General features: G+C 39.9%; 3 protein-coding genes across 4 annotated transcripts in view; 2 read left to right on the top strand and 1 right to left on the bottom strand.

Annotated features, from left to right (window-relative positions):
• The first annotated feature begins 2,525 nt into the window (after nucleotides 1-2,525).
• On the top strand, nucleotides 2,526-14,212 carry tpi1a (triosephosphate isomerase 1a). The gene is made up of 7 exons (XM_033636253.2): nucleotides 2,526-2,778; nucleotides 4,311-4,434; nucleotides 6,439-6,538; nucleotides 7,196-7,313; nucleotides 8,904-8,989; nucleotides 11,011-11,098; nucleotides 13,145-14,212. The coding sequence occupies exons 1-7, from the start codon at nucleotides 2,667-2,669 to the stop codon at nucleotides 13,261-13,263; spliced, it is 747 nt and encodes a 248-aa protein (XP_033492144.1). The 5' UTR covers nucleotides 2,526-2,666; the 3' UTR covers nucleotides 13,264-14,212.
• Nucleotides 14,213-16,630: 2,418 nt separating this feature from the next.
• Nucleotides 16,631-56,986, bottom strand: LOC117263891 (gamma-enolase). 2 transcript variants are annotated; one of them, XM_078175920.1, is made up of 13 exons: nucleotides 56,865-56,986; nucleotides 41,868-41,953; nucleotides 37,372-37,467; nucleotides 36,662-36,720; nucleotides 33,152-33,221; nucleotides 32,129-32,262; nucleotides 31,675-31,766; nucleotides 31,332-31,462; nucleotides 30,630-30,827; nucleotides 30,342-30,543; nucleotides 24,733-24,841; nucleotides 23,727-23,785; nucleotides 16,631-17,616 (listed from the first exon to the last, which is right to left on the bottom strand). In XM_078175920.1, the coding sequence occupies exons 2-13, from the start codon at nucleotides 41,950-41,952 to the stop codon at nucleotides 17,547-17,549; spliced, it is 1,305 nt and encodes a 434-aa protein (XP_078032046.1). In that variant the 5' UTR covers nucleotide 41,953; nucleotides 56,865-56,986; the 3' UTR covers nucleotides 16,631-17,546. The 2 variants fall into 2 exon arrangements, with proteins under 2 accessions (XP_078032046.1, XP_078032045.1); XM_078175919.1 differs by lacking the exon at nucleotides 56,865-56,986 and adding an exon at nucleotides 56,820-56,839.
• A 5,941-nt stretch (nucleotides 56,987-62,927) lies between these two features.
• Nucleotides 62,928-62,983, top strand: part of LOC117263484 (cell division control protein 42 homolog) — an 18,855-nt gene continuing 18,799 nt past the window's right edge. The window contains exon 1 of the mRNA XM_033636886.2: nucleotides 62,928-62,983. This exon is cut by the window's right edge and continues 41 nt beyond it. The gene's annotated coding sequence lies outside the window, so the exon portion shown is untranslated.

Genomic DNA, 62,983 nt, shown 5'->3' with positions numbered 1-62,983 from the left:
CTGAAACTGCTTAAAACTAAAGGATTTGACAGCAGCACAAGCCTGGGAAGTGTTGGCTCCTGTATTATAAAGCAGTTCACTTGCACAACACCACCTCATTTTTATTTATTTTTATTATTTTGTAATTGTTTTTTAGAGAAATATATACAGTCAGTGTAGGCACCCTGAAGCTTCTGCATGCTTGTCTGTTTAAACTAAGCCCACAGGGAGGCAGTATAGAGAAGAGTACAACATGCTCTAAAGGCACTTTTTGACATGGTCTAAACACATCTAGAATTTTCTTGCCAACATGTTAACTTGATCATATCATACACTACCTATACATGTCGCCATCATTAGACATTTGATCATCATGACGTGCTCCAGATATTTTTGTTTTGATACAAAAACTTAGCACTTGCCCTGATAGATAAAACCTGGAAATTTTTAGGTCTCCTTTTGTTCTACACATCATAACACTCCTGTCAGCATTGTATTGTATGTCATGTTTGACTGTTGAAACACTGCTGAGGGCGAGAGTAGCCAGATTGCCAGATAAAATGTTGGTGTTGTACATTTCTGCAAATAACAGATATGTTATATTTGCACGTAATTATGCAGAAGGTACACTGAAACTTTAGGTTTCAACAGCACTGTGGTTTACATGTGGTTAGGCACAAAAAACACTTGGTTAAAGTTTGGAAAAAATCACATTACGGATTTTTAAAAGAAAAAAAGGTTTGGGGGGCACTATTCCTCGCTAGAATACAGCAAGTAGTAAAAAAAAACAGTCCCTTGTGGGGCACAGTCCTGGCAGGAAATGCAACGATATCCTGTGAACTTGATTTTAGAAAACAAGTGTCACACACTTTCACTCCATATGCTTTTTTTATTATTATTATTTTGATGATGATGTTTCAGCCTTTGGGCCTTCTTTAAGATCGACAATCAACCTTGAAGAAGGCCCAAAGGCTGAAACATCATCATCAAAATAAAAGAAGCGCATATGGAGCCAGAGTGTGCGACACTTGGTTTCTATAATCAAGTCTACTGCTAGGGATCAGCACCTCGTTATAATTCTTGGTGTGCTACTTTTATATTTCAACTATCTCCGGTGGAAACACAGCGACGGGTGGCAACAAAACACCCACGTTTGGTGCCTAAGAAGCTGCTCGAAACACAGCAATGACTCGTTAAATCACAACTGCTTTTGTTGTTTGTTGGTCTGGACAGTGGTCTGCAGCTTGGCAGGCTGCTCACCTACATGTCACGCCATCCACCGTCCCCTCCACCTCTACATAACAAAGTCAGCTCATATACTTTGTCAGTTCAGAAAAGTTGATATGATATGTATGACATGTACAAATGTAATGTATCCGTGGTTCGCAGTAATGTACAACACCAACATTTTCTTCTGGTGACTGGGCTGTGTCTGCATACATAAAATTTTTTGTCAGGGTGTCTCTATCTATTGCCCATTTCCCCCTCACTTCTTTCAAGTCATAGATACACAAATCAGTATCATGGTCAGACAACATATGTAGAGTACAACAGTCATAAAACCAGTCAAACAAATGGCTTGAGCTGCAGCCGATGAACTTGGAAACTTAAGGTGCTCTGCAGTGATTTGATTGTTGCTGCTTGACGGACTTCATTGCTCCTGATTTCCAATGTATCACTTTTGTAATTGTGTAAATGTAATTTAAGTTGTAAATGACTTTAATGTTGCCGCTATTAACGTGGAGCTCATTTTGATTACTTTATACACTGTTGGATAAGGATCAATAAAATCATTCTCATCTTAATAATTAGACATCATAATGGTTTTTGTAGGTATTATTTTGTATAATAATCTGAATCTGCAAAGTAATTAGTGACATCCATCCATCCATTTTCTAACCGCTTAACTTCTTGAGGGTCGTGGGGGGGGCTGGAGCCTATCCCGGCTGACATTGGGCGAGAGGCAGGGTACACCCTGGACAGGTCGCCAGACTATCACAGGGCTGACATGTAGAGACAGACAACCATTCACACTCACATTCACACCTACGGACAATTTAGAGTCACCAATCAACCTATCCCCAATCTGTGGGAGGAAGCCGGAGTACCCATAGACAACCCATGCTGACACGGGGAGAACATGCAAACTCCTAATAAGTGACTTGATTTATGAAATAAATGTAGCGGAGGTTGAAGTTAAACTTTCACTGGTGGGCTGAGAAAAATCTGCCGTTTAGTTTGAACTGCATCAAGAAGAAGACGTTTTCCATTTGCTTTGTAATGCGTTGGTTCGTTAATAGTTAAATTTCAAAATCTTGAATCTTGTAAAAAAAAAAAATCTTGCCAATTAACCAAAAACTGTAAATGTGGTGGAGTAAAAGTATTACTTCCCTCAGAAATGGAGAAGTGGAAGTATAAAAGGAAATAGATTGGACAGTTACTGTTCAGAGGGGTGGTGCCGTCCATCTTTGTAACAACAGGTGGCGGTAATGCGCCTTAGAGCTGTTTGAGTCTTATTATAAACCCAAACAAGAAGAAGAGGGATGCTTTCAGCCGGTGTTTGGTTCTGATATTTCCGACTGCACCTGACATACACAGCACCCGGAGTCACCCTGCAGCTGAAGTGATCCTCTGGACCTCCACCTCCTCTCCTCTCCTCACCGGGTATCTGCCACCATCAGCCGGCCATGGCTCAACGGGGCTTCTTCGTGGGAGGAAACTGGAAGATGAACGGCAACAAGGAGAGTCTGGAGGAGCTGATCACCACCCTGAACACCGCCAGCCTGGACGAGCAGACCGGTGAGTGACTGAGTCATGTGTGTGTGGGTTAATTATATACAGTCTGCAGATTAATAACTGCTGAGTGAAGGGAGACATTAAATGAATCGATAAAGAGTCAGACAGACAGAGAGGAGATGCTGCCGCTCAGATGACACAGTGACATTGGGGGTCATGTGATCAGGATGAGTTGCATAAAGGCCTCTGACGTTTGTTTTATTCTCAGTGGTGGACAGTCAGTAGGGGAGAGCGGGGTCGGTTGGGACAGTGCCTTGTTAACATGCTCGTGCTCAAATACTCTAAATAGTACCACAATATTTCAGGGTATTTTTATGGCAACAGTAGGCCTATTCTTGACAATATGACAAATTATTTTTAAAATTTTAATTGATATTAATTCAAGAGCATAGAATTAAAAATAAGTGTTATAGTTTTACATGCCAACCTAACAGTCTGCCATCAAATACTCTGTAAACTTAAGAAAAAATATGTTTTATTTTTTAGTTTCTAGACAACAACAGTAACTCAGAGTACTGTATAATATTATAATTTTAAAGTACTTTAAGTATTTCCACTTTTTGCTACATTATACCTCTGCTCCACTACAGTATAAAGGGAGACCTTGTATATTTTTCTGCATTACATTTATTGACCTCCCCTACAAAAATGTCTTGAGGCCCCTTCACATTTCAGATGTCTATGAGTTGTAAGCTGTTCCTCCAATGATGGAGTTCCTCTCTAAACGTCTCAGATGGTTTCTTTAAATAAATGTTTGAGGCCCAAAAGGGTTACACCATTGTAATATTTAAAAAACAAACAAAGATAAGAGAGAAATGAAAACAGATTTGAGTATTAGAACTTTTATTTCTCTCTTTTCACATTAATTATCTCATGACCCCTTGGATTTTTTGTGACTCTTTGGAGGGGCCCAACCCCTAGGTTAGGGACCACTGGACTAAACTAGCTAACTATATTAAACTAGCTCCACCTCAAGCAGCTACAACAGTAAAATTATCTAATAATATCTTGTATAATATCAGTCAGAGAGGTCATTTTTCTTTTTAATACTTCAAGTACATTTATCTATTAATATTTATGAACTTTTATTTATGCAGGATGTTGATTGCAAGAGTATTTTTACCTATACTTCTCCTGACCTTACAGCTTTTTTAAAATCCTTTATATAAATTTCCATGTAAACTTGTTTTTTAATTTTATAGCCATTCTTATTAGTATTCAGAGTGGAAAACCAAAGTAATAGCAGCATACAGTGTTTTTTGACTCTTCATTAAACTTTATTAAAATGAACACAGGAACCTAAACATGCTGTTCCAGTGCTTTAAAATGAGCCAGTCTTGATTTACAGTCACTCTGCAGCTTTTAATGATGGAGCTCCCCTGAAAATAAATGTAACCTAATTAAATGTAATTAAATTAACCTTTTCAGCTCAGGGCCAAAAGGCACATTCTGACAGTGCAAACAGAAATATAAAAAGTCTCAACTCAGATAAAGATGAAATTAAGGCTACAATGAACTATTTTCCTGTTTTTCAGAGGTGGTGTGTGGAGCTCCCTCCATCTACCTGGACTTCGCTCGGTCCAACCTGGATCCCAAGATCGGTGTCGCAGCCCAGAACTGTTACAAGGTGGCCAAGGGGGCGTTTACAGGGGAGATCAGGTATCTCACCCACTGAATGAATGCATGCATGAATTATTCATAATGCAGTCCTATTTATTAACTCTTCCACCCCCTCTCCCTGTCATAGACTACTTTATGTCTTTTACAGGGGGGGCAGGGGATTTTTATGGGGTGATAGCAGGTCAAAAGTATATGCCTCACAGAAGATATACATCATCTGAAGCTGTGAACCTGAAGATTAATTTGAGATGCACCTCAGCACTGTGTGTTACTCACAGCTTCTAGTCATAAAGCTGTAATAAACATTGGGTTTTAGTTAGGCAGCTGTTTACAGTGTATGGAGATATTACGATAGAAGTATATGATGGTCATTCCCATGCTCAATTATGTCTCAGAAATTGTTGCAGCAATTTTGGGGTTGATATAATTTGCTACACAGGTATGTTGATACAAATGCTCACAAAATCTCCCAAAAATACCACATTAAGACCCCAAGACATCAAAAAAATGCTGTGATTTGGACACTGACATTTGGAGATTTTCATGAGAACTGCATTATTAGTGAGTGGATGGCGAATACCTCTGTTCTGGAAACTGCTGAGAACAGCCTTGTTATACTTATGAAAGTCATCCATCCCCCGAATGCCTGAGGTCTTTATTTTGTGGCTGTAAAGTTTCATGAGGCTGTGATTATCATGGAGGTCACAGTAAGCCATTTTAATACAGTGAAGTCAGGTTTCACTACAATGAAATGGCCACTATGGGGAATAACGTCATCGTAAATGAACAAAACTTGGCTCACTCAATCCACAAGAAACTTACCTGTCCAGTCAGACCCAATTTTAGCAATTCCAAGACTGTTAATGGATCCCACTATGCAGAAATATTCAAATACAATAGGCAAAAGTAACGTGTAAAACTGCATGGTTTTGGCCCAAAACTGCAAAGGACTAGCATAAAGTGGACATACCTATAAAGGGGAAACATGCTACACCCTTTAAAAGACAGTAATGTCTGCCAAGGACGCCATCGACCCAGGGGAGTGTAAGAGGTCAAAGGGACCTATTATGCTAATTTGCAGGTTCATACTTGTATGTTTACATGTTTAAATGGGCAAAGAAACTTATTTTCTCAGACTGTCTGTGCTGGAACACCTGTATTCACCCTTTGTCTAAGACTCTCCGTGTTAGCAGCTGTGTTTTTAAGCCCACTCCCAAAAAAGGAAGTTATTGCAGCTGAGACAATGACTCTTACATACAGTAGTTACACTTTCTACCATGAAAAATGTCAGCTCAGAAACCAAAATCTTTACATGTTCCAGCAGAAATATGATCCAAAATTGGGTAGAAATTTACAACATTGGCAACAAAGATTTCATGTTTCCCTGACATTAGCATGTAGCTACATCTGGCAGTGGACTGGCGGCCCTGGGAATGACTGTAACAGAGTATAGCAGCAGTTTCTACTAAACACTGAACACAACCAGACATAGTTACACTTTCTACCATGAAAAATCTCAGCTCAGAAACCAAAATCTTTATATCAGACATGTTCCAGCACAAATAAAATCCAAAATTGGGGAGTAATTACCAACATTGGCAATCAAGTTTCCAGATTTCCCTGACTTTAGCATGTAGCTACATGTAGCAGTGTAGTGCAGGTAATATAAACAGTTTGAAACAGATTATTAAGAACGGTCTTAAGCTCAGGTTTTTGCTCACTTTTACAAACCTCATTATCTGAAACTTTGGCCACATTTAATATGAACATCCGACACTGTATTATTAAATATATGACAGAAAATAAGTAAAAGCACAGGAGGTCCCTTTTAATGAGACTGCAGGCTGATGCATATTCACATAACCGTTTGTCATGGAGGATATCAGAGTAGAATTTGATCTTAGGGCTTTGAAGGAAATCCCCACAATCACAAAAATGATACAGACATCATTTTTATCATTTTAAACATGTAAATTGAGGCATCACATGAGCAGGTAATTTTCTGTGACCACTGTGTCTTTAATGAGTTTCCTCTCTCTCCAGTCCGGCCATGATAAAGGACTGTGGGGTAGACTGGGTGATACTGGGACACTCTGAGCGTCGTCATGTCTTTGGGGAAAGTGACGAGCTGATTGGTCAGAAGGTGAGATGCTTCCTCTCTTGCTAAATAATTATTTTCCCTTGGATGACTTGTGCTTTCGCCTAGTTGGCTCACAGGTGAAAGCACAGGTGTTTGCATTAGTCACAACTGATACGGTGATTCGATCGGTGGGTGTAGTTTGGTAGATAGAAAACAGTTCCTACATGAAACTGCTCACAACAAGGTCTGTAGATTATCTTGAGTAACAGGGTCATGTTGAGTTTTTGTTGATGTGTTTGTTAATTTTGATGAAGAATGTTGATAAAATCTCAGAAAAAATGTTACTAAAATCTTTGAATAAATGTCTGAAAATATTATTAAAAAAATGTCTGAAAAATGTTGATAAAGATAAAATACCCTAAAATATTATATTATTATATTATTTTGGACATTGAGATTGAAGAAACTTTTTCAATGGCATTTTTTATCAGTACTTGAACATGTAGGTTCTACAGGATTTCCTGGCAGTTGAAAAGTCAGATCTAAATACAGCAGTATTGTGCAGATTTAAATATAAGACACCACAAGTGGAACATTCACAGGCTCCACTACAAATCTTTTCCAGCATTCAGCGAATCAAAACCTGTCTGTGTCAGTATGTTGTGCACATGTCAGGTGTGCAGATCCAGAGATTGATTTGAGTCCATGGTTGATTCTCAGGTGGCTCACGCTCTGGAGAGTGATCTGGGTGTAATCGCCTGCATTGGGGAGAAGCTGGAGGAGCGGGAGGCAGGCACCACAGAAGAAGTTGTCTTTGCTCAGACGCAGGTCATTGCAGGTAAAGCAAAGGAAATAACAAAAAATAAAATGGAAATCATTAATTTTATTATTTTCTCTTGGGACTTTTTCTTTTCCCTTTTCCCTTTAAATTCATTATTTTCTTTTTTTAATTTGTTATATAGTTACTTTATTGTTTTGGATTATTATGTTGCCAGGGAGGAGTATTAGGGCCAGGCGTGAAGGAAAAAAAAATAAAAGAAGGAAGTTTGTTTGTTAATTTTTCATTTCCATAATAAAGTCAGTGCCACAAACAAATTTAAAATGTCGAGAATAAAGTCAAACTTCCAGTATTAGTCTCAGACATAATAAAACTTAGGTCAGAGGAGGAAGATTTTATTGTTTTGCATTTCAAGAATTAAATCAAACTGTCGATAATAATTTTTAATTTAATTTTTTGATATACTTTATTAATCCCCGAGGGGAAATTCAATTTTTTGTCTCTGTTGTCAATTACACACAGGTCTGAACACACACATGCACAAACAGGATCCATACATGCACTAAGTGGAGAGATGTCAGAGTGGGGCTGCCCATGACAGGCGCTCCAAGCGGTTGGGGGGTTCAGTGCCTTGCTCAAGGGCACTTGGGACGGGGGCACTTGGGATGGGGGACTTGAACGGGCGACCCTCCGGTTCCTAACCCAAGTCCCTATGGACTGAGCTACTGCCGCCCCAAAGTCAAACTTTAAGTATTGGTCTCAGACATAATGCAAATTATGTCAGAGGAGGAAGATTCTTTTTATTATTTTGCATTTTGATAATAAAATCAAACTGTTTTGACTAAAGTTGAGATATCGAGAATAAAGTCGAATTGTAGAGGATAAAGTTGAACTTTCAGTTTGTCCTCCTTATGCTTAGCCCTAATTCTCTTCCATACATCATTAGTCTTATGGATCTTCTCTGTTTTTTGCTAGTGTCACTGTTTTCCTGCTAATTTTCCTTTTTATAGGAAGAGAATTCACTGATGTTATTCACACACTGAGAAAGGTTTCACACCAAAATATGTCTGTATTTTTATCCTGTCTTCCGTAACTGTGGGGTTGTCGAACATCAGTAATACGTACAATGATAATATTCTCATGTGTGGCCAGCTCTTCAGTCCTGATGCATCTGTTCATAGAACAAGCAGTGGTTTATATCTGTGTATAGTCTGCAGTCAGATATTATAAGATTTTATTGATGATCTTTTCCATGGTTACATCTTTGCCTCATGCAGCCTACTTCTATACCCAAAGTAGGCTACACGCTGATTTAAAATGCAAATAGGTCAGTGGTCTCTGCTGTTTCTTGAGACACAGTCGACTTGTTCCTCTGTTAATGCAGGATTTTCTCTTCTGAGAGCTCACAGAAAACACATTACAGATTTGATGGATCTTTGCAGTGCTGCTCTGCCCTCAGGATGTTTCCTAATCTGAAATAGATATACCTTTTCTGTTAGTTCACGACAGTTTAATTGTTTTTTTCCCCCTGAAGCTTTAAAGTCTCACACTAGACTAGAGAACGTTTCTCTTATTTTATTTTGTTTTATAAAAAAATAAATTAAAAAAAATAAAAAGAAAAGGTTATTTATATCAGTTTATGTGTTCCAGAAAACGTGAAGGACTGGGGGAAAGTGGTGCTGGCGTATGAACCTGTGTGGGCCATCGGCACAGGCAAGACAGCTTCACCTGAGCAGGTAACACTGACTCCTTCCTCTGTGATGAGGAAAACTTATACTTCAGATCAATCTTTACTTATAACTTGATGAGCTTCAGTTGTCCTTATTTGAATAATAAAACACAAATCAGATCAGAGAAGCTTTTGGCACCGCACATGTGCATGGCCATGTAAAAAAACTCCAAAAACTCCATGTAACATTACACTCACTCAGCCTTATACAGTACAGTGTATCGCACGTTATACAGTCACGTATAATCACACCACCTTGGAGGAAGCAAAACAATGTTGTGTAACCGTTGGCCCAGACTGTTTACCATTGAAGTCGGGAACATCATCAAGGTCTTCATTTTATCTTAACCCCCAGACATCCAGAGCAAAGGCTCTCAACATAAAGCATGCCAAGGGTGAAGGACAGCATCAAACACACAATATTGACCTGCTTCAGCCAAACCCCTCAAAGATTTTCGAGAACTACAGCATCAGAAGGCAGAAGATTCGAATCATTAAACTAGGGATGTTGGATTCAGTAAATTTTGTTTTCAGTTGCCTGACACCCATTAACCAGTGACTAACCTGTTCATTTTTGAGAAGAAAACGCAACATGAGGTGAAATACAAGTGCTTTGCTTTTAGTCCGGCGATCTGCCGACTCAGTTAGCTTTAGCACCACATTTTAAAGCACTATCCATTTAAAGGTGATGAAATTTTAATGTTTTGTGATGTAAATGTCTCGCCTTTTATTTTCTGTTGGCTTTGCTGACAGACAGCTGGCTAACCATGTTAACATGAGGAAACATAGTGCCCACTGCCCATCCTCCGGTCTCCATTGGTAGCTAACATTAGCCGTATAATACCAGATCCCAAGCTGGCATGTATTTATTCCAGCGGAGTTACTCGCCTGGCACATACACCAAAAGAATTTTCTAGCTTCATGGTATACCTCCGGTACCACCGGTATGCAGCTCACTGAATATGCATAGTAGTGTTTCTCCCACTGGCCCCACCCACAAGTTCCCACTCAGCTCATATACTTTACACTGGGATAATGTCACTGATTCTTAAATCACTTTCTCAACTCCAGGAGCTCAAGAACACATTGAGGGAATATCTTCAAATTTGGCACAAACGTCCGCTTTGAGTCAAGGATGAACTGACCAGAATTTGGTGTTAAAAGGCCAAATGTCAGGGTCACTGTTCCCTTTTCCATCACATATGTGTGAATGCGATATCTCAAGAACACCTTGAGAGAATTTCTTTAAGTTTGGCACAAACATCCACTTGGACTCAACTATGAACTGATCAGATTTTGGTGGTCAGAGGTCATTTTTACCTCACAAAACATGTTTTTGGCCATAACTCGGGAATTTATACAATAGTTATGACAAAATTTCGCACAAATGTCAAATAGGATACAATGATAAAGCGATAGCATTTTCCATCCGAAAGGTCAAAGGTCACCTTCACTGTAACATGATAATGTTCTGCAAAAACACTTTTTTGGTCAGAGGCATCCATGTTTTCACAGACATTGATTTAAACTGTAAATGTAAGTTGACAGGATTGCAGAGGTAAACAACTGCAAGACAGTTATTGTAGTTTAAATATATCTGCTATTGTTAGAGCCTTTATTATTTATAGTAACAGACTATCTGTACAGGACCGTACATTACCAGTGACACCACTGAGAGCCGTGACTCCTGCAGATCCAGTTTGTCCAGTATAAACTCAGCTGGCTGCCAGTATTTTCTCCACCACAACCAGCAACATACCTACACCTGCAGGCTGCCATACAGATAATGTCAGCCAAAAACACTGTATTGTGTCATCACATTTTGGAGATAAAAGGATTTCAATTGACATCAAGATGTTTTACAACCAACAAAAATGTAAAGGTTTTGTTAAAATTAGTTGTGGTCTGAGTGTTTGGTCGTACAAGAATCAAAGACTTATTAATTATTCACTTAATAAATGTCCACAATTAAAATCACATGCACAATTCTGTGTGTGTGTGTGTGTGTGTGTGTGTGTGTCTGTCCAGGCACAGGAGGTCCATGAGAAGTTGAGGGCGTGGTTCCGAGCCAACGTCTCAGACGACGTGGCCGACTCTGTGCGCATCATCTACGGAGGTCAGTGATGAGTTTTGGCAGTTTTACCTTTAAAGCTCCTGTGTGCAGGATTTGAACATTTTTGACTTGGGGACTCCTAGTGGTCATATGGTATGTGCCTTTGGGAGGCAGGTTATTTTCCCTTGCCAATCATACCAGTACCATAACCCTACTCTGAGGTTCTAAGAATTTAAACAACAGGTGTATGTTCTGAGTTTCGGTGTTGTCTAAGATTAGAGGTGTTATTTTATGGCGTTACTTCTACCTGCCTCTTCAAAGTGGCATGCTGACCACAATCCACTGTAGGTAATACACTGACTATCTATACGTACTTCATACAGCCCCACTCAAAAAACTCCAAACTATCTCTTTAAATTCCAGAATTGTAACCTCTTCTCTAGGGTTGGGCACCGAAACTCGGTACTTTTTGTACTTGGTACCGATTCACGTCGGTACTACCGAGTACCGATTCACTTAAAATGAAACGGTGCCAAATTTCGGTACCTGAGGTGGAGGCGGAGCGAGAGCGCATGACTCGCACCTCAGACTCAGCAACAATGGCGACAAAAACAATGTGCAGACAAAAGTTAACGTGCAGCACTGTTCCTAAATGTTCTCAATAAAATGTTGAAACTGAGAAATTTAGACTATGGGCCCGAACGATGCATAGTGCGTCCAAATTCACACCCGTTCTTCTCTGTGGATTTTCTCCACGACCGTGCGTCATAGTGAGAAGCCACGCATATCAGCGGAAACAGCAGAATTGTAGCTTTCCGACAAGGCCAAGCACTTGTCGGTAATCCAATGTTTTCACAGCGAAAAATTACAATAAAATGATGTATAACAGAGCTTTCATACAGCTTTGCACACACATTACTCTTGGATGGATTACTCGCGAACGCAGGCTCGCACAGAAATGCCACGCATATCACATGAAAGCACAGTACCAGAGCTTTCCAATGATACCACACACATCATTGTGCTGTCATCCCATCACGCTATAAATCCAGATCAGTTGTCTACAAAATAAAAACTTGACGAATTTCTTTACAATCCATTATACAGATCTTGTTATCAGTCACTTCATATAGTGAGGAATATCGTATCTTACCACGTCTTAGGCTTGCGTGTGTTTCTCCCTGTCTATCCACATTTGTAGTCTGGCTTTCAAGATGCAAATATCTCCATATTGTCCAGTTGACACTCCATCAAACTTTGTATGACAAGACCAGCCACTTCACCTTTGCGCACCCAGACAACTGAGGCCTAATTATGCATGCTGACAGGGCCGTAGTCACCATATACATTGAGGGGGACACTTGCCCCCCACCAATGCCCAAAATGTCTCCCCACTATATAACTGAAACTGAAAAACAACAACAAACTTTGTTTACTGCAAACAAAGTGGCAAATATTATCTTGGAGGACATCATTGCACTTGGTTGACTATTTTTCTATGATCTTAGATGTAAATATTGCATGTTTCTTTCAGATAAAACACATTTTTGACTTGTGAATGAGTCAATGGAATTTCTTGCAATAATGAAAAAATACTGGCAATCATGTCTGCCTGGCACAAACCACATGTTTTGTGTGAAGTGATAGAATGTCCCAGCATCATGGTTCTTATATTGCCAGATTCCAGAGAGTCTCCCCTCTTCATATATGGCAGAATATGTCAACTTCCAACTTGCTATGCTGAGATACATGTAAAAATGTAAGAATTTAGGCACACAGATTTGTTTTTTTTCATTGATATAAAAATTAATATAAAATACAGACACATAGAAGGACATGAAATGATGGCAAATCTGATTAGTCCAGATTGTCCTGAAAAAAAACAAGATATAGCATGTGTATGTTGCCTTTATAATGACTGTGATATGAGCTTAAAAGTAAAGGCAGTAAAAATACCCCAAAAAGGCCTAGGGCCCATAGGGTTAAAAAGTACCGAAATAAGGTACCGTTTGGTACCGGTACTGAATTCCAGATACCGGTACCGGTACCGTATCGGTTCAATTATGAATGGTACCCAACCCTACTCTTCTCCCTCCTTCTGTCCTCCAGGTTCAGTGACGGCAGCTAACTGCAGGGAGCTGGCGGCTCAGGCAGACGTGGACGGCTTCCTGGTGGGCGGAGCCTCTCTCAAACCAGAGTTTGTCGACATCATCAATGCGCGCGCATAACTGATGCAGAAAAATGGCTCCATCGAGGCTAATTAAAATACACCCAGCCCTCTAGATCGTCACCATGTATCCTCAAACTGAGCTGACTGATCCACAGATGTGTCGAATTACAGGACGTTTTATGATGAATGAGATAAGTGTAGGGCAGTAGAATGAATTCAAAGTAACTACCAACACTTTATTGTCTTATTTTGCTATCATTTTTGGGAATTTAGCTTATTAATTTGTCGTATTACTTTATAGAGTCAAACTGCTATTTGTTTCTATTTCTTCTTACCATTGGGTCTGTTTATAACGTTGGGTCACAGTATTGGATATCTTCCAGCCTTTTTGTGTTGACTTCAAGATCTGTAAACATCTTAAAAATGAGAAATTTTGCAATAGGTCCTCATGTTTTCAGCTGATTTAGAGGAAATAAGTTCCGCCTCAGGGGTTAAAGTGATAGTGTGTATAGTCTATTTTTCAGATGACTATTTTTTCTGCTTTCTGTCTTTATTTGAGAGGTGGAAGTGGTGACAAACAAGATCATTCAGATAGGAGATATAAGATATATGAAATTAAGATTCGATGCAAACAATTTCTTTAATCTCCCTCTTAGAAAAGAAAAAATATTAAGTCATATGAATGATAGATTCAGCAGTTAATTGGAGGTAAAATGAGAGATATTATTTCTGGCAGACGATCAGTCACCCCAGGTTGCTTTGTGTCTTAAACACTGTTGTAATGTATCAATGTTGCACTCTCTCACCCAACTGCACTAACTGTTACTTCAGGACAATAAGAGCTCTGGACAGAATGTACTTAGATATATATTATGATATGTACACAAAGTCTATCTTTTGCTGCTACTGTGAAGTTGTCACCCATAGGCACAAAAGAGTTAACACTGCACACATGCTGCTGTATGTTTAACACTGGACCTGAATGAATAAATAAAATGTGGATAGAGGTTTGTCTTCATTTTTTGCTTGTGTGACATTAAAGGGAAAATGTGCTAATTTTTACATGGATATCCAATTAGTGTTGATGTCAGTGTGGTAGGGCTGCCCCCTAATAGTCGACCAAACGTCAGTCAACCAGAAAAGTCAGTAGTCGGTAAAATCTAATCGGTCGCTTAGTCGCAGCAAAAAAATAAAAAACAAAAAATTTGTGAAACTCTACGCCTTGTCAAAATAAATCAAAACCTATATGACTGGACCATGTGGGAGTTTAATTTGAAAGGACAGACACAGGAAATAGCCACGCTGAGCAGTCAGACAGGAGTCACGTTAATTTCCAGGGCTGGTACCTGCAGTTATTACACAGGCTAGTTAATAACATGTCGGGCAGGAAAGGGTGAGAAGGTGGAGGACTGAAACATCTGAAACATGGAAGTAGCTACATGCCCATTAGCCACTTAGCACAATCAATACTGCTTTGCCGACAGCGTAATTAACAGGCGGCTCGCTCAGTGTGTGACGTGCACTTGTACATAAAATATAGGCCTATATTAATGAATATTAATAAATATATGTACAGTTCATTAGTACGGTTTTGTATTTCTCTGTAATGTCGCACTGTGTTAACAATGTTACTTATACTATTCTTTCTCACACCTTCAACTCAAACCATTGTGTTGCCCCACCCAAAATATATAATTCAATAATTAAATTAATATCGTAAACATGTGGGTGACTAGTCTACTTATGGCCCTAAATGACTATTGGTGCACTAAGAAAATTCTTAGTTGGGGGGCAGCCCTAGAATGTTGTCGACTACTTTAATTGAAGTAGTCGAAGCACTGAGTTCTCAGCTGTAAAGTGTGTTCTTCCTTTCCTTGTTGCCTTTACTTAACTCTTGTAAACAAGCCAGGTTTTCAAGTAGTGGCAACCTGCAGGGCTGACAAATGATGCCAACAGGAAGTGCCAAAAATTGCAGTTCCTCTAATGGCCACTTGAGGCTGGCTCAAAGACAGAGTAAGTCCCTATAGATCTTCATGTTTAAATGCCTAACTTAACTGCAGAAATAAGCATACTGCCAGCGTGGGTTGGTATAAAAAAAAAGGGTGTGGTCTCTACAGCTAATTTCCCTGTTCATGACAACTGCGCGGGGATGTATTTTTATGTAACTCACCAATTTGAAGTGTTGATAAGGATATAAGTAATGTATAATCAAAGGGGTGGCCACTTTCAATGGCAGGTGGGTGCCCTCAGTGGTGTAGTGTTAGTTGATGAGGTGCATGAATGTAACAGTAAGTCTAAATTTGCCTATCAACAATACTCGTAGGTCTAAATGAGCATACTGTTAACACCCGAAAAAGAGCCGGGTATACTCTGTATACCAACGTGTACCCTCCAGCACCCAGAAGTTGCTACCACAGCAACAATGTTCATTAGGTAATGTTACCATGGCGTTACCCCAGAGGGGTACTCACAGAGGCGTAGCCATGGCTGTCACTATTTCAGTGTGTTTTTAGTTCATGATTGTTAATTTCAACATTTTGGTCATCTAAAAAAGTCTTGCTCAGCATTTGGTTCTACTAAAAGACCCTCTAAGGAGTCAGACTTTCAGTTTTTCTGGTAAGTATGTTTTGTTGTAATGGTTCTGGGCCTGTTTTTGCTAGCGAAAATTATCATAGGCATTATCACAATTGATCACTTCTTAGTGCAGTGTGCTAACTAAGCTAGCAGCCAGTGAAAGAGTAATTGCCACCCTCTCACCCAAATATGGTTCCAAAAATTCAAGATGGCGACAGCCAAAATGCCAAATTTGAGGCTTCTAAACCAGAGTCCACAAACCAATGGGTGATGCAGCGGTGGCTATATGTTATTTTTAACACACTATGCAGATACATCACCATCTGCCTTCAAATCTTTCCCATCAGACAGAAAAAGGAAAAGACCTGAACATCTGGCAGGTGTATTCAGAAACTGTGGAGTTTTGCAATATTGCATGGCTTACACTGAAGTTTCAAATTTCAAGCTTTACTTCAATCATTTAAACCATGGCCTCATTTTCCTAACTATGAATTTACCTCATATGTGTTTCTGATCCAGTCCTACTTCCCTCAGATGTGTTCAAGAAATGCACTAAATTTAGAGAAGATTATCATCATCTTTGTGGCCCTCAGTACCCCAGGATCCCTGGCCAATCGACAATGTTTTCATGGCATGCTCAGCTCAGAACTATGACACATTTTCCCTGATTATCTTTCTTTCAGCGTTTGCAATTTTTTAAAGGTTTTAGTTTATTGCAAAAAAAAAACAAAACCCAAAAACCTGCTGTGTTTCTTTGAAAAGCAGCTACAAGTTCAGTCAATTCAGGACATAAACATCACAAAATAGATCTTAAGAAATACAGACACAAGAAAAGACAAAAACCTTTTAGCTGTGATTGAAATTGTAAATTACCATCTTTTTATTTCACATATTTTCACGTTATTTTCAATGACAAGCGTTCGTTTTTTAGTTTTATTTTTTATTTTTCTTTCTTCTTTTTCAACACAGCATTCGGGGTTTAAGATATTTTTTTTTTCTTTTTCTGTAGGACAAAGGCGGGATCTCAAGCATAAAGGACAAATAATCAGAATCACGTCATGGTGGGAGGAAGAAGAGTTTTACAAACTGAGAAACAGACACGACAATAAGAAAAGGTGACAAAAAGAGGGAGAAGGACAGAAGTGGGCGGAGTGCAGGTTTGTCAGTGTCCAGGTGAGAGTGTGACACAGTCGAGTGTGTAAGTGTTCACGTGTTAGTGTTGTTTAGTTGTTGGTTTTTTTTCACTCAGTCCCTGAAACTGCTGTTTTGTGTGTCTTTCTGCAAGTGCATCGTCCTCGTTGGTGCTGAAAGTTTTTTAAATTTATTTTTTTATTACATCTCTTTCAGTTGCGTGCGTCAGTCTACATTATTCTATTATATCTCTACTTATTTATCTCTCTGGTTTTAAAACAATAATCTTTATTTTTGCAGGTCTGTCCAACTGTACATGAACTATTCCTTTAAAACTACAGTAACAGTGCATGTCTGGCTTATTAATTTGATATTTTTAAGGTGTTCCCCTGCATGTGCATGGGTGTGTGTTGCATTTGGGTGTGTGTGTATGTGTGCACACAGCATCATCTCTCTACCTATAAGTCCAGTGCATAATTTATTTATTTATTTTTATTTTTTTTGCTTAGCTCTTTTGCTTGTGTTTTTCCATAAAGCTGTGTTATCTTTCATTGTACATGACTCATTCCATGTTTGTTCATGTCTGTTAGTTGTGTGTGTGTGTGTGTGTGTGTGTCATTCGTTTGTCTGTCAGTTTCACAGGACGCTGGGGTTCCTGAAGTTATGGCCTGCAAAGCGAGCCTGGTCGCCCAACTCCTCTTCAATCCTGCAGAGAGGAAAAGAGAAAAGCACAGAGTGGACACAAATCATTTAAAGCTGCAAAAAAAATGTATGTGTGAAAACCTGGTGAAAACACATCTGTTTGTACCATGGAAGAGGTAATCATCCTCAGCTCTGTGGTGTCAGTTGTTCCGCTATCTGCTCCACAAAGTTACAAATCAGAACTTAAAGGATGAGCCTGGGGTTCCATCCATTCAATTTCAGCCATTTATCTGTGAGCAACAGGCTGAGCAAGGAACTCCTGACATCCCTCTCCCCAGCAACATTTTCCAGCCCCTGCTGGGGGACCTCAAGGTGTTCACAAGCCAGATGAGATATTTGAGACGACCAGACTATCTGAACACTTGTCCTGTGGGCCGACCTCCTGTAAGGATAGGCATCAGGGTTGGGTGCATTGTGTGCTGGGCAGCAGGTAGGGGCTGGCGTGCTGACCCCTGGCATCACAGAATAGCTCTGAGGCTGGGGTTGTTCAATTTCATTACTATTGTCAAAAAAGTCCCAAGAAAAGACCAAAAGCAACAATAAGTGTTTTTAGACCAAACAGTTCTGGGGACTCTGTAAGAACTGCAGGCCGACAAAGGCTTTTTTTCTGTTTGCATTTGCACCACCAAATGGAACACTGACATGTTGGCCAGTGGTTGGTATGGCAACATCAGTTTTACTTGAGTCAAAATTGCGTTACGTGCAGGGGCGTAAATATAGACAGTGCAAGCAGTGCGCTTACACCAGGGCCCATGGGATGGGGGCCCGTAGAGAGAGTGGTTGGAAGGCCCACTCTCTCTAGAGCAGAGAATGGGCCTTGGTGAGCGATTCAACTTGCCACCTCAGAAGTGCGGAATATTTTTTTCTTTTGTGAAATAGTCAGTGGTAATCTATAACAAAATTATGTTTATTTTACATAAACTATATAAACTATACATTAAGTATTTAAAAAATCCATATATTTAATAATTTCTTATTTTATTTGGTATTTTTGTCATTTACAGATTTGCAGTGATGATTGGTATTACAGTATGTGTGTATGTTGTCCAGCATCAAGTCTGTATTTGATCATGTCATGATACTATAACATATACGGTAGCTGTTTCAATGCAAAATCTGGCACTAGGGCCCATCCTGACTACCTTGAACCACTGGTTGCATGTACTCAGTAAAGCCTGGACTTCACTGTTGGTCCAAATCTCTGTGTTTCCTTCCATTTTTTACATTACAAGCTGTTTTTTGTGTTTTGTGTTGTCTGTTCTTTATACAGCTGACAGGTTGCTTAAAATGTATTGTATTGACTCATGTGTCCATCCAATCAACATACTCTTAGATCACATATTGTTTCCCATTGGTGCTGAGTGACCTATACTCTATAATAGTAATTGTTCCTAGTATCTGAGGTGTGGACTCAACAAAAAAGTTTGTTTCTTAAAACCATGAAAAATTTCTTCCAGTCCGAAAATGCCTAATATGTTTGTTTTGCCTCTCAATATTTTCTGTCTTCTTTTCTGTGGGTTTCAGCTCCATCCCCACTGGACCCTCTTAAGAATGTAAATCTTTTAAAACACCTCCCAAGTATTTTTTTAAAGGCTCAGTAATTTCCCAAAACAGCTGATCACTGCAGTCCTGTAGTTTTTATGAAACAAACAGGAGGGAATAGTGCATCTGTTGGGGACTGTTTGCAGCAGTGCATTAATACATATTTGTTGCAGAACGGTATGTGTTATGGAAGATTTTAACTGCCTAATTGAAAACACATCAAGCAGAAATAAAAAGAAATACTCACATTGTTGTTTGCATTTGCTCTTTATGTTATGCCCTAACTTTGTTAGGGCATAACATAAATGTTGCATAAAATGTAGCACATAATAAATGTGTTTCGAACTGGGGCAACATTGTGACTCGAGTGAGTAAAATACAAAACCACACAAGAAAGAGACGAGAGAAGCAACAACAGTCGGATAAATGTACGAGACAGAGAAAAACAGATCTTTAAACCAGGAATGGATTCTTACTTGTTCATTTTTCCCACGGGCAGTTCAAAACCAGCATGTCTCATTTCAGTAGGCAATTTGAGTCGAATTTGGGGGGCTACGGTGAACAAATGGCCAACTGCTTATGAGGAATTAAAAATCAGGATATGCCGGTCTCGTCTGTTTTTGACTTTCAAGTTGTCTCTTGCAAGTTCCCCAAATTCATGAAAATGCAACAGTAAATCACTTTATTACTCTCTTAAAAATATCCAACATGTCTCCCTAGCTGCCACTGTGTGACAGCCTGTTAACAGTATGAATGACTGATTTCTTTCTGGTGTCACTGTACGTGTGTGTGTGTGTGTGTGTGTGTGTGTGTGTGTGTGTGCGTGTTTCACTGCACTGATTAGTGTTTATCGCTGTAAGTCTCTCCACCCTCCACCTCTCCTACATCTCCTCAGCAGTCCGATGGGATTACAACGCTGAGCCGATCCCTCTTCCTCCTCCTCCTCCCTACCCCTCCCTCTGCTCCTCCTGCTCCCGACTGGCTCGGACACATGGGGTGATGCCGGCGGTGCTGTCGCCTGTCACGTCAATTAGCTCTGTGGTGCTACGCGCTAAGACAAAGCAGGAAGCGGAGGAGCCGTGTTATGTAGTAGCAGAGCAGCTGCCAGAAGAACCCAAAGAATTAGATATTAAATTTAACAGTGATTATACCTTTAAAAGAAATGTTGAAAATATTTGTAGCATTCTAGCAGTTTTCCAATTTTAATTATGTATATGAACAAGGTTTTTTTTTTAAGATGTTTTTTGGGTTTTTTTTAGCCTTTATTTGATAGGACAAACAAGCATGAAAGGGGGAGAGAGAGAGGGAGTGACATGCAGCAAAGGGCCACAGGCTGGAGTTGAACCCGGGCTGCTGCGGCAACAGCCTTGTACATGGGGCGCCTGCTCTACCACTAAGCCACTGACGCCCCTTGTTTTGTGTTTTTGCAGGTTTACAGGTAAGCACATACAGCACAGCAGCAGCGACCCACCAACCAACATCGGCACACCGTTAGGATGGAAACAGAGGGCTTGGTGGGGACGGTGCACCTGGCGCAGCAAGCGAACACACTGTGTTCATCATAATGACTTGACCAGCAGACTTCACTACAAGTTGACTGGCTGTTGAAACAGGTGCTTTATGTTCTCATACTAGCCACTAACTAACCAGCTGATTTGCAGGTGACACCATGAGCCAGCTTGAGTCCAGCTCAGACCGTCCAGTTTACACTGCTGCAACGTTTCGCTGCAACGTTCTAAATCGGTTTTGTCTCATTGTGCGTCATTAGTCCGAACTGGGCTTTAGGGTTCTCTCAGCTGTAAATGCACTGCCCTAACTAAGCTATCAGCTAGCTGGAGGGTAGGCTCCACCCTCTTGTCCAAATATGGTGACTTCTGGCTCCAAATATCCAAGATGGTGACGGCAAAACTGCAAACTCCAGACTTTAAAACAGGAGTCGACAAACCAATGGTTGATGTCACAGTGGTTATGTCAATGATTCTATACAGTCTTGGGTCTAGATCCTGTAAAGACAGAGTTTTAAACCTGGACTTAAGGAAATATGAAATCTTGTCATAAGGAAAAATCAGCCAACAGGTGATGAGGATGACGAAAACATGTACAATGTAAAGATAAAGTAAGATAAAAAACGATCACCAACTGGCTATTGAAATCTGTCAAACTGTGATTAGCAGTTTTTTTTCTTAAACTACAGTTTATTTTCTTGTGTCTACATAAATATGTGTTGTGTGCCATGTGTTCCTTATTTGTTGCTTGGTTTGTTTCATTTTAGTGAGTAATTTTGGGTGTTAGTTGTTATTTCAAAAGGGGAGGACTCTGAATGAGTCTTTCAGGCTTTCTGCCTCTCCAGCAATGAAATCACTTCTATCTTACTATATAATGACGAAAATTCTGTCTGTGGGTGTGTCTGTGTGTCCGTTCCACGTTTTTATCCTCAATGACTTGGTCAATCCATGTGAAATTTGGCACAGTGGTAGAGGCTCATGGGAGGATGCGAATGAAGCAATATTACATCAGTTGGCCAAAGGGGGGCGCTATAGCAACCGATTGAAATTGCAACCTTTGAATGGGCATATCTCATGCCACGTATGTCGTAGAGACATGAAACTTTGCACAGAGATGCCTCTCCTCATGAGGAACAAATTTGCCTCAAGAACCCATAACTTCCGGTTATATAGATTTTCCACCATTTTGAATTTTTTGAAAAACACTTAAAATCGATCTCTTCCTAGGAAGTTTGACCGATCTGCATGAAACTCGGTGAACATAATCTAGGGAACAATATCTAAAGTTCCCTCTTGGCAAAAGTTGGAAAACTTACTAAAACTGAGCTTCTATAAGGCAATGAATATTGCGGAGGGCGTGGCTCATCACATAAAGGTGTATAACATCTCAAGGGTTTCACCGATCACCACACAACTTTGTAGGCATATGACCACACATAATCTGAGGGGACCCCTCCATTATAGACCTGATCAAACAAAATGGGGGCGCTAGAGAGCTAATTTCTTATCTAGGCCTAACTGCCATATCGATTTTTACTAAACTTGGTAGATATGTAGAACAGGACGCCTCAAGGTGACTGGAGAAATTTAACTCTAATTGGCAACTGGGTGGCGCTATAACAACAGAAAAATGCTTAAAAATGGCTAAAATGTGACCGATCGCTGTGGCTCCCCCTGTGGCCCAATGTTGTTTTATTTTTCTAAATGTTGGTATGACTAAGTCATGATATGGTATGCTGTACATAATCAAGGAAGCTGTCAGTGTGTCATTCTGTCAGTCAGTCAGTCATTCTACCAGTGCGCCCCACTTTTAACTCAATACAACATATAAACACTTTAACTATCTGCCTTTCAGCGTGCTACTTCATCTACTAACGACAGAGAAGCCCACTAACTATCCCACTATTGGCAATGGTACTACTGTGCTTTCAATAAAGCAATCGTACTATCAAATTCACAAAATCTCTGTCTGAATACATTGCTCTTCTTAATGGGTTCAGTTGACTATTTAATCTGCAATTTCCTATGACCTGTATCCCAAACATACACCATGTGAAACTGTATGTGGGCAACTGTGCACTCAATGGGTATGGACTAGTTATCTATATTTTGTTTTTTCTTATTATTTTGGAGAAAAAAAAGACAAAAACATCTCTGAGTCAGTTCTCCTTCAGAATGCCCAAATTTGCAAAATTGCAATTACAAATTACGTTCTTCTTAATTTCAAATCCCAAAATCCAATTTTTAATTTCCCTCTAATATTCACTGCTGAGACAGTTCACGTACCTGCTCTGCATAAAACACACTGCCTTCACAGCGCTGGTTATGTCATCAAGCCATCTGGTTGCACCTGAGAGATGGGCGCGGCCATGGATACATTAGGCCTGCTGCTCTCTCTGAACAGCCTCCAACTGTGTTTGCATCATATTTTAGTTGTCTTGAGTTGTGGTCAGAACAGATTTAGAAAGGTGACATTTGTTTGTGTGGTCTGGCAGCGTCCCTCCTTCTCTTCTCTTTGTTTTATTTTATCTTTTATGTTAACAAGGATAAAAACATCAATATTTCCTGAATGAGAGATCACACTCTTTTGAATCAACTTGACATCAGAGTGCTTTGTAACTTCTGTAAATTAAATCAGATTGAATTTTGCACAAAGTGAAAGAGTCAGTTAATGAGAGGAAATCATCAAGAACAGACAGAGAAGTTTTCCTAGAGAAGCCTCCCAGCTGTTTGAAAAAGTAATTCTCTCTGTTCCCAAAACCTTTATTATCTTCCAAGAGAGAAGCTTATTCAAACTAGAACATACCGTTTGTCTGAGGGAGGATTTTTTGTTTTATCATTATTATTCTCTTTTATTTTTAAGCACTGTAATATTTCTGTTTTTATTTCAACCCTCTCTGATCTCTGGAAGCCCATAGGGGACTTTGAAATTAAAATAACATTAAAAAATTAAAATCATTAAAAGTTTCAGTGTAATCTTGAAAAGGAAAATGTAAATCCACCATAGCGGCACAATTTTCCCTATGCTAAACAAAAGATTGAGAGACAATGTCTGCTGCACACTGACCTCATGAGCTGGTTGTACTTGGCCAGCCTCTCAGATCTGCAGGGGGCACCAGTCTTAATCTGCAAAATGGAGACAGCAAAGATGATCATAAATCCAAAAGGAAATATTGAAAGAAAATACTGACCTGTGGAATGTTGGGATGCACAATATTGTTGCTTTTTATCAGACATGCGATATGCCGAATGCCGATAAATAATAACTTATTACTGATACCAATTTCAATATCGATATATCCACTTTTGTCCCCACCTAATTTTAGTGATCATCAAGTCTCTTCAGTAGTGGAATTAACATCATATTATACATGCATACTCTTATCGTGTTGGCCCACCAGCAGATGGAGACATGAAATGGAATGCTTATCAATGTATGTAATATTCATTCATTGTGCAATATGAGAAAAAGCACGCTGGCTGATTCTGTTCATTTAAGAGCTGACATTGGCCGATACCGATGATGTGTCGATATCATGCATCGAATAGTGAAATGCTGAATTAAAATAATGTCAGTATGTGGTGAATGACATTTTATTTGTGTTGGTCTGAAACCCAAATTATACTCTTTTACTCATTATGCATGCAGTGGTTACAGTTAGCGTTCAGGTAAGGCCAGGTTTATACTTCTGCATTGAATTAACACCGTGCTTATGCTGTACCCTGACATGCACCTCCCCAGAAATGTAACTCTGCGTCAGAGCAACACAGACCTTTCCACAAACATTTTCCCCATCAGAAACAAAGCTTTTATTTACTTTTATTTCACAGATAAGAAACAATAAACTATGAAGACAATAAAGCCTCCACAAAATAGCATTTTAATTCTTGTGTGAGATTGTTGCTGGCTTCACGCGTAGAGAAGTACATTAGCCACTAGGCTAAATTATGCAATGGAAAATGTTATAGGCTTATGCTAATGCTGCACAAGAATAAATGCTCACAACAGCAAAGGCCACTTGCCAGGTAATGAACATAGGTGTGTGTGTGTGTGTGCGTATGTGTGTGTGTACCTGTCCAGTGCAGAGTCCCACCACCAGGTCAGCGATGAAGGTGTCCTCTGTCTCTCCTGAGCGATGGCTGACCATCACACCCCAACCATTTGCCTGAGCCAGTTTACACCTGAGAGACAAACACAAAGACACAGACAGACATTATGTCAAACAGTAAGCAATACAAAAAACATTTCCTTGCTTCTATTTATCACATAACACAGATATTGTATGTTTTACTACATTTATTTGATAACTTTACTTTATGAACTCAGATTTCTACTAAATATAATCAATGGACCATTCTGCAAAGAGAGTACTTAATTTTGGTAGTCTACTTTAAGTATATTTTGATGCGAATACCTTCATAGTTTTACTTAAAGCAAGTATTTGGAACTTTTGTCTCCCCCTACTGGTAGTGAGAGTAACTACATAAATAATAATATGTTTGCCTACAGGTGAGCTTTCCTCATCTCCCTGCCCCCAGAAGTGCTCTCTTTAAGTCTTTTCTTTACTATAATCCTTCCTCTGAACTAGGGCTGGGAAACATGGCCCTAAAATAATATCACAATATTTCAGGGTATTTTTGTGATAACAATTTTCTTAACAATATGACATTAGTGAATTTGAGAACACAGAATTGAAACAAAGTAAGTGACATTCAGTTAAAACTAAACAAAATAATCTGTCGTTTCTCAGTTTGTAAACAACAACATTAACTCAGAGTGAGATCTATTTTTATCAGAATCCTATATGATTGAGTTTCTTTGTTTTGTTATTTTCCACCTCCACCATTTCTCCTCTAATGCTACAATAACTATTGCACATTTACATATATGTAGTTCTTAGTCGAGCCGCGAGCATCATGTAGGTTTACATTACAGAAAGTTTAATCAATTGATGACACTGACTCCTGTGTGTGTAGAGGGAGAGATGCTGTGCTGCTGCCAGAGGAGCCGCTGAATGAGTTCCCTCTGAGCAGTAGGCTAAGTCGCTAAAACAGTCTGAGAAGTCTGGGCTGTTCATAAAACATTCAGGACGCCACAGTTTATTCCACACTACTGAAGCTGCTCCTCTTTTTGGAACCACCGCAGAGTCTGTAATAATTTTGTTTTCAGCCATGCAGTACAGTATGACCTCAATACGTCAACAAGTCGAAATATTGTGAGTATCACGATATGAATTTTTCATATGATATTAAATATTATGCATATATTACATATACATATACATATCTCATCTTGAACAATATGATATGGCACACCTCTAATCTGGACGCAAAGTTTCTTTTTTATCTATAGCATCCACGCCAGAAGCATTTTAGGATTTTCCACCACAGCTACCCCCATACTCAGAACTGCTACTGTTCCATTGCTATGGTCTCTTCCCCCTTCTTTTTTTTAAGTCTTTATTTTAAACTGCCAACATACAAAGTAATGGAAGAAAACATCAAAATCACATACATACAAATGAAGCATAGTGATAGGCTCAATCAGCATTGTGTGAACTTGTTTGGCAAGGGCTTGAATGTAGTAGATGTTCATTTATATGTAAAAATCCTGTACTCTAGCTTCAAGTAAAAATTTAAATGCAGGACTTTTACTTGTCTTAGAGTATTTCTACACTGTTGTATTACTACTTTTACTTGTGTGAACGATTTCAGTACTTCCACCACTGCACACCAGAACTGTCAACACAGAGTTTGCAGGATTAGCAGATGCTAGCTAAAAGATATTTATGTTTTGGCTCTTTCACATTATCAGTCTAAGAGTTTATCAATCAGACTTGATTTATTTGTGGTTGCAGCTCACCTGACACGTTAACCTGCTAATGACATGGAAGTTTAGACACCATTGGTGCCTGGGGTCACATTTGAGGTTTTATAAAATGAACAAGCTCTCGCTCATCCTGCTGAGATGTTAGATGAATATGTCAGATTAACGCTGCAGGAAGTTTTTTATGTGAGGGTTACAGTATAATACATCACCTTTACTGTCATCAGCACCATTTCTATCATTTCATCCTTCTCCCCCCTCCTGCTGTAATCCAGCTACACTGTCATGACTGATAGTTTCATAACCCTGAGTGACGTTTCGTTAAGTCTGAGATTGATGACACACACATTGAAGACTGGAGTACACACTCTCTCCACATATATATCAACAGCACAGTCAACTGGATAGCTGCATCAATATGTTTGACTGACAGCTAATCTTCATATTAAAAACCTCTTGTCACTTCCTGTCTTACGTTTATCTCCTGTAAAGGTCAGTTTGCCGCTCCTTGCTCTGGCACAAGGTCAACATGGCTGACAGGTAATGAGTGATGTGACTGACACATGCTTGGTGTGTGTTTCCACATGTGTGACTGATAGCAGAGCAGCTGGGGTCCTATGTATTTCCCTATAGGCCTCTCTGTCATCTCAGCCAAAATGGATGACCTTCTTCGGCCAGTTCAAGTTCACTGACCTGCCTAAGGCAGACATATTAGTTTATTTTCCCATCTGAAAAGTGTGCACAGTGTGTTTATATGGGAGCAACGCTGTGTTTACAACATGGGACTGACAGTGATGGGTCATGTTTGTAGGCTTCCTCATGAGGCAGATTTATTTTTCTGACTAGAAAAGTGCACTCAGTAGAGTGCTGACTGTGGCCAATCTAGACAATTTTTGCAAATCCAGCTATCGTGGGGTGGCATGTTTCAGAAGCATCCCAGAAGGTAAGAAAAATACATGCCTCACCTATTGTTTGACAGAGCTGCAATATGTTGCACAAATTTCTCCTGCTAAATCTGAATACAATATAGTTATGAGGATGAATGTAATTTTAATTATTAAATAACAGCCACAAATCTTTGATCCATATCGATAATTGGACATTTAATGGTATTATTTTTGTATGTAGGCTGCAGGCAAAATGCGCTGCTTCTCAAACACTCCAGTGTGGCATGATGCCGTGTGGCGGATGGAGTAAAAATCTCATCTCGTAACATGTCTCATAACATCTTGAGGATGGAATTAATCTGCAAATGCTTTGCCTCAAAATGAGACCAAATTTTTCTATGAATGTAATTTTTTGAGGCACAACGACGGCCAACATGTGGCCTGCAGTATACAGTATTACTGTATTTAGCATAGCCAATTTCCAGAAAACTTGCGGCCCCTACTGCCTGGTTGAGAGGAGTCAGTAGTCACTGATGGTATGAAACAGTCAATAAAACAAGTTTTTCAACAACTGAATTACGGAGATCATGAGAGATCATACATTTGCACACAAAATATGAGGCTGATAGGTCCAGTAGTTTGTGAGATAAGCTGCGGACAGATGGATACACTTACACAATCACAACCAAATGCATGATCCCCTCCAGGATTATGTCTGGCAGAGATAGTTATGTATTTGAACAGTTTCTTTACATTAAAGGGAAATTTCGGTTTATTTCAACCTGTCTCCTACCGTCCTAAATTTGTTTCAAGTGACTATTGACATAAAAATAATAGCATGTTAGCCGTTAGCCTAGATACAGCCGGGGCGCATAGTAGCATCAGACCTGTTAAAACGTAAGTGAACGGGCATACTTCAAGTGCAAAGTTAGTCCACTAAACAAGCTTTTTCTCCACAAAGACCGCCTCATATCGTTAGGATAAATGTCAGAGAACATATAGAAAACGACATGTAAACTCTGCTCTGCTTTCCAAAGCGCGGCCGAAATATATCTCGCAAGCTCTAGATAAAGCCCAGCTGGATACTACTCCAGGTGGAGGTGTCTTGTCCTCAGTCACATCCAGACCTTGAAAATAAGGCTGCAACCGGTCCCATTCCTTGCAACAGAGGCATTCGTCTTCTGTGGGCATTGGGGCACAGCATTCACAGGTACACCACCAATCTCCAGAGCTACGCAGCCTTGCAGCAGCCATTCCTCCTCTCTCGTCCTCTACCTGTTGCGCCTCTCTCTCTCTCCTCCTCCGTTCTTCAATTTCACGAAGCTCTTCTTCAGTGTATTCTGGCTCAAATAAATAAGGGCGGCCATCAAACTCTGCAAAATCAAATTCCTCCTCCACAAAGTCGAAGTCTGGCAAAAAGTCAGCCATTATTCTATAAATCTTTCATAAAATAAACAAATGAACTTTTCAGGCTACTGTCCAGTTCTGCCTTCCAGCTGTTGCTGCTTGTTCTCGCGATATTTCGGCCGCGCTTTGGAAAGCAGAGCTAAATGGTAAACAAACATGGCAGCACACCGGTAAGGTAAGACAACACGTTTACATGTCGTTTTCTATATGTTCTCTGACATTTATCCTAACGATATGAGGCGGTCTTTGTGGGGAAAAAAAGCTTGTTTAGTGGACTAACTTTGCACTTGAAGTGTGCCCTTTCACTTATGTTTTAACAGGTCTGACGTTACTATGCGCCCCGGCTGTATCTAGGCTAACGGCTAACATGCTAACTTTTATTTCTATGTCACTAGTCACTTGAAACAAATTTAGGACGATAGGAGACAGGTTGAAATAAACTGAAATTTCCCTTTAAGTGTCTTCATGTCAGTCATCTCAAAAACAACAGAAAGCAAGACCATGTCACTTATACTGAAGAGCAGCCACTGAGTGCATTTCCATCCACCAACATCCACTACCTTTTCATTTTGTGCATTAAAAAAAGAATCATGAGTGAATTTTTAGAAATTTGATAAAATAAAAAAAAGTTGCAATATTGCAAAAAGTTGGTGTATCAATAAAAACAAAATGCAACAAAGGGCAATAGAAACAGACTTAATAATGAATGTTACGTGCCGTGGGGTTGTGTTTGTGTTTCTGTTCTCTTCTGTGGCTACACTACCGCGTTTTAGAAATAATCTCTGTCCTTACGAAGACACCTGGATACACATATCACATGACTATTTATTTATTGCTTGTGTAAACAGAAAGCAGATTGTCTATTCTGCGGTTGGTTGCTTGGTTACAGAAAATACTATGGAGATGGTGAAGAGTACAACCAGGGATTTCTTTACTTAAATGGACAACGAGATGGAACTGTTACTGAAGGTGACACGTGAGTATAAGGCGGTCAAGGTGGCAGAAAACAAATTAGGAGTTAGGGGTGCACTACAATGTTGGCACATCATCGGTATCAGCTGATATTGGCTTTAAAATGAAATATCAGAATTGGCCAACATGCTTTTTCTTATTTTGCACAATGAATGAATATTACATACATTGAAAAGTATTAAATTTCATGTTTCCATCTGCTGGTGGGCCATCATGATAAGAGTATGCATGCATAATATGGTGTTAATTCCACTACAGAAGAGACTTGATGATCACTAAAATCAGGCGGGAAAAAGTGAATATATTTATATTGGTGTTGGTCATCTGCGAAATAAATTGTTATATATCAGCATATCAAGTATTGAAATTGGCAAAAAAAAAACCTGCTGCACTGGGAGTGTTATCACTGGAGGAAGCCATGGCATTTGGAAAGGAGCACCCACAAAAGAACAATGAAATCACAAAAGCTGACCTAGCTGCAATGTTTTTGACTTGGTGGTCAATTCAATACAATTGTTTTTTTAATAAACCAGCACAGTATTTAAAAGATCTAAAAAATCTTGTTAACACTGAAATAAAGCAGACGTACGCCTGTATGGCCTCAGTAACGGAGCCGATCTGGTTGACTTTGAGCAGCAGGCAGTTGCAGGCTCGCTCCTCAGCAGCTTTCTCTATCCTCTTAGGGTTAGTCACCGTCAGATCATCCCCCACCACCTGGATCCCCACCTGGGCTGTCAGACGGGACCAGGCCTCCCAGTCATCCTGGTCGAACGGGTCCTCAATGGACACCACTGAGAAGGAGGGAAGAGAGGTGAAAAATGAATAAAGATATTTCATCTCTGGCTGAAGATCAACAAAAACAACAAATATAGCCCACCTGGGTAGTTGTTGACAAAGCCTTGGTAGATGTCAGCCAGCTCCTCTCCAGAGATGTGTCTGTCAGGATCTGGGGGGGATTTGAAGTCCAGGTCGTATTTCCCATCACGGTAAAACTCTGAGGCGGCCACGTCCATTCCAACCACCACCTTGTCCGTGAAACCGGCCTTCTCTATGGCTATCTGCAGCAGATCCAGAGCTGAGGCGTGAAAGGAAGAGGGGGAGAGCAGGGAACAGAGATAGAGCCATTAGATGATGTAAACTAAGAAGTCAAAAGTCAGACTAACTATGAACTTTTTTTTTTACTTTTTTGCCACTCAGGCTAAAAACAGAGTTCCCTAACCCTGTAATTGATGCAGCCAGAGAGATGGTTCAACAGACACAGCTGAGGGCTAAAAACTGATGCAACCTCCTCTAAATGTTTACTGCGAAAAAAAACTCTTATTTCATGATGTAAACTAATAATTATTTATTTCAAATTCAAGCAAAAATAAACATTTTGTTTTAGTTCAGCATTAAATGTCAAAATAAAAGCTTCTTTTCCAGAGCCATGAACCCATTTCATCCACCTAGGCCTATTATGCAGCGTGTTCAGTGAGGTTGTATTGAGGTTGTACCAAAATTCAAATTAAATTTCATCACCCAATGATCTGTGTAAAGAACACAGAACATCACTGTTGACACTCTTCCTCCTCTTACTCACCCTCACTGTTCTCCAGGATGTTGGGAGCAAATCCTCCCTCATCTCCCACATTGGTTGCATCCTGGCCGTACTTCTCCTGGATCACCCCCTTCAGTGTGTGATACAGCTCCGATCCTATCCTCAACGCCTCCCTGAGAGACAGAGGGAAGGAGGGAGAGATCGTCAGAGAGTGGAAAGGCAGAGACAAAAACATCCTCAGGAGAGAAATAATCAAGAAAATGAATGATGAGAGAAGTTAGGAAGAACATTTTTCAAAAAAATAGACTAAAAATCTTAGATATTGAAAGAGAAGAAACCAAATGTAAAAATAGAAAAACTTCATGACGATGTTTTTAATTCTTACTTGAAAGATTCAGCTCCAACGGGAAGAACCATGAACTCCTGCATGGCCAGTTTGTTACCTGCATGAGAACCTCCATTTATCACATTAAAGGCCTGAAGAGGAGAGGAGGAAACAAAGAGGTGAGAGGAAAGGAGAGGACAGAAAAAGGGGGATAAGGAAACAAGGAGAAAATAGAAGAGGAAACAAGGAGAACAGGGGGAGGAAACAGAGGGGGAAACAAGGGGTCAAGGGAAGGAAATGTGGAGAGAAGAGAAGAGTTTAGTAATAATTTTAGGAGCCTATAAAACTAAGAAACATCTGTAAACACCTACACACTGTCCACACTATACTATTCCAGATAATGTAACAATGCAAGCATGTGAAATTATCATATATTTTTGGTGAGAAAAGAGTGAAACTCATATGAATAACCAAAATTTTTATTAAAACAAAAATAAATGAGTTTGTGTCTTACAGGAACTGGCAGCACCAGCTCTGTGTTTCCAGCCAGGTCGGCTATGTGGCGGTACAGGGGGACGTCTTTCTCTGCTGCACCAGCCTTGCAGATGGCTAGAGACACTCCCAGGATGGCGTTGGCCCCGAACTGAGCTGTTTGACAGGACAGAAAACAGGGAAGCATTACCTTCATTGTCAAGTCAATAACCCCTTAGTCTGCATTTCTTTCTTTTAAATGTTTAATTTAACTTTACTTATAAAGCAGTAGGGATGCATGATATTGGATTTTTTTGCCAGTAGCCAATATGCCGATATATAACAACTCATTTGACCAATAAGTGATACCAACATTGATATTTCCACTTTTTCCCTACCTAATGTGGTAGGTATGTGATAAAATCTAAACTTTGAGCCATGACTCCTATTCTGGCTCCCAATAACACAACAAGTTGACATTTTAAACAGTAAGTATTTTTTGTAACTGCTTTTTTTTAGCTTACTGTGTGTGTGTGTGTGTGTGTGTGTGTGTGTGTGCAATAAACAATAATTAGAGAATTAATTCTCTGTGTTTTGTGAATGACGTCTAAGGTCTCTTTATAATTACAGTATGTGCATTTCAACATAAACAGAAAGTCAAGTAAAGTCTGTTTCAGCTACAGTTTAGTCTGACAGGTTTTTCTGTGCTGGCTGAAATTCATTTCTCCAAACACCATTACTTTCACTGCTGTTTACCTTGCTGCCTGAAATGATTAGTTGGCATGACTGTAAATAAGAATAAATGAACAGTGAATTTATTTATTAACGGTGTGAGTTTGCGTCGGTCGTGCCAAAGCCCGTTTGGAGCAGCAATCTATTTTCTCTGTCTTGTTTCCGTCTGTATTTATTTCCTCTTGTTACCCACTTTGTGACAAACGGGCCTTTGGTAAAGACATTTTTCAAAATGAGTGTGACTTCACACGAGCTGCAGGAACAAGATTTCCAGCTGGCTGGTGAACTCTGATGATGCAGTGTTTTTAGTCCATCACAACTTGTTTTGACTCACATTTGTTTTCTGTGCCATCCATCTCGATCATCATGTTGTCCAACTGCTCCTGCTCCACCACACTGATGCCCTGCAGACACACAAATACAAACACTCATCTTGACAGTACACACAGGTAAGGCAATCACTATATTGATATTAACCCTTTTAAACCTGTTTTCTTGTGCTGTGCTCAGATGTCTTCAAAAGCATTTAAAGGTGCACCCAAAAATGAAAATTCAGCCATTATCTACTCGCCCATATTCTGATGGAGGCTCAGGTGAAGTTTTAGAGTCCTCACAACACTTGCGGAGATCCAAGGGGAGAGGGGGTAGTAGCACAACTCCACCTAATGGAGGCTTATGGTGCCCCAGATTAAAACGTCCAAAAACACATAATTGAAACCACAAAATATCTCCATACTGCTCGTCCGTAGTGATCCAAGTGTCCTGAAGCCCCGACATAAAAAGTTGTTGATGATGAGGCTAAAAACAGAGTTCAAATGACGTTTTTCCAAACAACTTTTTATGTCGGGGCTTCAGGACACTTGGATCACTACAGACGAGCAGTATGGAGATATTTTGTGGTTTCAATTATGTGTTTTTGGACGTTTGAATCTGGGGCGCCGTCAGCCTCCATTAGGTGGAGTTGTGTTGCTACCCCCTCTCCCCTGAGATCTCCTCAAGTATTGTGAGGACAGATATGTGCTGCAGTGCAGTATGGGTAATTCCTTCAATCAGCAAAAAACATCTGCTGATTGAAGGAATTACCCATACTGCACTGCAGCAGATATCTGAATCATACTTACATACTTACACACACTCGCACATAAACACACACACCTCATTCACTCACTCACACACTTCTTTCTCACACAGATATATTATCGTCATCTTTTATTTACAGTACCTCTAAACACACACACACGCTTTTCTTCTCCATTACTGATAACTGGAAAGACTATCTTCTTCTCAGAGTTTCCTGTCTGCCCATCCAGATATGATAGCCATCTGTCCATCTAGTGACTGAATTTGTGCTCAGTGTCACCTGCTGCATGAGGTCGTTTTGTTCATATCTAATGTTCAAACTGGACATTTTCAGCCTGATTTAATCTGTCTATAGACTGTTGAGACACATGAACACAATACCTTTAATGTCACACACGGTTCTCTAAAAGGACATCTGAAACCTGGGGTTTAGGAAAATATTTTTTAGGCAAAGCCTGGGGGGACTGAAATAACGAACCACCAAAACTGAGTGTCATTAATAAAGGGACAATCAAGGCAAATGAGCCCAGAGATATTACAAGTAACGCTGAATACAGTCCTGCAGGAATGAGCCCTTATACCCAGAAATGAGTCAGCAATTTTACACTTCCCGTTCCCCTGTCTCAAATTCATTGGGTTTTTGGTCCGATGCCTGAAATAACTTCTGTGGTTAACACAAGGTTAAGAGACTTTCACCTTGTATTGTACGGCATAAATACGTCAGTAAATCCCCCGCTTGGATCCCCCAATTTTGAAGCTTTTACGTGTCTGAAAAAAGGTGGTGGCTAAATGAGACTACCAAGGTTGTTGGGGACATTAAATGTCATCACCAGTGTTGTCAACTCTTCTCCAATTAAAGTAGCTAGCATTAACTCCAGTAGTCGCTAAAAGTCTCCAGATGATGTGAGAGCGATCCTGCACTGATGGCAATGAGCTGTGGGCTGCAATTACTCTGAGCTGCAAACATGAGACTCAATTACAATGTAGGCTATTTGTCTTTTTCCATGATGGTCTGAATAAGTTGCTAAGTTTGTCGCTAGGTGCTTTTCTAGAAATAAAGTTGCTAAGAGGGTCTGAAAAGTCTGAACATGGAAATTCATGTACTTCACATTCTGTTTGTGTTTATACCTGCGCTCTTGCCATTACCACTGGCTCGATCAGGTCACGCTAAGAGGAAAGGCTTTTGACCTTGGTGTAGTTTTTCTTAAAGCCTTACATTTTGCTTCTGGCAATTATTAAGTATTTATGCTTCAAAAATCATAAAAGTGGTGTTCGTTTGTGAGGACTACCTGTAAGTAGTAAGTAAACATGTAAGTATCATAAACTTTTGTTTGCCACAGAGTTTATTTTGTGCAATAATCCAAAATCCATTGTAATGACCCCATTGGCTTTTTGTCGAGGTAACCAGTATGATGCTAACTTCTGGGTTAGCCTACAATAAGTCCCCAAATTGAATCTTTAATGTTTAGCTCTCTATAAAACTGTGACTTTTGTTGACTGGGAGGGCAGAAATACTGCTAACACACAACCGTTACCTACAACTCTTGGGCCTGCTAAGAACTTAAGGACACTGTATCTTAGTTAGTACACTGACGTATTGATAGACTCACAAGTCAGTCTTTAGACACTTTGCTTAACTAAAGACTGATGACTTTCTCCCTGATTTTGTGTTTAGATGGGCGGATACAATTTCAGAGTAATTTCCCTACGTTGCAGAACCAATAGTAAATCTGCAGGGTGGTCCTTCGGTGGCTCGCTGAATTCTTGTGCTTGTAAACATAGTCCCACTAGAAACACGTGTAGTGGTACAAAATGGCTCAGCCGTGCTTGCAGAAAACGCCGTCAAAGTTCAGTGGATGTTTGTCGCGTTTGCGGCGACACATTCTCGCCAACTAAAAGAAACAAACATAATCTTTTACAAGGCCATGACTCATCCGTCCGGCTGGACTATAACGTTAGAGGGAATCACCTTGTTGTTTACAAATACTTCAGGGTAGAAAACCAGCAGAGCTTTTAGCTATATATATAGCCTATATATCACATTTTTCACATCACTGTATCACCGTTTGGACTAATCCGATGTCTGTAAAGTCTATAAACACAACGATTGAACAAACATTACTATTTCTATGTGCACGTTTAGCTGGGCTAACCATTAGCTGTTAGCCCTGTTAGCCGTTAGCAGTGTCTGTAATAGGTAATAACTCATTAAAGGGTCCGTGAAATCTTTTCCAGCGGATATCTTAGTTACAACATGATTGAGCTAGCAAAGCAGTTTTGTGTTGCTATGTGTGGTATTTATTCAGTTTTAGGAAACCACGATGTTTGGAAAGCATCAGTGGCTGCAGCTGACAGGGACAGCTAACAGCAGCAGCAAAGCTAACATCAGGACGTCATCTGTTAAAAGCCTCCCGTTGTCGGATACGACATGAAACTACTCCAGTTAGCTCAATAATGTTGTAACTAAGACATCCGCTGGAAAAAATATTTTCTTCACGGATGAGCACACGTTTGATAAAACGGAGTTAAATCTCTCGGCATCCATTTTCAAGCTCTGTGTGTGTTTGTTTCCTTGTGGACGAGAAAAGGAGGAGCGCACATTTCCGAGAAGGCGTGTCCTTTTCAAAAATGCAAGAGGCGTTGCTTTGTTGCCAGCCGTTTTCGCCAGTGTTTTAAACACACTTTAGAAAGGAGTGTCCCCAGACTATCAGAAGGCGGAGATCTCTGATTGTCTGGTGGCGAGACTAACGTATTGATGACTTACAGAGGCTATAAGAGCGGGACCAAGAGTATCGTTGATGTGCCCGACTGCCTTCAAAACACCTGGAAGAGAGGACAAATAAGATTAGTGAGTCAGAAAAGGAAAAAAAGTAATTAATGTAAATGTACTCTTTGTCTAAATCCAACATTAAAGAACCCTTGTGATATTGACACTGATTCCACGCTAGCCTCTTGTCTGCTAGCTTTCTGGTCACAGGCAAGGTTCATTTACAAGCAGAAATGTAACAAAGTTTTCTGGAGGCTAAAAGCTGAATTAAACTGATTCCTAGTGATGAAAAACAAGAAAAACAACAAATGTGTTGGTAGCAGTCTGTATTAGCCTCTTTTCCACTAGCTTCTGTAACTTAATATTTACAACTGTACTGGACACTATAGGTTGAACTTTACTGATTTTTTAAGAAATGTACTTTGCTAGCATTCGGCTTCACATATGCATAATGGGAATGGTGGTTGTTAAATACGGAAACTTTGTTTGGTTAAAATGCCACGCTAATGACGTGTTTCAGCTTTTGAGAAAGACACATTACAGAAAGCCCATGTTAAGATAATAAATCAGAGCAGAGGACTAATTCAGTTTTTTTTTGAATGTTTAGAAATCCTTCTGTCCTCTTACGGTCAAAACTAACACGTTGTAGCTTTAACTGTTTAAAGAATGTGAATATGAATGCAAACACAGTCAATCTCTCACCGTACCTTTGCCCTTGAAGCGACTCTTGTCTCCATCTCGGAGCTCCAGGGCCTCATAGATCCCCGTGGATGCTCCACTGGGCACCGCAGCCCTGAACAGACCTGAAAATCAGAAAGACGGAGAAAAAATTAAGGTTTTAAATGTTATGAATTGACACGAGAGGAGGAAACCAAAATGTAGTTCATAGTTTCCATTCTACAGACATTTTTGTTTGAATCAAAGGAGCTGTATGCCACATTCAGAGTCGGAATTCTCTGCACACGGCTCTCAACATGGAGGTGGCTAAGCCGGCAACTGGCGGCTAACGGTGCTAACCTAGTCTGTTTTCACTGAACATAGTATAATACATGCTTCTAAATATGAGCGCACATGTTGATTTATATGAAGCATGTTAAGTAAAATGAATTATTTAAGATAATATTATTGCAGTCATGATGCTAATTCCGGATAGCATGTTAAAGGTAATTCCTATTATATGTTAGCATAGTGGTAACAGACTAAGCGCTAGTTATTTAATTATTATTATTATATTTAATACAATAAACATATTAAGAGGAAATGAATTTAAGAAAAGGTACTGCAACAGTTATGAACATAAACATAGATTAGAAAAATTACAATAAATATAGGAAAAAGATATAAATGTATAACAAAACGAATATGTACAATATAGCTTTGTCAGCTGTTAGGAATTATTAGCATTATGTTTTACTGTATGGCTGACTGAATATGCTCAGTTTTTGTACATAAATATGCAGCTCTAACGTGAATACACACTATTTTCTTTATTATTTAAAAACTTAACATGGGAACAAGACAGTACGGAAGTCTTTCTTCCAGGTTTGGGACAAAATACGAGTTGTTCTGTGGGAGTGGGATGGGACAGAAGCAAAAACCCACTCCTGTGTCACCCTCTAGTGCAGGGATAAGCAACTTGACACTCTTTAGCCCCTCTCCAGTGGCTCCCTGTGGCTTTGACAAAAAATTATGTGGAAATTATTAATGTTTTATTTAACATTTTAATTTTCAAATTCAATGGCTTACCACCTTTTTCTATAAATTTTGCTGAACTTCAACAGCAGTGTCTAGCTTTGGATTACAAATTCAAAAAAAAAAAGTTTTAGAGTAAAATAAAGACTCAAATAGTATGTGGACAGATTTGTTTGTTTTCACTGCTAATGTTGCAAATGAGTTATGAGTGCTCATTCAGAGCTATTAGTGATGTTAGGCTGACCAAACGTCCTCTTTTGCCCGGACATGTCCACTTTTCACGTCCTGTCCGGGGCGTCCGGGGGGTGTTTATAAATTGATGATAATGTCCGGTTTTCCTTGCGTGTGTGTGTGTGTGTGTTAGAGTGCGGCACGGGCCGCATATTTCTTTCTGAACCCGACCGAGTCCGAGAGAAAAGTACACGAACCCGTCTGAACCCGACAGTCATTCTGTTTTGTTATGTCCAAAAACCGAACTGAGCCCGACATTATTTAATTACTAAAGCACTGAGTTTGTGTCACACAGTTGTTATGGTTACAGGCTATTTAACAGGCCGGGCGTGCGCCGTGGGTGCTCCGCGGAGAGGGAGACCTCCGTGTTTGAGACGGGAGCGGGCGGCGGAAGCGGGCGGCGAGAGGTCCGACGCTTCCAGCGAGAGGAGTGGGAGAAATATAACAAAATAAGATAAAACAGGAAAAACCTGTCTTCCTCTTTTATTTTATTTTCAGCGTTTAATCAAGGCGGAGGCGGGCGGCGGAAGGTCCGAGGCTTCCAGCGAGGGGAGAGGTAGAAACAAACAGCCAATGTGTGTGTGTTCTGTTCAGCTGTTGTCATGTAAATAACAGTCCCCGAGCAATAAACAGGACAGACAATAGGATTTTATTTATTTTTACACTACATTTTCACTGAAAGCCGACCGAATCCGACCCGACCCCGAATACAATTTATACATTTTTGACCCGGCCCAACCCGTCGGGTAGGACTACCATCGGGACCCGTCGGGCTCAGATCGGGTAGCCACATTCTAGTGTGTGTGTGTGTGTCCTATCTATAGGTGCCTATTTGAATTTCTGTCTTTGAGAGATATTATTTTGTAATATAACTGAATTTTCTATCCATACATATAAACTTTAAATATATTAAAATTATAAGGCATCTTTGAGTAAGTATCATTTAAGTAGGCTATCTCTTGGCCGGGCCGAGTGTCCTCTTTTTTGGAAATCAAAATATGGTCACCCTAAGTGACATTTATAGACTAATTAAGACTTTATAGGCTGTTTTACTTACATTATAAGGCTCAAGTTTTGTGGCTTGGGACAGACTTTTTTATTTAAAGGGCCAGTGTGTAAAATGGGTTGAAAACAGTGACATCAGTGGCCAAATTCTAGATTGCAGGGCTCACTCGCTCACCCCTCCCGTCGGGTAAATGACGGCGGCCTCGTAGGGACAAAAAGCCTTGCGCACGAGTTTTTCAGGAGTAGGTCTGAGGTTTATGTTTATTTAGAAATCTAAGCCATGTTACGATATTGTAATGAATCCCTCATGAGCAGGAGACCAGAGGAGTGTTCGGGAAAAAGGCCCATTTATTTGAGCACTCCAGAAACTCCAGTAACACTCCAGGGGGTAAAAGACTCCGTCCCAAACTCTGACTCTTCTAGTGTAACAGACACACTTCATAACTTTACACACATACTTGTTTACCATGCTAAGTGGGGATCCCCCTCCCCTCTCTGCTCAATCTCCAGCCCGCACACTGACTGACAGCATAGCTGGTAAACAGAGCTCAGCTGTTTATTTAGCCTAGCGATATCTCCGGACTATAGTAGCTGCAATGGACGACTTTGAACGCGATTTTGAAGAGTTTCTTGTAGCGGACACAGACCCAGAGCCATACCTGTTTGAGCCGGAGCACACAGATGAGGAACTCCATGTATTTGATGCTGAGCGGGTGAGAAGAGAGGCTGAATGCACAGAATGGGATTCGGTGCTACTGCTACCATCGCTGGGGAGATATATCATCAGGAGGAAAACGCCGCAGAGAGTGAAGGAGTGAAGTTGCAACTTCTTTTCCTCGCAGATGACGGTTCAGGTTCATTCTCTCCTGTTGCGTGGTAAGTGTGGTCCATTCGCAAACTTTATAACTAAAAAACTTTTCACTACTCTCTATCGATGAACTACTAACACTCTCTGCTGTTTCCTCCTCCTTTTTCCCTCCTTCCGCTGTCTTCGTTGGTTCATTTATACACGCGAAACGCGTTCTCTGGCTGGCTGGATTGTCCGCTCGGTCTGCCGTACATACATGGCGGCGCAAGATGGCGACCTCTCTAAAGCAAGGCCCTTCCTATATATATATATAAAAGCATAACTATAAGGCTACGAAAACCAAACGAATTTTATTTTATAGCGATTATACACTTATAAACATATTAATGGGTAGAATATTCAGATTCAGATTCAGATTGACAATAAACCATGCCAAATATTACACATTGGCCCTTTAATCTTTTGGCCAAAACGGCTCTTTATTGTAAAAGTTTCCTTCCCCTGCTCTAGTGGGTGCTACGCTTCTGCAACGATGTTGTTCTGCCACCGTGAGTTGGGACGCCGTTTGCAGCTGTAACAGCCATATGAGCACAGAGGAGAGCATTGGCAGTTAACTAGCCAATGAGATACTCTCACAGGGACTCACACACACTAACATGTACATGCAGCTGTACAATCTACCACAATAAGAAAAAGAAAAAAAGAAGCTTTGATTACACACCAACACCAAGAGAGGTAGCGTGACTTGGTTCTCTGCTCAGGTTGCCATTACTCCACTATATCTTTACATAGTAAATAGTTGTTTGCTGCTATATTGCTTTGAATGTTGTATGTAGCACCTTTAATCCTCAATGGGCAGAACTATGATTTCGAGACAGTTCCCCTTTAACACATACTCCCCCGTTTAGGAGTGGTCCACCCAAATTTAAAAGAAATTGACTGTCAATGTTCCTCTTTGCAGCAGTTACCAATTTTTTGGTAAAAGTTTTATGTGAGATCCGGAAATTGGTTTTGGTCGACATTTGTGATGAATCTGTCCATCAGTTTTTATTTATTTTATTACACTGATAGACTGTCAGACTGATCTGAAGTTCAGGAGACACCATATTTTTGTTTATTCTCTGTATACAAATTAAACAGTTATCTTGTATGTAATGAATTTGATTTGTTTCTGGGTGACTACAGAAGGGTTATGAAAGCATGCTCATAATGTGGACCTTCAGCCTACAAGAAGACTCTAAGCCCCAATCTTCCCTCAGCTGAGGACTGATTGATCTGGACATAGGTCAAATGAAGGTCATTTGATGTCAGAAACAATTTACGATTACAGCAGAAACGCTGTTGCGCTGCCAAATTTCTTAATGCTTTCTGGCTAATTTCTGACATGATGAATCTGTGCAGACATCCATAACTTTACGTTGTTGTTTTCCCCATCTAATATTTGCAGTCAGGCTTGTCAGTAGTCACCTTTCTCTGTGCAAAGGTCCACTTCCACAGTGGGGTTTCCCCGGGAGTCCAAGATCTCCCTGGCAACGATGCTGACGATCGACATCCTGAGAGGGAGGAAAAGAGACTGCGTTACGAATGCTCTACCTTGTAATGTGCTGTGCTCTGCGTCCTGTCAGAATTACAGGTACAGTGTGACAGTTGTATTGGTGATGGCAGCTTCAGATTGGATTGAAAAAGAGGGAGAAAGAATAAAGGAAAGAGAAAGATCTCATGGGTGAAGAATCTATTTTCACATTGAACACACACACACACACACACACACACAAAGAACAACCTGTCAGGGGAGACAAGAAACAACATCACTGCAGATTCACTGTGAAAATCAAAGCTCACCAGTCTCACGCACATACAGTATACTGTTACACTACCACACACACACACACACACTGCAGTTTCTTTGTGTTTTTGGAAGCAGGTTGCAGTTAAATTCTTCCGCAACAGACGAAATTATGCATCTGTTTTCCACTGCTTTCATCCAGACTGGAAAGAAGGCTGCACTGTGCACCCTGACAGATTGTGTTCCTCTGTGCCATAGAGCTATTGACATCCATTCATTCATTTATTACCATGAACACACACACTGTAATTTATTTTTGACTCAGTCCCACATACACCTTCCTGCTGCCCCTAGATTTTCACGGGAGCACCAAATGTGGATTAATGCGCTACATAATATAGTCCCAAACAAGTGCACTATTTCATCCTGTTTGCTTGGTAAAAATTGCAGTGACTGGCTGTTTTAGGAAGTTACTGAGCCCTTTTTAAAAATGAAACTATGTATTTATTTTTAAAGATTTACGTCTTCAGTAGGAACCAATGGGCTTGGAGCTGAGAGCCACAGGTTTGGGAAGTAACACTTTGGTCTTGGTCTTTTCATGGGATTTGTTAATGAGAAGAAATGTATTGATTCACCCTTTATCATTTAGCAACAACAGCTATTTGATAACATTTCTACCAAGTAATTTTTAACATTAACAGAATTGTCTGTCACTTTTGTACAGCAGTGCAGGGCACCAAGCTACATTTCCATGTTTTGCTCAAATCTGTTTTTTTTTTCTTTCTTTTGTCTGCTGGTTTATTGTTTACTTTTGTTCACAGAATTAATTAACACTGCAGGGTTAAAAAATAATTCATCATTTTCATTTGCAGAAAATAAGCATTTTTTTGCCTGAAAGTTTATCTTCGCTAAAATTCATTGTTTTTCCTGTTTTGTGTGCTACTGTTTTTTTTTGTTATTGTTGTTTTTTTTCCTTTTTGCAGTTATGCTACAGCTTGTGAAGGTGACTTCCTGTTTATACAGATTTTTTTAAAAAAAAATCTTTAAAGCTACAGCTTTTTAAGTTTTTTACTTTAACTTTTCATGATGAAATCGATGTTGACTGCACAGAGTAATGGCTATGGCATAATTACACCATCTGTGTCACATATCGACATTTGGTCATGGACTTTTCACTGTGACACATGCCATGCAAGGTACCCTGGGTGCACTGATTGTTGATGATATGGGACGCAGCGTTGGGTGGTTGCTGGTTGTTGGATTCATCCAAAACCCCTCCCACCCACCGCACTCAGACTTCCGTTGCCTTAACTTTTGGTGTTGTCCCACCACAATTACCCCTTACACCACTGAGCGCCAATAAACAATAACAGCAACCGGCTGTGTATTATGCCAACGTGAAAGGACGGCTTATTTTGTCGGTGTCTGACATTGGAAGTCACTGACCAAGTGCCAGATTTCGACAACTTCAGAGTTAGACCAGGTTGATTTAGAGTGGTTCCCTATGAGCCTCAATTTCACTTTGCAATTCTGTCTGCCACCAGGTACAATCTTCTGGAAAAATTAAGGCTCCATTTACAGCACAAAGGAAGTGCATCAACCATTGTGCAACCTGGTAGCCATCGATAGTTTTCCCCAAAGGCATCACTTCGTGTTTGGGAGAGCAGTCCCATATATGTGATTTTAGGCAATGTAATTGGTGGGATCAGTATGAGGTCAGAGGAGATAATTGCGGCAGTTTGGGGAGAAAGTAGTAAATCAAAAGGGCATTGCCAAGGGTAGTACCAAGGCTGTAGGGTTTTTTTAAACACTGAGAGGGGGGCACAAACGGAAGTCTGGGGGTCCTCTCACAGAAACTTTTGAACACTTAATTTCGAACACTTCATATCCTGTAAAGGAAAGCATGAAATTCAGGTGGCAGGGAGCAATTCACCATATAGAAAATATAATGGAATATAACGCAATGAGGCTCTCAGCATTCTGTATTGCTTTCAACATTTATTCCCCAGTAGGTCAGCTTTTCTAATTTAATCATGATGTTTGTGATTATTTGCTGGCTCTGAGGAAAACAGAAAGCGATCCAGTTGTCTTTGTGAACAATAATACCACTTGGAAACCCTAGAGGAGAGAGAGTTGAGAAGTTTTCTGTTTTCATATTAAAGTTTTATGACACGATCCAATTCAGTAAATCAGTAGTTTGAAAGTGGTTAGTGGTTACTAGGAATTTATGAGGGATTTTACACACAAACTTAGTGACAGATTTATTTATGAAATCCTGTACCACAGAGGGACATGAAGAAACATTCCGGTGAGATTGGATCTCAAGAAGAAATCACATATGGATGTAACTCTTTTCATTTCTAACCACTAATATGAAAGGACTCATTTTTGTTATGTTTCTCACTGCTCACGTAATTAAAAAAATAAACTCATTCAGTTTGATGATTTATTTGAAATTTCTCTATCACTATGTCATTACCTAAACTCTAAAACATCAGGAGCTCTGTCCTCATTGTCATGTCACTATCATCCGTGTTGATCTCCTCTGTGGGTGTTTCCCCTCTTTCTCCTCATTGATATTCGAGACATGCAGCACTGCAACAATATGTCAAAAAAGGCCTTTTATGTCTTCCTCGTCTCCATGCTGTATGAATACTTCATTGATCTGCGAGGGGCTAAAACTGGCTCGCTGCTAGCTTGCAGAAACCTGTCACCGTTATGAGGCCGTCCTTACAGATGCACTGACAGAGCAGAGGGTGTGTCAGCTCCTGTGGACATATATTTTCTCATCGTGCCTCTTTAGTGGGCATTCATCAGTGCAAAACTACACTGTAATGCCAACAGGGAGATAGATATTGTACCATCTGAAGTCAGATCTAATGGGAAATTAGATTTTAGAGGTTACAATGATTTACAGTCTCCTTACAGCAGACGTAGGAAGTGCAGGTACAAATAATTACATTAAGGATGGCTAAGTTCCATTAACACATTCCTGCGAGCCAACATGCGCATACACAGTGTTTCTGTAACTCCCGCTTGATGAAAAGACAGAAGCTTCCTGTGTTTGTGTCTCACACAGCATTTAATATAGTTGCCTCTGCAGTGTGGGAGAAACACTGAGACCTTTTAATGAAGTAAATGTAGCAGTTCCACAGTAAAAAGTATTGGCATCAAAATATACCAAAGTAAAAGTACTTATTTTGCAGAATGGCTTATTTCAGAATAATACGTAACCAATTACATCATTGATATATAATTATTAATGCATTAGTGTTGCTTTAATATTGCAGCTGGTAGATCTGGGATAATTTTCTGGGATTTATTTTGTTGAGTAAACAGCCCATCACCAGAGGAAAATGTTGAAATTGTATGATTCTGTAAAACACAGATATGTTACATTTGTGCGTGTCATATGTATCATATCAACTTTTCTTAAATGATGTAGTATATAAGCTGACTTTGTCATTGGGAGGTAGAGGGGACAGTGGATATTGTGGCACCTAACAGCAGACCGGACAAGCTTCAGACCACTGTTCGAAACCAACAAACACAACTTCTCATAGAATGGTTCGTATGATTATCCTACGAATTTGCCCCCCAAGAATGGCGTTACATCCTTAATGTACAGTGAGGTAATTCATGTTAAGTTACTGTGGATAGGTTTGGGAAAAGAAACATGGTGAGGAAATGAAATGACTCAAAGTTCACTCATAGTTCCACCGGACCCAAACACACAACTCCAGGTCAAAGTCCCAAGCGAAATTTAGGGGGTTTTTGTGTCGTCATACAAACGCTTCGGACTACTGGGTTACATACGAATTTGGGTGCTTTTCAAAGGAAAACATACAAATAATTTGTGAGAACAGCTTGATAAACAACAAAACTAGTTGTATTTTACCAAGATATTAGAGACATTTCCAGCTGTCATTGTGCCCAAAAATTGGATATTTTATTGCCATGATCTTTTCCAAACTATAACCTAACAGCACATTACCTACAGCATTGTTTAAATGTGAAGTTTCAACATTTGTGCTACATTAGAAATATTACATATCCAACACATTTTCATTCCAAGTTGTAAAATACCGACACTTTATCCAGCCCATTAGTGTGTGATTCCGGCCCCTAAGGCATCCTTTGGCGTCTCTATGAGACACACCCTATAGCGTTAATTAATGAGCTGTGTCTTGGTTTAAACACATTGTAACACATGGTTAACATTGTCAAACGGTTGTGGTTGGGTTTAGGCAACAAGACTACTTGGTTAGGTTTAGAAAAAAACATGTTTTGGGTTGCAAAAGTGCGGAACGGTCTAACATATGCACGTGACTGACAGACGTAAGTTATGTGATGTTATGTTTTTTGATGGGCCCTATTGGACATTAATTTGACAGGTGAAGTGCGCCATAGTTGCTAGTTATGAAGCACACACACAGAGTTTTATACGTATATATATTTTACCAAAAGCGTGTCTGACTGCCACGTTTATGTTACATCCACTTGCAGATGTGCCCAGCTTGTCAGTATTGAGAGATTTTGCATGTAAACTAGCTGCCACATGATTAAACAGAGACTCGATATTGGGCAACATCAACATACATGTTGCTAGCCTGGAAATCCAGACCCAAATCTAGAAAGATTTAGACTCTTGCCGTATCCGGTCGGCAAAACAGCTAAAACGTCCTTCTTGCAAAGGAAAGACTCGAGCGCTGTCTTCTGTTCCTCTTTTAGAGAAAAAGCCAAAAAGCAAAACTCGTTCATTGTAGCGGCCAAAGCCGTTTCAAACAACTGGTGTTCATCCGTAGCCATCTTGCAATGTTTACTGACTGATTCTGGACTTCATTGTCACAGCGCTGTCGTCATCTGTTCGCTCTGGCCCGCCTATATCAGATACATCAGTGTGACTGGTGCAACTTGGCTACGAGGGCATGGGTAATGAGCATTATTACAGATTGCAGAGTGACTCGCTGAGCAAATTCAAAGTGTGCTATCGCGAGAACTCTGGATTTCCAGGGTAACATGTTGCAGGACTTGGGTTAAGAACTGAAGGTTCGCCGGCTCAAGTCTCTGTCCGGACTTAAGATGAAGTGTGGACTAGTTGCTGAAGAGGTGCAATCTGGCTCCTGGGCAATGCCGAGGTCCCCTTGAGTAAGGCACCCAACCCCCAACTACTCAGGGTGCCCGTCCATGGGGAGCCCCCTAACTCTAACCTCTCTCTTTTTAATGCATGTATAGGTCCCCTTCCCCTTCTCATTACATATCTGTACATGACAAAATCTACGAAAGAAAATAGTTGATGTAGAATAAACATAAAATTTTGTCATAGATTGATACTGTTTTGCAAAAACAGAAAACCATGATGGAGATGGGTTTGCCTTTTTGGGGGGCATATATAGAAAATCGCACCATTTTTGCACAGTTTTTGACTTACTGTGAGTTCTTTGAACACAGGCATATTTCCAAGTAGTAATTGAGCCCCTCCACCCCTCAGACCCCAGTGTGCTGCCTGCACTGTCTATATTTACGCCCCTGGGTGTGACAAAGTGCCAGTATTTCCATCTGAAATGTAGTGGAGCAGAAGTAAAGTAGCAGAAAACTGGAATATTCATGTAAAGTTTAAGTACATCAGAATTGTACAGTACTTAAGTAATTGTGTGTAGCTACCCTCCACCACTGCCTGGCTTAATCCAACAAATTTGGTCTTCATTGCTTTTATCAATAGTCATCTTTGATTAAAGTTTACTGTGACTGGTTCAGGTTTTTACTATTCTGTCACACTGACTTCTCAATAATAACACTTTTAACTTTGCAGAAGTCTTAAAGACAAATTTGTTAAAACAGCACAGCTTCATCACGCATCACAAACAGAAACATCAAAGTCTCTATCCTCTTCAACAGCTCTTTTAGAGGCTGTTCATTCCTGTTTTGACATCTGAATTTCTGTTTGATAATGTGCTTTAATTTCACAACATTTCAATTATTTTCTCAAAGTGTCCCTTTTTAATGTGAGGGGGAAAAATGATGAATATCCTCTTCTGTCCTCTCTTCCAACTTTCTGACATTTCTGTTTGTTTATATAGTCTTATAACCCAGTTAAATCCTTATTGAGTGAATGTACAGTGGTCTTATGTAAATGTTCCTTATATAATCTTTCCTGATCTTTTTCTCTTTTCTTTCTGTCTATTAGATGTTTGTGGCAACCCTGTAACGGGAATACAGATTAAAACAGCATTCAGACCATCTGAAATACTGAAAAGTCTTTTTTTTTTGTAATTGCACAAAATCTGTCTTTCTCTGGATGATTTATACATTTTGTTATCATGTTTTCTCTATATTTTTCCCTCTGCATTCAGGCTGTGAGTCAGATAAACACCAAACACATTCTGTTTATGTAAAGCCTTCCTGTTGACATTAAACACACAATTCTTTTCTTTTTCTCGTCTCCCTGTCACCTCTCCCCTCCTTCCCTGGGACATAAATTCCCTCGTGTGTTGCTTTTAACCTGCAGAGAAATCACATTACTCCTCTTGTCTTTTCATCTTGTCCTCTGACTCCTTTGCTCAGCACTCCTCTATCGTATGTGATTGTTCTGAGCGACTCAGGAATATTTCCATCAGCAGCTCTGAACCCTGTTCCCCTCACCGTTGGTCGATTACAATGTCGATAACCCACCAATTTATGCTTATTCAGGTCTCACGCTCATCATAAGTCGCAGGGGATAAAAGCATCAGCAAAATGTGTAAAATGTATAAATGGTGCTCAGCATAAGAAAGAGCAGATAAGGTGTCTGAGTCGCCGCCAGCATAGAGAAACTTCCACACATACGGAGTCGAGGGGATTGATGCGTGGGTGATTTTCTCTACTGGCCTCTTATTCCATGGGGCTTTTTTATCATGCTCTTTTTATGGTTGCTGTTTTGAAGCCACACCCTAGAGTACTGCAGTTTTTTGAAAGTTCTTCGTCAGGGTGGAGCAGCAGAATACAGGACGCCTGCCAACTGTTTCACACCTCTTTTTTTCTCATTCTTGATCACATCTTTAAAGCATCAAAGCAGGCAGTGAATATTATACATAGTCAGTAATATTCCTACCTCCAATGAAAATTTAGTCAGCATGTCTAGAAATAGCATCCAGACCTGAATATCTAGTGTCTATGTTACATTCAGTCCTATTTCTAATAAGACATCAGGCTATGTTCACCCAGTCACCACAATAAATGTTGGGCATTGTACATTTCTGCAAACCATGGACATGTTACATTTCTATGTTATTATGTAGACTGCAGAATCATTGAAACTTCACGTTTCTTTACATTTGGATGATGCTGTGTTTGATGTGTTTAGGGCAATGGAAACATTTGAGCTTAAAAAAAACAGGTTTGTTAGCAAAATATTGACAGAAAACAGAGCAATGTCTTGGTAAAAAACAACCACTTTTTGTGCCGCTGTGGCAAGGAACACAGTAATGTCTCTGCAAAAACAACCACTGTTTGCGGCACAATCCCAACTTTAACGCAGCCATGACTTCGTGAAAAGCAACCATTTTTCATGGCACTGTCCTGGCTGGAAACACAGTGGTGTCCAAGTAAAAACAAGCACTTTCCTTGGCACTAGCTCAGCTAGAAAAGCAGCAATGTCTCAGTAAAAACAACCACTTTTCTTGGCACTGTCCTGGCTGGAAACGCAGCCATGACTTGGTGAAAAACGATCACTTTTCATGGCACTATCCTGGTTGGAAACACAGTGATGTCTTGGTAAAAACAACCACGTTTTTTGGCACTATCACAGCTAGAAACGTAGCTTTGTCTCAGTAACCACTTTTGTTGGCACTATCCTGGCTGGAAACACAGCAATGCCTCTGCAAAAACAACCACTATTTGTGGCACAATCCTGACTTTGAACACATCCATGACTGTGAAAAACAACCACTTTTCTTGGCACTATCTTGGCTGAAAATGCAGCAATGTCATGGAAAAAACAACCGCTTTTCATGGTACTATCCTTGCTGAAAATATACGAAGATGTCTCAAAAAAACACTACTATCACTATCCTGGCTGAAAATGCAGCAATGTCTTGCAATGTCTTGGAACAACCACTTTTCATGGTACTATCAATGTCTTGATAAAAACAACCACTCTTCTTGGCACTGTCTCAGCTAAAAATGCAGCAATGTCTCGGTAAAAATTATGACTTTTTGTGGCACTATCCCTGCTAGAAACGTAGTGACAGGTCGCTAAAAAGCCGTATTTTTTGTTTGTTTCTTTGTCTGCAGCAGTGGTCTGCAGCTTGGCAGCCACCTTACCTATGTGACACACCATCCTCCATTCCTTCCACCTCTGGATAATAAAGTCAGCTCATATACATGTAATCAACACCATGTCACTTTAGCAATGTTGATATAAAACATACTGTAGTATGAAACGTACAAATGTAACATATCCGTGGTTTGCAGAAACATGCATTTACTTAATAATAATTGCTAACATTTTCTCCTGGCAATTGGGCTCATAATTACATGAGGTACTGGCATGAATGTTTTTATATTCCAAAAACAGATGCTCTTCCCTAAGGTGGTTGGAAGGTTTTCAAAACGTCTCTAAGGTTTTTTGTTTTTTTTTAATTATTATGAATTTTCCCTGGACTTGAAAATATTAACTTGAGATCAGTGTAATGTTTCAGTCACAGTCTTGTAATGCCAAAAAACATCTTACTGCCTCCCCACATTATGCAAAGTTTCATACTGTGTTGTTACAGAACAGACCCGTGTGTTGACGGACACTTTTTATTCATTTACATTTTAACATTATTTGAATGTCAGTCATGTGCACATGACACTAGCAAGCTGTTTGTCAATATTTGCTGCACACACTCATCTCATATCCATAAACACATGTTCTTCATGTCACCACCTTAATGAGTTGATCTCATTAACTCTTATCTCCTCTCTCTTCCTCTGTTTCTCTCGCTCGCCTGGTGCTGTTTGTGGTGGGAGTTATGTAAGCTCTACAGCAGCAGCAGCAGCAGAGGGAGGGAGGATACCCATGAACGCACCACACCACACCTACCAGAGACTGCAGTGCTCAGCAGAAAATATACCAGCACTGAAAAATATAACACGTGAGTGGGTGAGCCAGGGAGAGAGTGAATGAGGGAGAGAGGGATGATAGCACGCGAGGAGATGGAGAACATGTATATGTATATACAGTAGATACCATTATCATGGTATCTACTGTATTTCTGTATGGAGGGAAAAGGATAAAGAGTGGGAGGATGGAGGGAAAGAGGGAGGTGAGGCAGAGAAAGAAACAAGTGCAGACAGATAAATAAAGAGAAGATGAAATATAAAATCCTATCCAAATACAGAGAGAAGAGGCATGGAGAGAGGAAAGTAAAGAGTGATTGATACAGCAAGAAAGACAAAATGTAAAGAACAATAGATCTCTAATCTTCTGATTCAATTCAGTTTGATTCTTGAAGATTAAAGAGGCAGAGCAGTTTACTCATCAGTAGGAGGATTATATAGAATATTTTCTGTGGCTTTCTGTGGAGGGAGCTGTCTTAAGTCTGAAAAAATAACCCAGATCATTAGAAACTTGGAGACTTTTGAGCAGACAGCCTTACATACTGCAGTGTGAGTTTTAAAGATGTAGTCATTTACTCGACAAGGGGTGTTCAGCAAAAGATGTGTGATTCTTTATATAATGATTGTTAGGTCTCTGTCAGAAATAAGGAAAACAAAAACATTATTTTTTATTTTTGTTACAGTAAATAGAACATTCAGAAATTAAATGATAGTTAAATCAATGTTTTTATTACCTAAAAAGTGTCTTTTTGTTTGTGTTTTTTGCTATATTTCCTGTTCCTTTCCTTTCATTTCTTTTTCTTTCCTAAATATTGATCTAATATTAACTTCAAATACAAATGACATCAATATCCATTTTGATAAAATAAGAAAATGAATCATGTTGCAATACAGACAGATAGATAGATAGATAGATAGATAGATAGATAGATTTTTTATATTATATTCATGTCTTTTCAAAAATTCACATCTTTTTTTTTTTTTTTTTTTTTTTAGAAGTTTGTATTTTTTATGACCACAGTAAAATAGATGCATCAGGGGAAATGTAGGATCCAGTGTGCTGAGCATGACCAATACTACAGACTAAAAGTCAGGATCTCAGCCACTGCTTCACTGACCTGCTGAAAATTCACCAATTTGTTGCAAGTCCCTCAACTAACTCAGTGGAGTACCCCTTGAAATTACATCAGATCAATAAATATTGCATATATGAAAGTGCTTCTCAGAATGTATTCTGGGTATTTACATTTGTTTTTAATCTTCAAATAAGCAACCCAGTTGTTTCTGTTTTGGAATATAAAATCACTTAAAGGGCTAGTTCTGATCTTTTGAAGTGGGGCTGTATGGGGTACTTGTCCAAAGGCAATGTATTACATACAGTAGATGTCAGCATGCCCCGAGTTTGGAGAAGCAGACAGGAGTACCACCACAAAAACTAAGCAATGTACTGCTGTAGACAGGGGCAGCAGCAAATCAATATCAGTGTAAGTGTATGCTGTGTAGCTTTACTTTGATGTCAGATAGCAATTTCAGATGGGGAATTGCAGCTAATATATCGCTCTCTTCAAAGTGAGGCACCATTGAGAAAACAAGTGATGCAACATTGCTGAACACAAGAGATGCTGGTCTACCACTGCCTCAAACAAAATGCCGATCAGGGGCTGAATTGCAAGCACATGTAACTAATTAACTGCTAACCAAAAACCAACACAGTTGAAAAATTTTAGACCAAAAAACTGGGGGTCAGCCAGTAACTCAACAAGTACTTCTTCCACACTGTAAATTTACATTTCAAAGTTTTCTTTTAATCATGTTCCTAATTTTCCTCAGAATAATTTAACAATATTGCAGGTTTAATCAGTAAACCTGTATCATAGTTTATGGCTGATGACTCTTAATATAACATTACCCATGATCCTTAGCCATTGTTCCTAGAACAGCAAATTCACAAGGGTTTATTTTAGCATTATGGTACAAAATGTGGCACCATAGTCTCTGAATTCATCTAAAAGTGGCCCAGAATTCAACAGTAGACTGTTAACTCCATGACAATATATATGCATTGTTAGGTATATGACAAGGTTGTTCATCTTTTGCATTGTTGATTTATCAAGAAGAGAGTTTCATGCTCATGTGAGGTTTCAGGAGGACTTAGGTTCACACTTGTGTTTTGGTTTTCTACAATAACATGTTTACATGCTTTAATGTTCAAAAAACACATTATTTTCCTCATACTGTCTGTGCTGGAACGTCTGTAGTCACCCTCTATCTGAAATGGACAACCAGACATGTTCCAGCAGAAAAATGATCCAAAATCAGGGAGAATTTAACAACATTGTCAACCAAGATTACATGCTTCCCTGACATTAGCATGTAGCTACATGTAGCCGTTTACTTGCAGCTGGGGAATGGCTGTGTGCAGCGGCATTTTCTTCTGTTAATGTTGATATTGCAGGGAACATCGTAGCATAGTACATTTTATACTTATGAACATAACATACTAGTTTATACAGTGTAATGTGGCACAACGCACATATTTGTATATTTTTTACACACATAGATTCAACACAGTGAAAATATTTTTATTTTTAATATCGTAAGTACTAGTGTTAAACATTGTAGCATTTTTATTTCTATTTTATTTTATTACCTTATATTTACATTCTTCAATTTCATACTCTTATTCTTATGACTTATAATTCTCTATTCTTTACATTGGAGCGACTGTAACAAATCACATTTTCCCCCCGGGGATCAATAAAGTATTTCTGATTCTGATTCTGATACTGATACTTTATGTGGTGAGAAAGGAGGCGAGATATAGAGAATGTCTAGGGGATAGAGACGAATCAAGTAAGGCAGAGAAAAAGACAGAAAGGAGGGCCGAGTGGTGAAAGATGGATTTAAATAGAAATATATGCAAAGAGAGAGAGAGAGACATAGAGAATGATTAGGAGGAAGGAGAGAGAGGGAGGAAGGGAGTGATGGAGGACAAAATGGAGAGTGAGTGGAAACGAGGCAGGGCGAGAGAGATAGAGCGATAAAGAGAGGAGGAGGAGAGAGAAAGATAAATAATTAAATGACCCTGTTTGGCTGGAGAGGAGAGGAGAACTGGGGGGATGGAGAGAGGGAGGAGGAGGATGAAGAGGAAGAGGGGGAACAGAAGGCTGATCATCGCACGTATGGCAGGCTCACACACACACACACACAGAGCAAGTGGAGCAGTCTCGCACATACGTAATGCTATTAATGTGTCCACATTAACACACGCACATATATCTTCAACTCACAATTATCACAAGTACCCCGACACGCACACTTAATGTCCACCCACACACAGCGCCAGAGATCTCGAACACATAAATACACACATTTCTGTGCCCTCTATGTTAGATATCAACTCTTTCTCTCTCTCTCTCACACACACACACACACACACACACGTACACACTTATTTTACCACAGAGTCGACCGTAATTGACTGCAAGATCACACACATGTTCCCGCTGCCAAAACACAGACACACATTCTTGTACTTATATCTTTGTGAGGACCCTTGTTGTCATAATGCATTCCCTAGCCCAGTGATTCTTAATTACAGCCCATGGGCCAAATCCAGCCCACGTGCAATTTGGTCCCCAAATCATTTTCTAGTTCACAATGAAAATAAATTGAATAAGGTGCCAGAATGAATTAAAAAGCATCAAAATAGAGCTTGTTTATCAAAAAAAAAAAAAAGGAGGATCCGAGGATCCCCCCCGACAACCCAAAAGAGGTCAGGCTAAGCCCCCTATTTCCTCAAAACCTTAAAACAGCCATGTGTACATCATACCTGTGTGGGCTGCTGAGACTGGCCCCTGGCTTCTAGTTATTGTGCAAAAGTGCCCCCCAGGCAAAGAGAGTTTAGTATCCCTGCCCTAGCCCCTTACCCTAACTTCAACCATCACAACTAAATGCTTATTGTGCAAAAGTGCCCCCCAGGCAAAGAGAGTTTAGTATCCCTGCCCTAGCCCCTTACCCTAACTTCAACCATCACAACTAAATGCATAACCCCAACCCTTACCCCAACCTAACTGATACCAAAATGTAACCCGAACCTTAAAACCAAGTCTTAACCCTCAAAAAGGCCTATGACAAAGTGAGAATGGACCAAAATGTCCTCACTTTCCAAAAATGTCCTCACTCTATTGCTAAAATATGTTTTTTGGTCCTCACTATATGCATAACGCCTGCCAATTCAAAAAAAAAAAAAAAAAATCTATCAAACTATGATAAACCATAACTGACTACATGACCATATCACATAAATATTCCATTGCCAAAACGTGAAAAAAACACTCACATGAACACAGTATCACTACAGCCAAAACCCACACCTGATCAAACACATAAATACATACACAAACAGCCATTTTCCAAAAAAACTGAGAGAAAATACACACGTAATATTTCAGCAGCCAAAACATATGTAAACAAGGATATGCATACACACACAAACACATTCTTGTACTTTCCCCTTTGTGAGGAACCTCATTATCATAATACATTCCCTTGCGCCTTACTCTAACCTTAACATCACAGCTAAATGCCTAGCTCCAACCCTTACACTAACCCCAACCTTAACCTGATTATAACCTGAACCAAATAACCAAGATGGCAACAGCCAAAATGCCAAACTCGAGGCTTCAAAATGGGAGTCCGCAAACCAGTGGGTGATGTCACAGTAGCTATGTCAATTACTTTTTACAGTATATGCTTTGAAGTAGTGAGGACTGGCCAAAATGTCCTCACTTTCCAAAAATGTCCCCACTCTGTGTAAAAGTACATTGGTCCTCACTATACAGCATGTACAAGTACACACAAACACAAACAAAATCCCATAAACACGCACATTCCCACACCTGCCATATTTACCAAAAAATATTAACCATCAAACACACACACTTGATATACCAGGGACTAGACCATAACTGACTGCATGAGCACATAATATCCCTGCAGCCAAAACACACACCTAAACAAACACACACATAAAGAACCATTTTCCAAGAAATCCAAGAGAAGATACACACACATATCTCTGCAGCCAATACATGAAGCAAAGTCACTCACTCACACACACACACACACACACACACATGTTCTTGTGCCTGCCATATTAAAAGACATCAACCATCTCACACACTCTTGACTGCAGGATCCACACATAAATGGTGCCAGACACACATACATACACACACATTTGACAGCCATGAAGCACATTTTCACACACACACACACACACACACACACACACACACACACACTGGCACAGCAACACCTTAAACTGACACATATACAGTATCTGCACATATGTATGCTTTCCTGTCTCTTTTCACTCACACACACATGACAGCCATTTTCATACATACACAGATACAATAACACCTACAACTGTAGCATTTCTATCTCGCACACAAGCAGCATCATTCTGCATCCTCTTTGCACTCAGCAGCAGCCGATCAATATGAAATCAAAGAAGGAGAAAAACAATGGATGGAAAAACACAAAACCTCTTGAGTGGATGAAAAGAGGAAGAGAGTATTTCCTTCCTTTACCTGCCGCCTGTGTGTGTGTTCTGCCTTTCCGAGAAAATACTGGAGAGGCAGAGCAAGAGAGAGGGAGAGGAAAACAGGAGGAGATGGGGGGGGGTGAGATGTGTGACAAAGGGGGGAGGGGAGATGACTCAGAGGGAGATGGAGAGAGAGAGAGAGAGAGGAAGAGGAGGAGAAGAGGAGGGTTAATTAAAAAGGAGGAGATGGACGGAGGGGTGGGATGAAGGGATAAGGATGGGGTGCAGAGGCTCGTCGCCCGACAGAGGAGGTAAATATAGATGAAAGGAGGACCGGTTCTCTCTCTCTCTTTCCTCTGTGTCTCCCTGTCTTTTTCTCTGGTGCTGCAGTGGGGTTCAATCGCTGTATATACAGTTACATAACCTATCCTTCTCCACCACACTCAGACATGATGATGCTCTTTGTGTGTGTGAGCATTTAAACACACAAACGCTGACAACAATGCAGCAGCAGAAAGATGCTGTGCTGTAACGTTGCCAAATCATCAATTTATTTTTGAATCGCCAGGCTACTCGATTAGTCGTAAGATACTTAATGTACCCTTGAGCAAGGTACTCCTGTAGTTGAACCTGCAGGAAACACAGCGATGTCTCTGTAAAAACAGCTGCTTTTTGTGGCACTATCTTGGAAACACAGCGATATCTTTATGGCCCTATCCCTCTTGGAAAACAACTTGCTAAAAAACACCCATATTTTGTGGCTAAAAAGCCGCCGGAAACACAGTAATATCTGACTGAAACACAACCAGTTTTGTTTGTTGGTGTTGAACATTGGCCATGACCATTCCTGTGATAGAGTCAGCTCTCACTGTGTCTCTTTAGAAATGTTAATATGATAAAGAAAGAGGTAATGTGGAGGTGGAGCTGTGAGATGGCACAGCTTGAGTTAATTGGTGGCTTTGAACACCACCCTTGCATGCCAAGGAACTCTACCCCCTCTCATTGTCTCATTAGAGGTAGGACGTTGATATTGTGATACCCATCAGCCTCCTTTACGTATCTACCTGGTGCTGCAGGAATGAGTTAGCATTTTTGCACACCCAGTTCCCTTGTCTTGAAGTCAACAGATTTCTTGAATGGGTCACTGACTGTATCATTATTATTATTATTATTATTATTATTATTATTATTATTATCATTAGATGCCTGAAATAATGTCTGTGGTTAACACAAGCTGAAGAGACTTTCACGTGCATCAATAAATATCCCAGTCGTCTTAAAATGAAGGTAATAATGCAATAATAAAATCCAGTGGAAAAATCCTACTGGCTTTTGTCCAGGGAACCAGGGCGATGCCAACTTCCTGGTTGGCCCACAAAAAAATGCCATCTCTGCACCATTCTATACATGAATTCTAACTTATAAAACTAAAGGTGTCACTAAATTACTGTAATGATTTATTGATGGTAAAATGCTCAGCACCGTTCACACAACAAACAAACTATACAACCCAAATCAGGTGCACTAAAACTGTTTTCAGTGTGCCTAAAATTCCTGCAGATTCATCCTGTTTGGCAGTTACAGTGTTTCAGATGAGCTCTGAGCAGCAGTGACTATTAGATTTACTTCCTGTGTTCACCGCAAATTCATGTTGTGCCGTGTCCTTCCTGCTCTAAAAACAGACTGGTGAAGTTGTTAATGCCAACTGGAGGGTGACACTGATACACATTGACAGGGCAACAGGGTGAAGCCAGTGTGTGTGTGTTCATGTCTTTGTGTGTTACCTTTGTGTATGATAAAAATGTTTCTGCATGGGTGAGCGCTATCTTGAGGTACCAGTTTCTGTATTTATGTGGGTTTCTGTGCACAGAGAGGTGCACTGTGCACCTGTGTGCACATTTCTGGATGTGCATGTGTGTATGAGTGTGTGTGTGAGTGTGAGTGTGTGAGATAATCTATAATTAAATTCCTGAGTTTAATGGGATTATCTTTGGGAGACAAGCAGCACAACGTCCTTGACATCCATCCCCCCGGTTAGCCACGGGTGAGCGACTGATAGAGACACAGAGAGAGAGAGAGAGAGAGAGAGAGAGAGAGAGAGAGAGAGAGAGAGAGAGAGATGAAGAGAAGGTGAGAGAGAAGAGAGGAAACCAGGAGGCAACAACAAAGGGAAGAAGAAAAAAAACAGTTAGGAGAAATCAAAGTGCAATGTAATGCTTATGAAGTGAGAAAGAGAAGCCATCCAGAGGGAAAGGGTAATGGAGAAGTGCCTTGCATTGTAATTATCTCATTTTCTGCTGTGTTACCACTGAAGGTCGATTGGCCTTTTTCCTCAGTGAGCTCCCCTCCACTGACAACACACCACGACTAGCCAGGAGAACCAAAACAAACACCTATTAAAGACATGAACAGAAGGTCTTAATCATTTTGTCCCATGCTAAATTATCACTTCTTTTTCAGTTTAACCAATATAAATCGCCTGAGAAACTCACAAGATGAGATCTTTCATTGATTTTTATTTCCTACAATACACCAGCTGTTATATTTAGATCCTCTCCAGACATAAAATCTTTCAGCTGTATCAGTGTTAAAAACCATTGATTAATTAATAGAGCTGAGGAACAGCAAGTCAGCCTTGCCAAATCTCAATGCTTGACTGTTTTTTTTTTTTTGCTAAGGCTTAAGTCCAGAGTTTTTAGACTTATAAAGCCACCCAGATAGCACACATACATCTGGCTGACGTCGGCCCGATGTATCAAGTTTAGATTGTTAAGACGTAGCAGGGAGAGCGTTTGCTCATTGCCAAGACGTTGAAGAGACGTCGGCCTTTAATCAAAAATGACCACCACGCAACGTTCAAACGATCAATAAAAGAAGCTGTGCTCAGTGGGCGCTCCTTCATTAATATTCATATGCTTCGTTAACTACGACCTTTATTCATTTAGGTCAAACATTTCAAACTACAAATATTTCACCATTCAATGTGAGAAATCAATGCTAACATTCAAAAATAGCTGTCTGTTACCCTATTTTGTGTGTAAGTGTGCACAATGAAGAGACAAAAGTCAATTTTATTTTCAAATTTCCACAAACAATATCTGATGGCCAGTCCGCTTCTCCTGGCAGCCTGCAAGAGACAGAAAAGACAATGAGCACATAACTTCAAGAAACAAATCCCAACTTCACCACTGTATTTTTTTTAGCATTTCAGCTGTCTTTTAGCCAGATTGAAGGCTTTGGGTCCGTCACTCTACTTAATTTAGTGTTGAAACCGTTAAATAATGGGATCCGGCGTTAACTCCGTTAACTGTTAACAGCAGCTCAACAATCGGTCCTTCATCTCGGAAAAACAGTGGTAAACCCATGTGACACAGGTACAGGAAATGAAACTTATGTGGTCCCTCTTGGTTTATCAACAGTCTCTGGGACAACATGAGTATAATTTAACCAAGTAGCTAAATGCTTCATCAACACACTCTTGTCACAGTTGTAAGAGCACATTGCTATCCGACCGTGAGTGACAACTTTGTTTGGCTCATTTAGCATGATGGAATTAGCAAGCTAGCTAGCTAATTAGCCAGCCGTAGCCAAAATGGAAGTCACCTCATCAATTTGTTTAAGGAACAGCTGTGTCTGTATGACACAAGCCTTAAGAATCCAGTAATGATATTGAATATGGAGTATTGCAAGTGGGGACACATGTCGCCACTATTATAAGTAGAAAGTGTCAGACAAGTGCCGCCACCTTCGTCCATCCATTTTTGTAACCACTTATCCTTTTGAGGGTTGTGGGGGGGCTGGAGTCTATCCCAGCTGACATTGGGCGAGAGGCAGGGTACACCCTGGACAGGTCGCCAGACTATCACAGGGCTGACAGACAACTATTCACACTCAAACCTACGGTCAATTTAGAGTTACCAATTAACCTGTCCCCAACCTACATGTCTTTGGACTGTGGGAGGAAGCCAGAGTACCTGGAGAAAACCCACACTGACACTGGGAGAACATACAAAATCCGCACAGAAGAGCTCCCTCCTGGGACTGAACCAGCAACCCTCTTGCTGTGAGGCGACAGTGCTAACCACCACACCACCATGCCGCCCCACCACTCCAAAAATAGGGGTCAAGTGATTTGTTGGTTTGGCCATGTCATCAGCACCATTTAGAGTCACCAGTTGAGCTAATCAGCATGTCTTTGGACTGTGGGAGGAACCCTGAGAACCGGAGAACCTGGAGAAAACCCACGCTGACATGGGGAGAACATGCAAACTCCGCACAGAGGGCTCCTCCACATATATATTTGTATATATATATAGCTGAGTTTTAAAACTCAAAGACCTATGGAATCCAGTGGTACCAACCATGTTATGCTAGCTTCTCAGGCAAGGGGCTAAACAACGCTCCAAAGATAGGCCAAATTTTGCCAAGGGAAAAACAGCATGGTCATTTTCACCGAGGTCCCTCGTAGAGATGGCCAAATGAAGCCTTATCAAGCATTTTATTTATTTTAAGAGCCTACTAGATGGCGCTTTTTGTTCATCAAAAGGTTGAAAGCACACTGTATTACCATTCCTTGGGCCTCTCTCATTAAACCAAGAGCACCATCTAGTGGGCTCATAAAATAAAGAAAATGCTTCATGAGGCTTCATTTGGCTATCACTAGTCCCTCGACCTCACACTTCAAGATATCTGAATCAAAATACACAAGTCTCCCCCTTACAGACATGTCCACTTTATGTTAGTCCCATACAGTTTTGAGCACCATATATGCACTTTTTTGCATGCAGTGTTTATGACAGATTTATGTCTAAGCACACACGGCGCTGAGCTGCATCTCAAATTAATCTTCAGGTTTCCAGCTTTCAGGTGATATACCCCCCCTTCCAGTGCATACATTTATATGTATATATATATATATATATATATATATATATATATATATGTGTGTGTGTGTGTGTACACAAAGGAAACTTTAAGCAAAGAATCATAATGAATGCATAGTGTGAACACACTTGCAGTTGACCAAAAATCTGTGGAGGGGCCTGAAATAAATGAAGAGGGACAGAAGACACTGGAGGACAGATCTTACAGCAAATAAATGTCATGTCACTGTCCTTATGTGGTGCTGAAGCATCTAAAATTGCTCCTCACTGTAAGCAATGCATGCACCCTAAAAACACCAACAGTCTGTGCTTCATCTCCCTCTGGTGGTCACTGAGAAATTGGCCAAATTTTCAGTCTGTAGTCCTCAACAGACACTGAATTAGGATTTTAAGATCCATATTAATGATTAATACAGTGTATGAATAAAATACAGGCCATGTTTAGTATCAGTAATTGTGAAACTATACAATTATCCCCATATATTGGGTTGGCTTTTTGGTTTGAAAAAAAAGTGTGCCTTTAAATGCCCCCAAATATCCCAGTTCCTTCTTCAGTGAAAGGAACTTGCTCAGGTGTCATTATGTCACTGCAGACAAGGAGTATAATAATATCATACTCTTTTTGATATGATAAAGCCTGAATAGGCTATATTAGAATTTAAAATCAAATTTAACAGCACAAAACACAGCCTCCAAAATGGCCATAAGCTGAATCAACACTCTAATATTATTTCAACAAAATTTTAAAATGAGGCAAATTAATACAAAATGGATCATAGATATACAAAACTAAATTAATACAGGCAAATGCTTTTTGACAATTATTTTACAGGAAAAAAATATTTAAAAAAAATCAGTAGGGGACTATTAATATAGATATATTAAAGGGACACGTATGAGGTGTTACAGACTTCTTTTTTTTAAGTCAGAAGATTCAGTGGCATTCAACCATAAAATCTGAATTCCTTTAATACATTTACAAGGTAAAAAATGTGAAATAGAAAATAAGTTCTATTTCTATCATTTTGTGTCTGGTTTTTATTTTGTTTGCACGATGTGAGGCAGAAGTTATTTGATGAACAGGACTTGAAAATGGTTTTTTTTGTACTTAAAAGTTCAGTAAAAATTAAAATAAAACACACACACACACACACACACACACACACACACACACACACACACACACACACACAAATAAAAAAAATCCAGCGGAACTTGAACATGCCACGAGTCATATTTCCGGCTGGGAGAAAGGGCAGTTTACGTGAATCACCTGAACGCA

The sequence above is a fragment of the Epinephelus lanceolatus genome, chromosome 16, assembly GCF_041903045.1.
Source record: "Epinephelus lanceolatus isolate andai-2023 chromosome 16, ASM4190304v1, whole genome shotgun sequence".
Taxonomy (NCBI): domain Eukaryota; kingdom Metazoa; phylum Chordata; class Actinopteri; order Perciformes; family Serranidae; genus Epinephelus; species Epinephelus lanceolatus.
Note: the sequence above shows the minus strand (reverse complement) of the source record. Positions and strands in the feature narration are given on the sequence as shown.

What these genes read in the sequence shown, in the direction of transcription:
- tpi1a (XM_033636253.2), top strand. Translation starts at nt 2,667, where the DNA reads ATGGCTCAACGGGGCTTCTTCGTGGGAGGAAACTGGAAGATGAACGGC. An exon ending in TCAGACGCAGGTCATTGCAG is followed by an intron (nt 7,314 to 8,903) that starts GTAAAGCAAAGG and finishes TATGTGTTCCAG; the next exon opens with AAAACGTGAAGGACTGGGGG. An exon ending in TGTGCGCATCATCTACGGAG is followed by an intron (nt 11,099 to 13,144) that starts GTCAGTGATGAG and finishes TCTGTCCTCCAG; the next exon opens with GTTCAGTGACGGCAGCTAAC.
- LOC117263891 (XM_078175920.1), bottom strand. Translation starts at nt 41,952, where the DNA reads ATGTCGATCGTCAGCATCGTTGCCAGGGAGATCTTGGACTCCCGGGGA. An exon ending in GGATGGCACAGAAAACAAAT is followed by an intron (nt 32,263 to 33,151) that starts GTGAGTCAAAAC and finishes CCTGTCAAACAG; the next exon opens with CTCAGTTCGGGGCCAACGCC. An exon ending in CTTTGTCAACAACTACCCAG is followed by an intron (nt 30,544 to 30,629) that starts GTGGGCTATATT and finishes CCTCCTTCTCAG; the next exon opens with TGGTGTCCATTGAGGACCCG.